The 72089-nt window shown below is 33.0% G+C and overlaps 3 protein-coding genes and 1 non-coding gene across 5 annotated transcripts; all 4 read right to left on the reverse strand.

Moving 5' to 3' along the window:
* Positions 1–3559: 3559 nt before the first annotated feature.
* On the reverse strand, positions 3560–6156 carry LOC102611002 (ABC transporter G family member 20-like). Its single transcript, XM_006480646.4, has one exon. The coding sequence runs from the start codon at positions 5936–5938 to the stop codon at positions 3728–3730; it is 2211 nt and encodes a 736-aa protein (XP_006480709.1). The 5' UTR covers positions 5939–6156; the 3' UTR covers positions 3560–3727.
* An 8631-nt stretch (positions 6157–14787) lies between these two features.
* Positions 14788–14918, reverse strand: LOC112498694 (small nucleolar RNA Z247). Its single transcript, XR_003066113.1, has one exon. It is a non-coding gene; the product is annotated as a small nucleolar RNA Z247 (small nucleolar RNA).
* A 10907-nt stretch (positions 14919–25825) lies between these two features.
* On the reverse strand, positions 25826–28329 carry LOC102611296 (ABC transporter G family member 20-like). Its single transcript, XM_006480647.4, has one exon. It carries the CDS (start codon positions 28193–28195, stop codon positions 25970–25972), a length of 2226 nt encoding a protein of 741 aa, XP_006480710.1. The 5' UTR covers positions 28196–28329; the 3' UTR covers positions 25826–25969.
* An 8755-nt stretch (positions 28330–37084) lies between these two features.
* LOC102611583 (calcium-transporting ATPase 4, endoplasmic reticulum-type-like) lies at positions 37085–43245 on the reverse strand. Of its 2 annotated transcripts, XM_006480648.4 has the most exons (8): positions 41500–43245; positions 40988–41060; positions 40755–40876; positions 39909–40190; positions 39462–39839; positions 38967–39076; positions 38084–38312; positions 37085–37964 (listed from the first exon to the last, which is right to left on the reverse strand). In XM_006480648.4, exons 1-8 carry the CDS (start codon positions 42916–42918, stop codon positions 37383–37385), a joined length of 3195 nt encoding a protein of 1064 aa, XP_006480711.1. In that variant the 5' UTR covers positions 42919–43245; the 3' UTR covers positions 37085–37382. The 2 variants fall into 2 exon arrangements, with proteins under 2 accessions (XP_006480711.1, XP_052299224.1); XM_052443264.1 differs by lacking the exons at positions 40755–40876; positions 40988–41060.
* Positions 43246–72089: the final 28844 nt, after the last annotated feature.

The following is a 72089-nucleotide window of genomic DNA, read 5'->3' on the forward strand; positions in this document are numbered from 1 at the left end:
TGCAGCACACGCAGCCACGCGAATTTTGTTCTCGATCCAGCACGCAATCACCGATTCGGCTCCATTCTAAGGTTGTCGTCCAGCCAGTCACAGCTCGTCGTCTCAACCGTTGCTGTCGTCTTAGCTCATCACCAGCCGTTGCTGACTTCTTGTTGCACCAGTGAGTTACGTCCATTGATGACTTTTTTTATTGTTCTTTATTTTTTTCCTTAATCCTTATTTTTTCCTTAATTATTTTTTTTTGTGAGTTGGGATTACTAGATTAGGATTTAATACTTTAATTTTTGCAGCAACTTTTTAATTTTTTTGTGAGATGCTAGCTGTTAATTTTCGCCTCATCTGTTGCCTGTTGACTGTTAATTTTTATTGTTAGTGTATTTGGGGAAAATTCCAATGACGATTGCTTAATTTTGTATGGATTTATTAACAAATAAATTAAGTTTCTGTTTCTGTTTTCATTTTTGGCCAACCTCGAACTTTTTATTGAACAATTCATGTCATTGTTATATTGTTATTAGCTTAGGGAATGGGAATATGGGATTGATTTACTTTTTATTTAATTTTGTTGGTGTTCTAATGAATGAAAATTACTATTTATGTTAACATTTTTTTTCTACAGGTGCAGTTCCTAAAGATGACGAGGATTTGAAGGATGAGGAAAAAGATGCCCTCAAATATTAGATTAGTATGTTTTCGATATTAGTATTTAGAGTAATGATACAGCCACAAACTCTTGTATAAATTTATTTTGTACAAACTGATGTGGCATTAATTCATTGGTTGAATGAAAATATAAATTAATAAAAACAAATCATGTGGGTCAAGTGATATTTAATTCAACCAATCTTATTATGCCACATCAGTTTGTACAAAATAAGTTTGTACAAGAGTTTGTGGCTGTATCATTACTCTAGTATTTATTATTGAGTAATGATACATCCACAAACTCTTGTACAAACTTATTTTGTACAAACTGACGTGGCATTAATTGATTGGTTGAATGAAAATATAAATTAATAAAAACAAATCATGTGGGCCAAGTGATATTTAATTCAATTAATCTTATCATGTCACATCAGTTTGTACAAAATAAGTTTGTACAAGAGTTTGTGGCTGTATTATTACTCTTTATTATTTATTATGTTATCTTGTTATTATTTTGTGTGGGAAACTATTATTGTATAATGTAATAGGTTATTATTATGTTATGTATTGGATAATTATTTTTAATTAAAAAATTATTTTAAAATTATTAAAAGTCTAGGTTCGGCTCAGGTCTAGCCCAAGCTCGTTGAGGCTGAGGCTGAGGCTTAGCCCAACCCGTCCAAACTTAGATGCGCTTTTGGAGAGCTTGGGCTTTTAATAACAATATGGGTTTGTGCTTAAAAAAGTTCGGCCTAAGTCGGTATTTTGTAAATCATATTTGAGATTGAATAACTTTAATAGTGCGTTTATTTCATGAGAATGAGAATGAGAATTGAGTAGAATGAGAATGAACTGGAATGAAAATGAAGAATGTGAATGAAATTTTAATATTTACATGGCAAAAATAAATGGGAATGGAAATATGTCGGAATGCTATTGATGTGTTTACTTTGTAAAATAAATGGAAATAAGGAATGAGAATGAGAATTAATTTATCAAAATACTCATAATATTAATAATTAATAAAAATAATTAATTTATCATTATTAACAGTATTATTATTGTTGTTGTTGTTATTATTATTATTATTATTAGAAATAATATTAACAATAATTAATAACAACTAAAATAATAAAAGTAATAAAATTTAATAATAATAATAATAATAAATGTTAATAATGATAATATTAATAAAAATAATTAATAATAACTAAAATAATAAAGTTAATAAAATATAATAATAATAATAATTATTATTTTTATTAATATTATCATTATTATTTTAGTTACTATTAATTATTGTTATTATTATTTTTATTGATATTATCATTATTAACATTTATTATTAGTATTAAATTTTATTAACTTTATTATTTTAGTTACTATTAATTATTGTTATTATTATTTTTATTAATATTATCATTATTAAAATTTTTTTATTATTATTATTATTTTAATTAATTTCATTTTTGTAACAATATTTATACATGTATCTAGATAATAAAAATTACATTATTATTATTATTATTATTAAATTTCATTAACTTTAATATTTTAGTTATTATTAATTATTGTTATTATTATTTTTATTAATAATAATAATATAATAATAATAATAATAACAACAACAATAATAATAATGATAATATTGTTAGTAATGATAAATTAATTATTTTTATTAATGATTATTTTTATCATTATTTTATTGTTAATAATGATAATATTAATAAAAATAATTAATAATAACTAAAATAATAAAGTTAATAAAATTTAATAATAATAATAATTATAAGTATTATTATTATTAATGATATTTAAAATAATAAAATTAATTGTGATTTGAAAAGGGTAATTTGAAAAATATGAAAAAAGTATAGGGATACAAAAGTAAATATATATTCCATTCATATTTCCTCATTTTCATTCTCCAACCCCCCGTGGGAATGAGATTCATATTCCTTACTCCCAAATTATGTGGAATCCACATATTTTATTCTCATTCTTAAATTACATTTTGTCAAGTAAACATGAGTTTCATTTTCATTTCTTATTCTATGAAGTAAACACACCGTAAAGGTATAACACTAATGTATTTAGTAAATATTAGCTACTTTAATTTAGAAGATAAGTTAATTTGGTTTTACATTTGTAAAAAGTCTGGTCCAAGCCTGTATTTTGCCAATCATATTTGAGATTGGAGTTAGATAGTTGTAATTTTAAAGATACAACACTAAAGTATTTAGTAAATATTAATTATTTTAATTTAGAAGATAAATTAATTTAATTTTATATTTATATGACAAAAAAAATTATATATTTACTAATTTATTAAAATAATTATTTAAAAATTATATTTACTATAACTCTTAATTTTATAAATTACTATAATTATAATTTAAAAATTACAGTATTTCAATACTAGGCCAGACCTTCGTCATGGAGATGAGTTTAATTTGAGGTGGAAAACAATATGAGTGTCTTGTAACTAGAAAAAAAAAATAAAAAAAAAATTGTTTGTTTGTATGCTCATTAATGAGCTCAGAGGTGGGCCTTCGATTGGCTCCAAAAAAACAGTGGTCCGTATACTTTTTGAAGATTGTGCGGCAAGTGACGTGCAAATGAGACCCACTATCCCCGGTGGGCCTAACTTGCATAGGTCTCTTTTTATTTTAACTATTATTTAATAAAAAAATTAAATTTATTTCGCATCAAATATTATTAATTTATTATAATTTGATACAATTACTGTATTATCAATTCATTATAATTTGATACAATTCAATACAATGCGGCCCGCCCACCAAATGCATCTTTTATGGAATTCCTAAGAATACAATGGAATCATGTTCTAATTTTATTGTATTCTAGTGTATGTGCACCAGTGAACTGTGAATAATGCTCATCACTCCCACGCTCAAGGAAAACCTAGACCAAAGCCCAGCCCGGCCCAGCCCAGCCCAGACCCTTGGCAATCCTTTGGTGAATTTCTTTATTGCCATATAAAGTCAAAGACAAAGAAAGACTGACGGTTTTAGGTATTACAAGTTGCAAAAAGGAAAATAAATAGCAAAATTATTATCATTTACATTCTCTTATTCTTGCTGCCAAGCAACAAAATGAAGTAAAACAGAACCCTAAAGAGGACCCCAAACCCAACGGTAAGCCAAAAACAGTTCCATTTACTGATATCTGTTGCTCCACTGTGTTCTAGAATTTTACCCCCAGTGGCCAAACAAGACGAGCCAGTAATGTTTTTGCCCAACACATGGCCCATGCTTTTTAACAGCTTGATCTTCACGGACTCCGGGAGATGAACAAAAATTGTATCCTCAAAGAACTGCACACCTCTGACGAAGCATTTTGTTGAATCATCGCCATATTCATTTTGAAGAATACTTTGGAATGGATATTTAACTAGAGAAGTGTAGTGAAGCAATACCCAAAATGACCTCATTTGATCTCGAGGAATGTAAGCCCCGGAAAACACAAGAAAGTAGCCTAAAAGGCAGGCGACAATGATAAAACCGACCATCACATGAGAGACGAGTCCTGAAATTAATGCTATGAATGAACTCCCAACCCAAAATGATATGCATATTATGATGAAGAAGAATAGGAACCCACTGAAGCCGCCAGCTAATCCAACAGCCCAAAAGGTTGTTGCTGCAAAGACAAGTGAGAGGATAATCATTGAGGGAATAGGGACCAAAGAGTGGGCGAGTAAATAAGACGACACGCGGTATGCATTGTAAGCTGTTTCTCTTATGAAAATCTGCCGTTCTTGAAGAAACACTGGGATTTCTCGCGAACACTGAAAGAATATGAGGGTGATCCCAAAACCAAAGAACCCTATTCGCCCTTGTGTGCCTCTGGGTGAGTTATCGAGTTGCCAGTATAAGCCGGCGGTGATAACTGCAGCCGCGAAAACGGTAGCGAAACGAACAACAAAGAGTTCAGGCATTCTTCTCGAGTTTATCATCAATCTTTTGGATAAAATCATCATTTCAATCCAAAACGGATTGGCATAAGTTTGAACTGAAGATGTCAGGTCTGAACCAATATCATCATTCGAGGCTGTACCAGTAGTGACTAGTTTCCCTTTGACGATGCTCGCCTTGATTGCATCTTTCAGTTCACATTTCGGTTCATCCAAATCCCTTTTTGAGTACTGCCGCGACTTGTTGAATTCTACTAAGGTGCTGACTCCACCTGGAGAATCTTCAAGGTCACGAATTAAATCAAGAGCAAACTCAGCTTGATTCTCGTTCTCAGGAATCCGATGGCCGAACGCCCCAAAGAATTGTGAGAGATTACTTGGTGCTTCACTGCACACGGCCTGTCCGTTTGATAGAAAGATCAAACGGTCCAGGAGGCTCAGGATTCTATGGCTTGGTTGGTGTATGGACATGATGACAATGCTTCCACTTTTTGCAATCTGTTTTAACACCTTGACAACATTAAACGCGCTTGTTGAATCAAGCCCTGATATGGGTTCGTCCAGGAACAAGAGAATTGGATCATGAATTATATCAACTCCGATAGAAACCCGCCTGCGCTCGCCTCCTGAAACACCTCTGTGTTGCTCATCACCAATTATGGTCATGGCTGCACTTCGAAGACCGAGTTGATCAATCAAAGCATCCACTCTTTTTCGCTTTTTTTCTTTAGATAAAGATCGAGGAAGCCTAAATTCCGCTGAGAACATAAGGGTTTCCTCTATGGTTAGCATGGAATACAAAAGATCATCTTGCATCACATAAGCAGATATGATCTTCAAAAGCTTTGACCCCAAAACCTCTCCATTCAATGTCACAGTGCCTTTCAATCTCTGTTTTGATATGCGGCCAGCAATAGCGTCCATCAAAGTAGTTTTACTAGAGCCACTAGCACCAAGAATCGCAGTTATTTCACCTTCTCTAGCTACCCCAGAAATATCATCCAGTAAAAGCTTTGTCTTCTTAACATCATCTTGTGAGCCAAAAAATGGAAGATCCGGAAGCAATTTTTGACCAACTTTAACACTGTAGGATAAGTTGTTGAATGAAAGAAGTAATGGGTAGTTAGGTAGTTCGTTACTGCTGCTACCATTAGAATACGGCATGTCGATGCTGATGACTGAAGAGTAATCGTTAATCGGCTCACTTTCAAGCTCTTTGTTGATGGACCTGCCAGAGGAGCCTGTGAATCTGCGACTTCGATTTTGGTTTTGAAGCTCTACATTTGGTTTCTGATTGATGAAGAGCAAAGGGTTGTCGTCGGCAGAAGCCGGCGACATAGTTGGATTTTTTGCCATCGGAAAATGATAGTGCTAATAATGCAAAGTAGCAGGTTTCTGTGGGATTTGGGTTTGCATTAATGCAAACATGAAGCTTACTTAATTTTGGAGGGTGAGCTATTACTAGTTAGCAGCTTTTTCAAAGAGAAAAGGACAAGAGGGGGAGAATAGCCCAGAGAATTGTGAAATGAACTGACTTGTCTGCGCAAAATGTTTCAAATTGTTTAAAATGTCAATGAGTCATTGTATTAACGTGTAACGACCAACGACCGTCTATCTCATTATTTAACACTAATGCTACTTGGACAAAATTTTGCCAACTTGAATAATAGATGATATAGCCTCTCACCGTATATTTTGTTTAATTATTTTTCTCCAAATAAAATATTATTGGATTAATTAACTTACATCTTCTTTTAAATATTAGAACTGTAAAATCTTTCATGCATCTGGAGCTCCATTAAAATCACCTCAAATAAAATAAATTTTTTAAGAATGTAGTGAAAAGAGAGAGAAAAATAATTTTCAAAATTTTAACAGAGGTGTAATTAATTTTGTATTCTCCACTCCAACCACACTTCAATCTCCATTTAAACTATATATATTTTTTATTTATTTTTTTATCCAAATGTATTACATTTTTATATGATTCAAGATATTACTCCACTGTATTGGAGATGTCTTTTAATTTTTAATAATTTTAGTACTTCACAATATGTTAGTGATGATAGCAGCCATTTTATTTTTTATTTCACTAAAATTATATATAAAAGTTTAATATAAAATAATTAAATAAAGAATAAGAGGGGGATGGGTATAGTAGTCCTCACGTGAGATACTCTATGCTTATCCCCTTAAATTTACTAAGAAATGGAGTGAAAAATAGAGGAGGCCTCCGCAAACCAACTCCTTTAGTGGCCATCCCTACTATGCATGTGGGGGTGTTTTCTTCCTCAAATAAAATTGAGTGAAGGCAGTCTGCTTCCTTGTCCCAGTGCGAGGAGTAAACATCCCTCGAATATTTGAGAGGGTTAAAATCTGGGCAGCGCTCCATTAGCATTGATGTATGTTGATCCCGGTTATAGTCTGATTTGTACATATCAGTTATATTCTCATATAATATGAGTTGTAATCTGAGCAATAGTCTCATGTAATAAAAAAAAAAAAATAAAAAATATATATATATATATATCTACATGGGCATGATTTTTAAAGATTCTGGAGGCAATAATTTGGAGAAAGATCCAAGGAGTACAAAGTCGATGGAACACTAATTATAGAGGCTAAAGTCAAATCAAGCTTTATCTTTCACCGTAAAAAAACGTCTTGGATAAGACTTATCAAAATAGAAATTAAAGTAGAATTCTTTTCTTGATCCAAGCTTTCCATCAGTTTTAAAAATTTTCTATCACGTTTCTATTGATAACGGAAGCCTGACGTGTAATTATGTTATTGTATTATAGTTACATTCAGTCGTTGGATGTTAGTAGATTCCATCAATTTAAATACATCCAACAACTTAATATAATTATTGTACGGTATCACAATTGCACCGTAACCTGATCTTTATTAATAATATTAGTAGGCTAAATTTTTATCTTTTGTTTAATGTTCTTGTTTAATAATTAGCAATTACAAATTTAAATTTTGCAAGGAGAAACTCATTTATGTGAGAATTTTGATTTTGTAATGGACTGTCGAATAAGCTCATATCATGCATGTACATACCGAGATTTTATTAGATAGACATACACGAATAACGACACGATTCATCCTTCTTATGTAAGTTTTTTACAAATTTTTTAGTTCGTAAATTAAATAGTTTTTTCTTGGTGTGACCAGTAGCAGTTAAGAACACAAAAAATATAATGGGACGAATCTTATGTAAAATTTTCTCATTATTTATAAGTCACTTTACCGCTGCTTAATTTGTGCAATGACTTACCAAATTTTAGAAACTATGATCCTCTCTTAATATTTCCTATTACGGAGCAAAATCATACTTGTGATCGTTAATAACTAAGAGTACATACATCAAACTCGATAACATGTTGTAAACCATATCTGTATGTGTGTGTATTAAAAGGATAAGAGAGTTAGATTAAAAGAAGATCTTGACCCAACTTTTTGAAACCAGACAAAAGCAGTGTTTCCTGAATTACTTCAACCGACAATAATATTGTTCTGAAAAAGAAAACCTACAAAATGTAATGGTAAATTCTAATATAAATTGTTTTTTTTTTTTAAAAAAAAAAAAAACTTACAGCACAAGCCACCAATTCATCATATCATGTTTTGTTAAAAAAAAAACTTACAGCACAAGCCACCAATTCATCATATCATGTTTTGTCCCGCATCCACCTCACCCACAGGTGTAAATAATGGTTTACCTATCTGCCAATGGTAGTTGGCAAAATAGATAAGGAAATTAAAGGCCCCAATTAAAAAGAGGTGGCGTCGAAGTGTGAGGCAACGTTTATTACTAAAAACTGATAGGCTCCCGAATCCCGTTGAGCTGTGACAATGACCTGTGTGATAAGAGGTAAAGATACACGTAAAATAATTCAGAGATTCACATGATGAAGGTACAAAGCTGCCTTAGTGGAGACGTAATTGTAAGCCACAACTTTTTTCTTCAAACAAATCTTTAAAAGAAATTATTGTTAAACAAAAAGACAGTGGATCCAGCTATGGTGCCACAGTTGTATGGTACCACAGTTGGATCCAACCATTGAATCTAGCTCTGGTGACAACTGTGGGCTAGATCCAATAATTGGATCCATTTGTGGTACCATACAACAGTGGTACCACAGATTTGTCCAGAGACAGTATTCGTTAGGAGTTAGGAGATATGGTGATCTGAAATATGACACGAAGGTTGCTTGTTTTCCAATTGTAATGAGTTCATTGATTCAGTTTCAATCGGTTAAGTTATCGAGATTATTTGTTTTTTTAACACGACAAAAATTTTTCAACATTAAATTATTAATTTTTTTATTTTCTTTAAATTAGCATTACGTATCTTCTTAATTTTTTATAAATATTTTCATATAAAAACATCATAAATTAAAATGAAATTGATTAATACATACTGATTTAGAATGTAAAGGGTTTTATTCAATTGAACATGAGTTAGATTATAATAATATATTATCTTATTTAAATTATTTATTATTTATTTAACATTTATAATTTGTAAGAGTATAAATATAAAAATATTATTTTTATATTATTTAAGTTAAAGAAAAATTTAATATTTATTTTTATTAATTCAAACAAAAAAAATCATTCAATTTTATTCAGATTCAAAATTAATTTAAATTAATTTAAATTTCAGATAAAAAAATAAGTATCAAGAAAGTAAATAAGTTGTCTTTTATTGAAAATAAATTCCATTTTAGATATGCCTGGCGATTGACAAAAGCCCACATAACAAAACGTTAAAATCAAGCAACTTAGTCAAAAGTGTGGAAAAATCTTTAGTTATCATAACTTAGGGTGTAAAAGTCTTGACAAGTGATTAATATATACGTGTAAACAGAAATCAATCCATTATTAAATAGAAAGTTTACAAAATGATTTAAATCACTTATTAAGATTCATATTTTTAAGTGTTTTTCATCTAAATTCTAAATTCTAATGCATCAATGCTTTCGATCTTATGTTGCATAAATCAAGCAAATCTCCTCTTTAGAGGTGTGTGTGTGTATTTTCCAGTTTAACATCTCCCATCACAAAGACATCCATGTTCTTGAAGACGCAAAAGATGAAATTAGGATTTTTTATCTCTCGAATATTCTTTGTAATCTCAACTACTAAAATCCTAAATAAAATCAATATATTCTTGGAAAATCCCCCCCCCCCTCAAAAGAAATGTTTAAAATGCTCTCTTCCTTTTTTGGTTGCTAATATGATATAAAAACCATATGATAAAAAATGATTTTCAAGTTGATCTTTATCGAGTTAGGTCGTTAATAGGTTAATTCATTAAAACCCTATTCTATAAAAGGTTAAATTTTAGTTTAAGCATCAAAACACATTTCGCCCAACCCATTAATAGTAAATAATTGTTTAATTAGTTTAATAATTTAAATTATAAATTTTTTAAATAAAAATTGACTTTTTTAATACTATATGAAAAAAAAAAACTTCAAATTACTAATTATCTAAAGTTATTACAAATCCTAAAATCCCTATATATTTATTATAAAAATTGAAGCCGTCATTGACTCATTATAAGATTTTTTTCATGTAACACAAATTTCTTTCATTTTTTTTTTAAATTTAGAGACTGATATTGGTGTGTAGAACTAAATTATTGATTAGTTGTAGACTCTATTATTAGAACTTGATGAAGAATATTAAGGTTTTCTTTTCTTTGATATTATATTTTAAAAAAGCCAATTTTGTACATTATTATATAATTTAAACTAAAAATATATAATAATTATGTTAAATTTACTAAAAAGTGCAGATTAAATGGGTCGGTTTGCATAACACAATAATAGTAATGAACGGGTTTGGGTTTGTATCTTTTGATTGAAATAAGTTAATATAGATGGATTTTAGTGTGTAGAATTTAATATGCCACGATAAGAACACAACGTGAAACGGCCTAAACATGACCCATTGCTAGACCCATCCAAAATTTTGAATATTTAGGAAAAAAAATAGGTGAAAAAAAAGGTCTAGACTTGATCATTGAATACTAGTTAATCAACAATTTAGCAAGGAGACACGTAGGATATCCAAAGTCAAAGAAGTCAATGAAGCTTGTGGTCGTAACTCACACGATCTTGATTTGGGTTTCACTCTGTTAAAGTATTGAGATCTGTTTGGTTAACAAGAAAGTGAAAGAAAATGTGTAACGAGAGAGAATTCTAGAAACTGAAAATTATTCTCATTAAGATTTAAAAACAATATGAGTGATACAAAGATATTTATAGCAAGGTCTGGATCTTTCTATAGCATACAAAATATGACCTGGCAGCTAACTAATTGTAACAAACTCTTGGCGAGAATCTAACAAACTTCAAACGTTAATATCACTTTGCATAACAGAATGCCAGCTCAGCATTTGACTAAGCACTCCACTTGTATAACAATCTAACTTAGCAGCTTACTCAGCAATCTGACTCATCATATAATCTTAACATTCCCCCTTAAGCTCAAGGTCTCTGAAAGACATTGAGCTTAATTCTCATGTAAGCAAAATGATCAAATGAAAGAGGTTTAGTAAGAATATCAGCAAGTTGATCTGAACTTGGTACATGTTGAATAATTAATTCTTTCTTAGCTACATGCTCTTGGATAAAATAGAGATCCAGCTCAATATGATTGGTTCTTGTATGATATTTTGGATTGCAAGCTAAGGCTTCAGCACTTCTATTATCACAATACAAAACAGGAGATGTGTCCAGCTGCACTTTCAATTCTTTTAGCAAATAGGTTATCCATAAGTGGTTGAGGCAAGTGCTCGATATTCTGACTCAACAGTTGATCGTGAAACAAGTGTTTGCTTTTTTGATGACCAACTTACAAGATTTGATCCAAAGAACACACAATAACCTTCTATTGACCTTCTATCATTTGGATCAGACCCCCAATCCGCATCTAAGTATGATGTCAGAGTAAGAGGCCTTGATAATAAAACTGAAGACCAAAATGTGCAGTGCCTTGAAGATACCTAAGCAGTCTTTTACAAGCTTACAAATACAAAACAGTAGGGGCTGCCAAAAATTGACTGAGTTTATTAATTGTAAATGCTATCTCTGGTATTTTTAAAGTGACATATTAAAGTGACCTAATAATGCTCCTGTAGAGAGATGGATTCTCAAATGGGCTACCTGAGTCTTTTTGAAACTTCTCAGAAACACTTATGAGAGTAGTGCATCTTTTACTACTAAGCATATTAGCTTTACTTAAGATATCACCAATAGACATTGTTTGATAAAGATGTAATCCTTCAACAGATGGTGTAACTTATAGACCAAGGAAATAGTTGAAATCCCCTAGATCTTTGATTGAAAATCATAATCAAGTTGCTTAATGACATTTTCTATGAGAACTATACGTGAGCCAGTAACAAGTATATCATCTACATAGATAAGAACTATTACTATATATCTCCCAACGTGTTGAAAAAATAAAAAAGTATCAGACTTTGAGGATTGAAAACTCCACTGCAATAAAAAGTTCTTTAGCCTGTCATATCAAGCTCTTGGAGCCTGTTTGAGACCATACAAAACTTTATTTAACTAGCACACATAAGAATATTGTGAATTAATTAATCCCTCAGGTTAATGCATATACACATCCTCTATTAGCTCTCCATTTAGAAATGCATTATTTACATCCAATTGTCTAACTAACCAGTGATGCGTGACAACAAGACTTAAGATAATTCTGACAGTGCGAGGATTAACAATAAGACTAAAGGTTTCAAAGGAATCTATACAATATGTCTAATGAAATCCTTTAGTAACTAACATGGCCTTATACTTGGAAATACTCCCATTTAGATTGTATTTCACCGTAAACACCCATTTGTTACCAACAATTTTAATTACTATCTCTGCTAGCACCAAAGTCCAGATTTGATTTCTTTCTAAAGCAGTGAACTCCTCTTTCATGGCCATACACCATTTTGGATCTACTAGAGCCTCTTCAACACTTGTTGGTTCATAATTTTGTATGACAATGAGGTAAGTTTTCGGTTTAAAAATGTTTGATTTTTCTCTTGTAACCATTGGATGTTGGCTGATTGGTTGTTGAAGCAAAGAGGATATGTGAGGTAGTTGTGAATGTTGAGGGAACTGGGCCTGAGTGTGTTGAGGAGTTTGAGAGTAAGATGATGAAGAATATTGAAATTGGAGAACCTGGTATTGGCAACACAGCTAAAAAGGGTTATACAGTAGGTGACTAATATGAGCTACTGTCATGAAGAACATAGAGTGGTGAAGAGAGAATTGATTGAGTAATTGAGGATTGAGAAGAAGAAGAAGAAAACATCCTAAATAAGGAAATTTAGACTCATTGAAATAAACATGGACAACAATGTAGACTTTCCGTTACTTAGCCAAACACTTGTAGCCTTTGTGAAGAGGATTGTAACCCAGAAATAAGCATTTTTTAGAATGAAAATCAAGCTTATGTGAATTATATGATTTGAGAAGTGGATAACATGTACATCCAAACACTTTGAGAAACTGATAATCTAGTGGCTGATAATGTAGCTTTTGATAGAGTGACAAATTATTTAGAATTGTTGTGAGCATTTTATTAATGAGAAATGACGTAGTATGAAAGGCTTCCCACCAAAAAGATAATGGTATGTTAGCTTGCGTAAGAATGGTTAAACCAGTTTCAACAATGTGCATATGCTTCCTTTAAAAAATATCATTTTGGTGATGTGAATGAGGACATCTATGCCTAAACTGAATGTCTTCTTGCTGAAGAAATGTATTGAAAACTCTAAATTCTCCCCCCATATCAGACTGTAAGGTTTTAATGGACATATTGAATTGTTTTTCAACTAGACACTTGAAATTTTTAAAGATTTCCAAAGCGTCAGATTTTAGAACAAGATGAAAAATCCAAATATATCGAATATAATCATCAACAAAGGAAATATAATACTTGTATCCATCCATGGACATTATTGAGGCAGTCCCCAAAGATCTGTATGTATCAGTTCTAATGGTTGTTTAGTTTTAATTCCAAAGGTGGAGAAGTGAAGTTTATGCAACTTTCTTTATTGACAAGCATTGCAATTATTATAACCAGAAATCATACATGACTTCTTTAGTATGATTTGAATAATATGTTTGCTTGGATGACCAAGTCTATTATGCAACAAGTTTGTAGAGTTTACAATTTTGATAGACTCTTTATTGAAAGAAATTGAACCAGGACACTCTATTGGAACTAACACTAATACTAGAAGGTAAGATTGACATCATAGAACTTGGATTGAGAATTGAAACATTAGAAGATATGACTTGATCTTCACATGACAGTAGCTTATATAAACCACCCTTAGTAATCCCCTGAACAAGTAGTGTTCCCTTCAACTAGTCCTTAACAAAACAAGCATAAAAAATGAATTCAATAATAATGTTATTATCATTAAGAAGTTTAGAAACACTGATTAAATTTTTAGTGATTTTAGGAACACATAATATGTCTTGAAGATAAAGATATGAACCACAAGAAGTGTAAAAGCAGGTATAGCCAATATGTGTGATTTATAAACCCTGACCATTTCCTATAAGTAAGGAATTGGAGCCTGAGTAGGGCTTACCATCATTTAGGTTCTGCACAGAATTGGTAAGATGGTGAGTTGCTCAATTGTTAAAACACCAACCTTGATCTACTGCTCCCTCAGATGTTACCATATAAGCTGCTCTTGGCCCCTGATGTTGTCCTGGAAAATAACTTTGAGGTGGGTAATTTGGAATGAAATTCTTGTTGAATCAATCTCTGCACTCAACAGCAGTGTGGTTGTATTTGAAGTAAATTTGACAGACAACAACTGTAGAACCAGGACCACCTTTGCCATATCCACCAAGACCAAAGCCTGCTTTGCCATATCCACTGTTAAATCCACTAGGACTGCCTCTGAAGTTACCATTCCAGTTATTACCTTTGCCTTGTCCTTGATTATTTCCCTTTCTATTTCCAGTGAACCACTTCTTCCACCATTAAAGTTCCAATTATTGCCACTATTTTTATTCCAGTTGCCTTAAGAATTATTATAATCACCTCATTTCTTCTGAAAATTTTCAATTTGAGCTAAATTTGCTACATAATTGCTTTTCATTTCTTTTTTCTCATTGAATTTATTATTCTCAAGCCTAGCTTCATGTGTTAACAACATAGAATATGCTTCACTCAAATCCATATTCGACATGTTAGCCTCAATGTAAACAACAACTGGATAATAATAGTGATCCAATCCAGTAATAAGATGAGTGATGAGATCAATATCACTCACAGGACTACCAGCTAATCCAAGGCCGTCAATAACAGTTTTGAGTTTTGTAAAATACTTAGTCATTGACAGAGAACCTTTCCTCAAATTATTAAGAAACATTTTTAGATAAACTTTCTTTACCATAGATTCAGATCCAAATTGGTTTTCCAAAGTTCAAAAGAAGTTTGAGAACTTACCACAAGACTAAGTATGTCAACACTTATTGAGGACATGATCCAACTAAGGAGAAGTTGATCTTAATATTTCTATGCCCCATATTCTAGATTCTCTTGAGCTTCAGTTTTTAAAGAATTAGTTGATCCAAATTCAAAAGGCAAATATTGATCAGGACAAAGTTTAAATCCATCAATGTAACATTCCAGGCCATTTCCACAAATTGAAAAAAGCACTTGCTGCTTTCAGATCATATAATTAGTATAATCTAGCTTAGCGTGAGTAGCGAAGGTAAAGGTAAAGTTAGGCTGTGAATTTGAGCTTGTTAAGGCAATTAGATTGATATGAAAATTAGCTCTGATACCGTGTTAAAGTATTAAGCTCTATTTGATTAACAAGAAAGTGAAAGAAAGTGTGTAACAAGAGAGAATTCTAGATATTGAAAATTATTCTCATTAAGATTTAAAAACAATCTGAGTGATACAAAGATATTTATAGTAAGGTCTAGATCTTTCTATAGCATACAAAGTATGAGCTGAAAGCTAACTAATTGTAATAAACTCTTGGTGGGAATCTAATAAACTTTAAACGTTAATATCACTTTGCATAACAAAATGCCAACTCAGCATTTGACTAGGCACTCCACTTATATAACAATCTGACTGAATAGCTTACACAACAATCTAACTCATCATATAATCTTAACACGCTCGATCCACGTATATAGGGGATCTGATCTTGTTCTCTTCCCGTGCCATTATGTGCTTGTTTCAACAATAGAGAGTTGCTATGAAAAAATAACAATAATAGAGTTTTTCTTAATTATTACAAAGCTTAGGATAATTCATAATTAGTTAAGAAAAACTCTTATACAAAAATGAGAGATTGCTCCATATGAACTTCCTCCGTAACACATTCATTTAATAATTGAATACTCTTAGTTGAATACTCTTATGGTGCATTTATCAGTCGATAATCGAAATGGACATGAATCAAAATGAAGAATGAGAAATGAGAATTTGAGTAAGAATAAGATGTTTACTTAAGTTACAGGAATTGGAAACAAAATTAATTCTATTGTCATTGATGTGTTTATTTTATCTTAAAATCAGAATTGATTGTTACAGACTACTAAAATGCCCTTACTTAATTATTGTCAATTTAATCATTATTATTTGTTAACAAATGTGATTATTATTGTTCAAGAAACTTAATAATAATAATAATAATAATAATAATAATAATAATAATAATAATAATGATATTATTAACAACAACAACACCACAAATGAAAATAAATATAATTACTATTATTATTGAAATAAACAACAACAATAACAATAATAACAAGGGTAAGTTCGGATATTACCTCTTTATGAAATCATAATCTTTAAAATACTCCCCAAATTATTGTAAATCTCAACTTATCCCATTTTTGTTTAAAAGACAAAGGAAAAATGTGGTCGCATTGATGAAAATTTTCTTGTCTTTTTAACAAAATAGTGGTAAGTTGATATTTACATTAGTTTGAGCAGTATTCTGAATATTGTCATCTCATAAGGGGTAATCCAAAATTAACTCTAACAACAACAAATAACAATAATAATAATAATCATCATTGGCGATCAGTATAGTAGCAATGAGATCGACAAATTACTGGTGGTGGTGGTGCTGGTTCATATATGATGATATCGATTGCTATTGCTACTAGCTCGACATTTCTAGTGAGATTGATGAGCAACTAATGGTTCAGTTGCTACTTCTAGTGCTCGACAAAGATCGATGACGTGATTCTAGCATGTGCTATGCAATGTCAATGATTGCGAATGGTGGACCCATTGAGAATTAGGGTATGTGATTTTTAACTTTTATTTGTTTAATTATTTAAAACATAAATTGAGGATAAATTAGAAATTTTAAAATTCAATGGGGGTATTTTGGTCAATACTGGGAATGAGAACTTGATTCCCACCCCTCTTCATAAGAATCAAGTTCTTATTCCCAAATCTCAAATTTGTGTGGCCCATACTTATTCAATTCTCATTCTCCCTTTTATTTTAGCAAGTAAACAATATCAATAATTTTAGTTCCTCAATCACATAAGTAAATACACCATTAATTTCCATTTGATAGAATATGAAGAAGAGCATGAATATGTAAGAAAATTCAAAATGGATTCAAGTTTAGCAACGGGTGTAAATGTTTCATCAAAACATTTTCATTCTTCCGATAGACATAATCGTTGCCATCAAAATGCGTAACTAAATATGATCCTCACCAACATAAGCAAATCTTAATATAAAATAAAAGGCAAATGATTTAATAAACAGGCCCAGTTTGTCCTCCTTTTAAGTGAACAATGGCCAAAACTTGGATTGGCATACCATTTAGGAGATAGTCCAATAAAGTTGTGGTTTTGTAGATATGGTTGGCAAAACCTGAGTCTGGGTATCGCAATGCCTGGACCCAGCCCGAATGCAATTTTTAGATGCCCCAGCCGGGTTTTTTTAAGTTTGCACCGAACCGGGTTTTAATCAAGGTACCCAGATTTTGTATTTTTTTTTAATATTACATATGTACAGTTTTTTATTTTTATTTTTGTAATTTTATAAGTTTTAAATTTATTTCAATAAAATTTGACATGAAAATATAAATTTTAAGTGTTTAAAACTTTAGATATGTGTAGTAGATAAGTCGAATAAATATAAATATTTAAATAATATATATTTCATAATATTTTTTAATAAAATTCGGATTTCGGATTTATCAAGTTATGCTCAAGACCGACCCTACTTCATACCCGGCCCACAACGCCCGGGTGCGGTCTGGGTCCAGACCGGACTGGTATTTTTGCCACCTCTACTTGTAGGTTAAAAGCTAAAGTCTCTTGAGTACACAAAAATTGGGTGCCCAATTAATGTCCTATTTGAAATTGAGATGTTGTAACTTTTACAGCTGTGGAAAAAAACTGTAATTATGAAAAAAATTAATATAATAGTGAATATAAATTTTAAATAATAATTTTGACAAAATTATTAAAGATATAATAAATTTTCTATTATACAAGTTAAAAATCATATCAACATAGCTTTTAAGTTATAGCAGATAGTGTTTACTAAATACTTTAGTGTTGTAAATTTTAAATTACATTTGTTTAACGTCAATTTCAAACGCACCCAAAAAATGACAAGCTCAGAGCCTTAGACTCTGAGTATATGAAATTGGCGTGTGCGTACACAAAGTTGTTTCATAATGGCAATTATGAATGATATAAAACATATTGTTTCTAGCAAAAGATGGGATAAAGTTTGTTTTTAATGTTTTTCAACTTATTAAAAAGAATCTTCTTCATACAAAATTGCCTTTTTCTCTCATTCGTAGCTTGCAACTAATGATTTCTCATGAAGTAATGTAACTTTGTTTAGGTAAGGATATTTGGATGAACTCCTTTTTCTTCCCATGAGTTACCTTCCTTTCTCTCTAGAAAGGAAACCCAGATATGAAGCATACATTAATCTTTATTGGATCTGTGGCTGTCACTCACAGGTTGGGTGGGGTTTTTTAAGGAGAGGTGCTTTTTTAAGAAACAAAGAGGGATAATTGAAGGGCTAAGAGAATAAAAAGAAGAATTGATAAGAGAAATGAGGTTGGTGAGAAGCTGTTAAGACTAATTATTACTACGGTCAGAAGCTTAAATAGGTAAAGGATGAATGCTGAAGAGCTCATACGCAAATGGGAAGATATCACTCTACGATCAGAAGAAGATAATATGATCAACTTTAAAGAGAGAATGAAAGTGAATGGAAAAAAACTTGTAGCACACTGCCTTGTGGAAAAATTTCTTCGGACATGTAGTGTGCATCGGGAAGGATTACTGGCTGCTATGCAGCAAGCTTGGAGAACAACCAAGGAAATAAAGGAAAATTTTGGGAGACAACGTTTTCATCTTCAAGTTCGCTTCAGAAAGTGAAAAGAAGAGGATCTTGTATGGGGCCTCGTGACATTTTGATAGGTCTTTATTGGTAATAACGGACCCAAAAGGGATTGGTGATGTTAAAAAAACAAGATTTTAACCACGCATCCTTCTGGGTGAAGATTCACAACATTCCTATTATGTACATGGACAATGATGTAATTTAAGAAATCGGAGGGAGAATCGGGGAAGTTCAGGAAGTAGACACGGATGAAGCAGGGGAATGCATTAGCTCTTTTGCTCGGATTAGAGTAAAGATGAATGTCACACAACCACTGCAAAAAAGGCTGCTGCTGAAATTGAATGATGGGGGAATGATGTCGTTACAAGTAGCCTATGAAAAATTACTGGAGTTTTGCTTCTGCTGTGGATTAATAGGGCACCAGTTCAGAGAGTGTCTCGAGTATAAAGGCCAGTCAAAGGATGACTTAACATATGGGACCTGGATACGAGCATAAACAAGAGCAGAAAAAGTAAGGCAAACTAGAGATAAAGATCGCGAGAATGAAAGTGGAAGATAATCAACCACAACAACTGAAAGCCAAGAACAGCAGGAATACCAAAAGAATACGGGTCAGGCTAAACCAGATGGGAATGAAGATGGATACAGGTCAACCTAAGTAAACATGGAGATTTGCTCAGAACCAATGGGGAGCAGTAAGGTGGAAGGAGTAGGTAAGGGAGCATTAATTAAGGACATGAATCGAGATAGGCTACAGATGATTTACTGCAGCAGGAAAACAACTGAAACATAAACGAAGCAGACGCATAGAGAAGAGAGCACAGTGGATGGAAAAATAATAGGGAAAGAGCGGGAAAATGAAATGCTAGAGGAAAATAAAATTATAGGCTCAATGGGCCGGGAGGAAACGAGTAAAAAAGGAAACGAAGAGGGCTAAAAACCAACACGAGAGACGGATTTTGAAACGAAGAGGAACCAAAACACAAAAACTAAAGGAATGAAATGGAAGTTTCAAGCAAGAGAAAGGACAATAAAGGAAATGCGACACAATGGGCTGGTATATTTGAAAAGAAGTTTGCAGGAACAGATAAACCCAAGCCCGGAAAGCAAAAAATAAAAAACGGGAAGCCCAATAACTACGTGGGCAAATCAAATCAAAATTTCCCCTCCATCAGCAAAGCTCAAGCTGACAGGGGAAGAGAAACACAATTGGTGATAAACAAGATAGAAATGTCAGGGGAGATATTATCGGTGGAGGCTATGGAGCAGCCCCGCCGTCAGTCATGAAAATCATATATTGGAACGTTCGGGGTTTGGAGAATCCCCAGACGTGTCTAGCCGTAAAGAAAATTCTCCACATGCACAAACCTCAATTGATATTTCTCTGTGAAACCAAATTGAAGTCTGGGCAGGTAAAAAAGGTCTGCAATCAGTTAGCGATAAAAAATGTTTTTGTAGTGGATAGTGAGGGGAAGAGTGGAAGGTTAGCTATTATGTGGAATACGGACACGGCAGTTCAAATTAAGTCCTATAGCAGGCACCACATAAATTTCCAAGTCCAAAATGCTCAAGGAAATGTGTGGAGGAGAGCATGAGTGTACGGGCATCCTAAAACTAGTCAAAAGAAGCACACATGAACCCTTTTAAGGAGATTGGCAGGTTTGTCCCCACTCCCGTGGCTATGCTTTGGAGATTTTAACAAAATTCTAAATTTGAATAAGAAATTGGGAGGGCTTGATAAAAGTGCAGAGGCAATCAGGGAGTTTAGAGAAGTTATTCAAGATTGCAACTTGTTTGACTTAGGAGGCAGGGGCTACCCTTTCACGTGGTCAAATAAGCAATTTGGACCCCAACTTATACAAGAGAAGCTAGATAGGTTTTTGTGTAACCAAAAGTGGAGGGTTGAGTTCTATGATGATCTTGCCACAAATTTGGTGCATTGGGAGTCTGACCACTGTCCTGTTTTGATGGAGGTTAAGGAGAGACAGAGGAGTTTAAGTTATGAGAGAAAAACTTTTATTAGACTTCATAATGAAGACATATAGAGCTCATATAAGATTGCAAGAATATTGTGAAGGAGGAGTGGCTGCAATGGCACACGAGCAATTAAGAGAGTCCTGCTCAAGTTTTTAAATCCATAGACAAAAAGTCAACGGCTCAGCTGATCAGCTGGAGAAAAAAAGAGTTTGGAGGAAGTGATAAGAATGTTAAGGAGTTAATGGGGAAGCTAAAGCAAGCCAAAGAGCGTCATGATTAATATAACAGAGGCAACGAAATCTGGAGCATTGAAAAGCATATCCAAAGAATTTTGATGGAAGAGGAGGTGTATTAGAAGCAGAGATCAAGGGCTGATTGGTTAAAACCTGGGGATAAGAATACAAAATTTTTCCATGCCAAAACTTCATCGAGGAGAAGAAAAAACATGATAGAAGAAGTTGAAGATAAAACTGGAAATTGGCTCGAGAATAAAGATGATGTAGATAACAGATTCTGTGAATATTTCCAGGACTTGTTTACTACCTTCAAGCCAAACATAAAACAAATAAATGCAGCTCTACAAGGCATGAGACCAAAAGTGAGTGCAGAGATTAATAAGCTTCTGGATCAAGCCTTCACAGTCGAGGACATTGAAAAAGCTCTCAACCAAATGTGCCCAACAAAAGCCCCTGGACCAGATGGATTGCAGGTTGTCTTCTTCTAAAAACACTGGAAAAATGTCAAAAAATGAGTGATTGCAACATGTCTCAATGTTCTAAACCAGCAAGGTACTTATTGTGTAAATTTTATTAAACTCGCAAGTGCACGAATCTATTGTAGAATAGATTAATGGAGACGAGTGTTGATCCCACGAGGATGTAGATTTTAATTATATGTAGAATTAATTTTCTATGTGGGTGTTTGGATTTGTGGTGAAAATGATTTGGACTATCTAAAATTTAAATTGAAATGGCAGAATTAAATTAAAGTGGAAAATATTATAATTAAAGCACTTGGGTATCTGGATCTGCATCAATATGCACCATGGGCTAAATATTCCTTATTAGTGCCAATTAAATCATGAGGGGAGAATCCATACCTCATAAACCACACTCTAATCAATATGGTGCTAAGGGCTTATCATGCCAAATAATAATAACCTTGTACTAGGGAGCCGGTGAAACCAAGGCAATATCTAGATAAGATTATTATTATTTGTCAACAAAAAATCAAAACATCCACAATAATTAGAGGGAAAAAGAAAGTAAATTTATCAAATAAAACCCATGACACATGTTGAGACTTTATCTTCAACTCAAGCTTGAAAGCAAATTAGCTACTCATGATTGAACTAGGGATAAAATAGAAATTTATTAAAATACGTAGAAAATACAAGATGGAGAAGGAATTATAGAAAATTGAGCTAAAAAATGAATTCAGAGATGTCAAATTAGGGGGGGAGGCCCCATTTTTATAGATACATTAAGTAAATCGTAGCCATTTGATTAAAAATATTTTGGATGCTCAAGATTGCGCCACGTCATCAGTCAATAGTACGCGGTTTGACCACGTAGTTTGAATAGTAACACGGTTTGACCACAAGGTTTGAATAGTGACGCGGTTTGAACATTGACGCGGTTTGGTTAAAAATAATTCGGTGTATTTGCATATACTGTCCGCGAAATTTTTGGTCCACTAACATGCTGCCACGTCACCGATCAACAGTATATAAGAATTTTAGTCCAACAGGATTGTGACACCTCATCAGTCAATGCCATATCATCGGTCAATGACACGTCATCGTTCTGTCTGTGTGAACAGTGTCATTTTTCCTTTTATGCTCCTCCTAAGGTTTTCGACTGTCCTGAGTTCAAAATTAATGTTCGTTTTGTTGTTTGAACTCTTGTTCATTGTGAAATGACCATGATTCCCCTAAAATACATAAAATACTTAATTAAAATAAAATACACATAATTAAATTACAAGAGACTAAAATACATAAAAGTAGAAGTGTTAGTAAGACTTGAAATGTAAAATTATGATTTTCTCCTTTATAAATATACATTTTCTAACACTCAACAGTATTATAGCTCCCCTTAATCATTCTTGCATTGTTCTTATTCCTAAGATTGAAAAGCTTAGGAAAGTAACAGAATACAGACCCATCAGTCTTTGCAATGTCATATACCGATTAATTGCTAAGGCCATTACTAATAGATTAAAACATATTCTCCCAAAAATCATATCTCCTGTGCAAAGTGCTTTTGTCCCAGATAGGTTAATAACTGATAATATAATTATTGGTTATGAATGCTTGCACAAAATTAGACATAACAAAGGGAGAAAGAATGGCTTAGTGGATTTGAAGTTGGATATTAGTAAAGCCTATGATAGGGTTGAGTAGTCATTCTTGGAGCATACCATGGAGAGATTAGGTTTCTCAAATAAATGGATAAACCTGATCATGAATTGCATCACCACTCCCACATTTTCTATCATCATAAATGGAGTTGCAAAGGAATTGATTATCAACCTCAAAGGAGTCTTAGGCAAGGGTGTCCCATGTCCCCCTATTTGTTCTTGTTGTGCACAGAGGTATTTCAAGCTTAATGTGGCAAGCAGAGAGAAAACATCTTATTCATGGGCTAAGATTTGGTATAAACATCATAATTTCTCATCTTTTGTTCGCGGTTGACAGCCTGATTTTTGCAAGGGCCTCGGTAGAGGATTGTAAGCAGCTAAAGAAGGTTTTTGATTGTTATGCACTGGCATCTGGGCAAGTGTTCAATTATGAGAAATCATCCATGTTTTTTAGCGGCAAAATTCAAGCAAAGCGGATAGCAGCAATAAAGATATTTTTCAGCTCAATGTAGTCTCAAGGTATGGAAACTACTTGGGATTACCTTCCATGGTGGGCAAAAAGAGAACCAGTTTCTTCAATGATGAGAAACTCAAAGTCCTAAGTAAAATTTCGAACCGCCAGCACAAGCTATTGTCCAGTGGAGGGAAGGAAATTCCCATTAAGACGGTAGCTCAAGCGATCCCTGCATAGGCCATGAGCGTATTTAGGATTCCCCTAGGATTATGCCATGACATTCAGAGAGCCATTGCAAGATTCTAGTGGGGATCCAGGGAAGACAAGAAGGGAATTCACAGGGAGAAATGAGAGAAAATGAGCTATGCCAAGATTAGAGAGGGGATGGGATTCAGAGATATCTCAAGCTTTAATCAAGCTTTAGTTGCGAAGTAAGAATGGAGGCTAGATATTTCAAGAGAACAGATTTTCTAATGGCTAAAGCATGCTTAAATCCATCTTTCATTTGGAGGAGCTTTTTGTTGGGAAGACAAGTGTTGCAAAAGGGTATAAGGTGGAGGATAAGAAATGGAGAGAAAATTCAGATACAAGCCAGGAACTGGATACCTAGACTAACAACTTTTAGGCCAATCCGTATGCCTTCCCTGCATCTAGAAGCAAAAGTCTCAGAACTTATTCTGCCCAACCAGCTGTGGAATGAAAGCTTGATTGAGCAAAACTTTACAAGGGTGGATGCCGAAATTATAAAGAGAATTCTGTTACCAAGAACCCCACAAGAAGATGAGGTAATTTGGCATTATGATAGAAAGGCTTGTACTCTGTGAAGAGTGGCTATCAATTGGCACTCAAAATCAAGTTCCCTGAGCCTCCAGCTAGATCCACATGTATTTCTCACTGCTGGCAATGTATATGGAGACTAAACTTGCCAAGCAAAATAAAAAATTTTTGCGTGGAAAGCTGCTAGAAATCTGCTACCAACAGCAGACAATCTATGGAAAAGAAAAATACTGCTATTGTGCCAAATTTGCAAAGGTGGGAGAGAAGATATTTTCCATGCCTTGATGGAATGTAGATTGGCGAGGAAAATATGGAAATGCACTAATCTAGAGGCTGGAGTGAAAAGAGTAATGAGAGAAGACATGTTGAGTGTCTTGCAGAGAATAAAGAGTTTTTGAACAATATTGAGATTGATTTTATAGTAGCCATTTGGTGGACTGTGTGGCATGCCAGGAACAAATTCATCTTCGAATTAAGGAAGCTGGACCCAGAGTTTTCAGTGGCAAAGGCTAAGGCAATTATGGATGTGTATCAGACATTGAAACTTCAAAATCTAGAAGAACACAGAAGCACAGAGGATCCAGAAATGCAGAGAGGAAGCCACCCCCGAGAAACAAGTTGAAAGTCAATGTCGATGCGGCAATTAATGAAGAAAGGAAAGTTGCAGGTTTAGGAACGGTTATAAGAAACTCTCAAGGCCAAGTGGTAGCTGCAGCAGTGAAAAGAATAAAATTTGAAGGAGATATATCGATAGCAGAGGCTAAAGTTGTCAAACGGGGAATGGATGTGGCAAGGGCCGTAAGCTGCACATATGTGATCATTGAAACAGACTGCAGAATGGTAGCTGAGTTAGCCAACAACAAGGTTAAAAACATATCAGAGATTTGGTGGATTATAGCAGAAATTCTCAACAGCAAGGGTGATTTTCAATCGATAACTTTCCAGCATGCGTTAAGGCATTGTAATATTAGTACTCACTCTCTAACAAAAAGAGCTTTACAAAGCTCAGAATTTGTCATTTGGAGGGAGAATTTCCCTACGGATGTTTTGTGTATGCTTGCTAATCCCCCTGCTTAATGAAAGGTCTACTTTCTTTGAAAAAAAAAAAAAAAAAACTAATGATTTCTCACCCATCTTGTGAGGGTAAAGGAAAAGGAGTTGTCGATAATTAATTCCTTAGCAAATCTTTAAAAAAGTAGTGCAATTTTTCTAATGGATTATGAGGAAATTAAATTAAATAATAGAAGAAGATAGAACAAAAATCACGGTATCTTTTTACTTAAAAAAACTTACAGAGAAGCCAATCACCAACAGTCACATACACACCATTGGATAAAAAATAGAAAATTTAAAACTGTAATTAAAAAACAGTATGAACATTATAACAATTAATCAAATCACCTTCTCTTGTTTTTGCTTCCAACCAACAATGTGAAATAAAACAGAATCCTAAAGAAGAATCCCCAAGCAACAAGAATCCACAAGCAATTCCATTTGCTAATGTCTGTGATTCCCTGTTGCGTCAAAATATCAGAGGCTGTAGTCACACAAGTGGAGCTTGTAATGTTGATCCCCAAAGCATTGCTCATGCTTTTCAACAACTTCAATTTCATAGACATGGGTAGTGACCCCAACGGCGTGTTATCAAACATTTGAACTCCGCGGACAAAGCATTTGTTCGGATCATCAAATTCATTTTGCAGGACTCCTTCAAATGGGTATTTCACTAGAGAAATGTAATGAAACCAAATCCAATATGCAGGGATTCTGTCCCGGGAAATGAAGAAGCCACTGAAGAGGAGGAAGTAGGCTAATATGGCGACAACGACAGTGAACCCGAGCATAACATGAGAGACTATACCGGAAAGGAATGTAACGAATGAGCTTCCAGCCCAGAACGAGGCCAAGATTATGAAGAAGAAGAAGATGAATCCTGAGAAGCCGCCTGCGAGGCCAACGGCAAAGAAAGTTACGGCAGCAAAGGTCAAAGACAGGACTACCAGAGCTGGAATGGAGATGATGGAATGAGCAAGAACGTATGATGAGCGGCGATATGCATTGTAAGCAGTTTCTCGCATGAAAATATAACGTTCTTGAAGGAAAACTGGGATTGCTTCAGCACAAGTGTAGAATGTTGTGACCATGGCGAAAGCAAGAAAGGCTATGCGTTCTTGGACACCTTTGGGTGAATTGTCAAGTTTCCAATAGATAGTAGCCAGGATTATCCCGGTAACAAGGACGGCGCCAAATCGAATTCCGAATAGCTCAGGCATTCTTCTTGAGTTTGTCATGGATCTCTTCGCAATAACTATCATTTCAAACCACATTGGATTGGCAAACGTTGGAACTGAAGATGTCAAGTCTGGGCCGGGGTCAGTTGTGGCGCCGGAGACTAGCTTACCTCTTGAAACGCTTTGCCTTATCGCATCCGTAAGCGAAATACTTGATTTGGATTCGTGATTATTATTCTTCGGACTCTTTGTTCTCTGCCATGACTTGTTGAACTCGACCAAGTTTTTAGTTCCTTCAGGAGTTTCTTCAAGTTCACGTATCAAATCAAGAGCGAATTCTGTTCGGTTCTCGTTCTCAGGAATCGGATGACCAAATTGGGAAAAGAAGTCCGGAAGATTTGCTGGCGACCCGCCGAAGACTGTATTTCCATGTGAAAGTAATATCAAACGGTCAAGTAAGTTCAAAATTCTGTAACTTGGTTGGTGAACAGACATGATAACAATGCTTCCACTTTGTGCAATTCGCTGCAGGACTTTAACAACCATAAAAGCACTTGTTGAATCAAGACCAGAAGTTGGTTCATCAAGAAACAACAGAATTGGGTCGTGAATTATGTCAATTCCAATAGAAACTCTCCTGCGTTCACCTCCAGAGACTCCTCTGCGTCCCTCATCACCAATCACAGTCTTAGCAGCGTTTCGAAGGCCCAGCTGATCGATCAAGGCTTGAACTCTGGCCTTCTTCTTTCGCTTTGAAAGCGAACGAGGAAGCCTAAACTCCGCAGAAAACATGAGTGTTTCTTCTACTGTTAGCATTGGGAACAAAAGATCATCTTGCATTACATAAGCAGAAATCACCTTCAAAAGACTCGACTCCAAAACTTCACCATTCAAAGTCACACTCCCTTTCAAGCTCTCCTTTGAAATCCTGTTCGCTAAAGCATCGATCAATGTTGATTTCCCCGACCCACTGGCCCCAAGAACGGCCATGATTTCACCTTCTCTGGCTTCGCCGGATATGTCATTCAACAAAACCTTATCCGGAGAATCAGACAAGCCCTTTCCGCAAAAGGGAAGCTCAAACTTTTGACTTGCTTTGACACTGTATGTTAAGTTTTTAAATGAAAGAACAAAAGGGTACGAAGTTGGGACAGAGCTACAAGCATGGCTTAGCTCAATGACATGATGATGATGATCAATTGCAGTGTTGTCACCGGAAGTATCTGCACCTTCCACACGCTTTAAAAGCTCAGCAAGCGAGGGAGAAACTGAGGGTCTACCTCTTTTTGGATACTTTTTGTGGTCTGCTGGCTCGTTTTGGTTAGGAAATGAGAGGCTGTCGCCGGCGGTAGGCTTCACCAGCGGCATGCCTGAGCCTCCAAAATGAGACATTTGAGTCTATTTCTGTTGGCGGTCTCTAGTTCCAAAACTCAGACTGCAAGTAATTTATAGAAGTAAGAAGAGATGGTTAGTATGTTTTGGTGATTCAAGTATCTACCTTTTGCTTACTGTATACTTCCATGTCGGTATTAGTGGGTGAGATTATGAGAATTGTCAAGGAATTTAAATAATTGGAACATATATATTATATAGTTTGTATTATAAGTGATGTGCTATTTATTGGTGAGTTGCCTAAGATTATTACATTAATGATTAAAAAAATAAAATTAACTAATATGTAACACATGTCTAAATAATTATTATTAACACATTATTTAATATGCAAACTATATATCCTGACCATATAAATATAGACTCTAAATTTTAAAATGCAAGTACTAAATTCTATAAAGGGTTGATTGATTATGTAACGTTTTCTAGAAAGAGTTGAACAAATTCTTCCTTTTTTCTTTGTACAATTCTTTATTTAAAGGATTGTTGATCCGTATACATTAACCAAGTATGCCTATGGATAATGTTGAATAGGACCCGCAAGTTTAATTTTATTCAACGAAAGGGATCATTATCAAAAGATGATAATTCTGTCCATTTTTGTATTATGGTTTTCATGTTACTAAAAATAGTGTAACGGGGCAGGAACCAGTGTGGATTTATTTGCTTAAATGGTGATTATTCTTTGATCCTTCACCAAGAAAGGCAAGTTACAAGAAGGGACCATTCCTTTATTAAATAATTAGAAAATAGAACCGCGTTTCACGCAGCTTTAAAAAAAGAATTTAGTATTATCATTTTTTTTTATTTTACACTTGATGAAACTGATAACAAATATGAATTGATTTTTTTTTTAAGATGAGGCAGCCTTATAAAAAATAAAAAAAGCTATTAGCCAGCAATACAAATAAAGAAGGCAAGATAAAGAATAAAATGAGATAATATATTATAAAGTGATTTTATTCATTCCAATTGTGTGTGTACAAAACAAAAAGATGAGCTCTCCTTTTATGGTTATTTAATCACTCCATGAAATTAATGAAAAATTATGGATCATAATTTCTTGTGAGATAGTGGGAGTCATAGGGAAGCTAAAGGTTGCTAATGGGAGATAGTGGGGAGATTAAGAGATATATGTTATGAACATCTCCATTTATTTTAATAAATTCATAACACTCCCCTTAGATGTTCATTACAAAATATATGCCTCATTAAAATTAAAATCTTTACATAATTGTTATTGTGTAATAACAATCAAATTAATTATGAGAAGATGAAAAACCAAAACTAAAAGAAAATTTCTATATTTATTAAATAATAAAGAATATACAAATATGAGAAATGGTAATGTTACGTCACCTCCTAAAGTCTCAACTTTATATATTATATATTATTTGCTAATTTTCTGCTTGAAAAGACTGGTAAGTTGTCAAACGAATCCTCATTTGCACAACTTTCCACTTTCTACTTTTCGTCTTGCTTCCAAAATAATCCCAAAACTCTAAATTGGTCACATCTTTTCAGTTGCGTTTATTTATAAGGAGAATAGTATTAACCTATCAAAAAGTGAGATTAACACAAGCATTTTCACTAGCAATTAAATCCTTTTCGTGTATTGTGCAACCTGCAACATTAAAATTGTCATTAATAATTAATTATTTTTATGTTCATCATTGGAGCAATAGATACTCAGTGGTGACCTACAATTCCTAATCTTTAATCCACACGCCTTCATTTCTTCACGAAAACTCAATTTGACTCTTGCGTTTTCTAATTTTGCCTCTACACTACAGTTGTGAAAAATACAACCATCAAATTTTCTTTTTATGTGGAATTTTCTAATCAAATACAAGGATGATTTATCATTTAATGTAAAAGGTAGGTATGGGTGTTGCATCTACTATCATCTACTATGAAAATGGAAAAATGGGTGCTCATCTGCTTGTAGACTGAGTAATTAATTAACTGAAATTTCTGAAGAGCCCCGGCCTATACGCAGAATTGTGGTCAAATATTTTTTAACAACTCTGATATTCAATTCGAAGAGAAGCTTTTTGCTGCTGGCTGTCTTATCTTTGTTGAACCTAAATATGTTCATGGTGGAACGTGGAATGCGCAGGTGTCATAATGAAAAAAGTTTTGTGTCAAATTGATTGAACAATGTGGCCAATTAATCGAAATAAATGACATGCCTAAGAGAAAATGGAAACTGAAAATAATTCTTTAAAAAATATAGAAACAAATGAAATATCAGCTAATACGGACCACAAATGAATCTGATAAACGGAGGAAAGTTTAGTAAGTATTCACTTTCGTCAAATACCCAACACAATTTTTTTGTTTTTTAGTTTAATACTATTGACGTATATATGTTACTAATGTTACGAAAATAATTGACATATGCTAGGAATAAAAAAATGGTAACAACTAACATTTAAGATATTTGTTTTAACTTAGTATATTTGACACCACATATGGCAAAATAAATTCAGGACACATTAGACCTGCGTGTCAGAATATATATATATGTGTGTATTTGGCCAAATATTATTGGTCCTCAGCTTAGCCAGATTTTGGCTAATGGTGAGGTGCTTTTACTTTTCTTCACCAATAAATAACCGAGTAAGGGCATTGAATGAATTGCACCAATCACTCATTTATGTGATTCAGTTGTGAACTGTTTGCATGTTTTTATTTCTTGTTACACTTTAATCTTAACGTATACGTGTTACTAATGTGAATTGCAGCAATCACCAATCACATGTTTTTATCAATAACACAATTTTCTTCAAAATATTTGTTCTTTTATCTCGTTCCCAGCATCCATTTTTTAAGAGATGTACAGCAATAAGCACATGGGATGATGCCAAAACTTCAATCAAAAGCCGTTTGTCTTCAATTCTAGACCTTACTCATGGCTGTAGATTCTAGAAAAACGAGGTTAAAATGTCAAAGAAACTAGGAAACAAAATCATTAGTGTTCGAGGAAAACTCTTTGCTTATGAAGTTAAGAAATCCCGATCTTGTAAGTTAATGCCTCCAATGTATATGTTTATCAATCACATTATTCCTGAATTACGTAACCATATGGAAATAAGAAAAAAACATGCATATAGATTCCTTAGCATCGAAGTATATAATGCATACACTTTACGCATATTTTTAGTAGCCATTTAGGTGCAAATTTTCAAGTTATTCTCAATATATATATTAAGTGTATGAATCTATAGTTCCAACTCCTAGTGGTCCCCAAATTAATGTTTGCAAGAATTATGTTTTTCTTCACTAAGTTGCAAATTTTCAAAATAATATATGTTCAATCTATCTAGTATCAGTCACATATAAGTGGTCTTCCGTTAAATATTGGACTAGTACGTATATATATACGCTTTATTTATTTGCCGTAATGTTCATTTCTTCCTTCTGTAACCAAAGACTATTTGTATATATAAGTTCATAATATGAACATTAGGTACGTCCAAGAAATGAAACTAAACATAATTCAACAAAAACCAAAATGAAATGCTGCCCCCCATCTCAAGAAATCAACGTTACGTAAACCCACCCAGTGAACTTGCGGCTCCTTATTTGAATCTAGAAGTTCTTGATTCCACCATTTGAAGAAGAGAACAGTTATTGTGTGAGCTCTGCTTTATCCCACTTTGACACTTTTCTTTTCCAAAATATTATATTAAAATCTATTTGTTAATACATGTTTCTTTCCTGTCAAGATTGAACCAAGTGCAATACACAGAGGTATGCCTATTCACACACAGCAAACAAACAAAAAGTGAAATGGGTTAACCGAAAAGGTAAATTTTCGGTATCTCCACTCTAATGCTTAATTCAATAAAGGCCTTGAATTCAAGTTAAGTGATGAGGTTTTGTTTAGATAAGTTTTTTCTTACCTTTTTCTCCATCGTTTTCTCCTCAAATACCTTTTAAAAATGGAGTGTGTGCTTTCAGGAGCAGGGGTCGTGCTTCTATTTTTGTGCACTTGATGGTTTCATAGTCAACTTCCTCAACTACCTCATGGTTTAACTGCTCTCTCCACCGGTAAGCATTATCCTTACATTTTAGGCTTGCCAACTTTGTGATTTTTCACCAATTCGTAGCCTCTGTTGAAAATTGATTAAAAAAAGGAAAAAAAAGGTGATAAACAGTAACACAATTTGACCACTTGGTGAACAATAATACAATTTGACCACACGGTGAACAGTAATACGGTTTGACCACGCGGTAAACAGTAACGCAGCACAAATAGTAACACGGTTTGAACAGTGCTATCCATTTTGTTATAAATAAGAGTCTTTCATAAGTTTTGATCATCCCAAATTTGAGAAGCAAGAGAATGCAAGAGAAGCATTGAGAGCTTCCAACATGGGAGAGAAATATTCTTAAGCATGTATATGTATTGTAAGAGTATTTGGCTCCTCAATATGAGTACTATGAGTTTGCTTTGTTAATGGATATTTCTCGGGATCATGTATTTGGGGTTTGGATGGGAGAAAATTATTTCTAAAAATATGGTTGTAAAAATTTTCTACATAGTGAATATTTTTCTCTGGTTATTTTTTGACAACGACCGTAATTTTTCTCTGAATATAGAGTTTTCCACGTAAATCTTGTGTTGTGTGATTGATGTATTCTCTATTTAATTTTTTTCTATTAACTTGTTGCTTGACAATTACTTAGAGTGATCTTAAGAGGAAACTCAATTTCCTAATAGTCTCGACTCAAAACTTCTTGATTTCCTCCCTCGAGGGATTTGTTATTTCTCCTCTGGTGGACCTCACCCCTTGAGGTGGTGTGAATATCAATTTTCCCTATCAACATTATTGCTATTAAAATAAAAAAATTTGTTCGATTATTTTTTACCTGCGTAATAGAAAATTCTAAATTATATGAGTTTCTCTAAAATAAATAAATAAACAGAGATAAGAAATCTCATGGGTAATTGTTAGATACCTCCCCTAAGGTTTGACATATTTGCAGATAGATGGCGAAGATGTGTTTATTAGTGAAAACCCCCCTGCCGTCAGTTACTTTTTTGCTTGACTGTAAGTTCACATTTAAAATACAATATTGCCATTGACAGCTTTTGGCATGCCTGACATAGTGACATGCCTCAAACCTTAATTAAAGCATCTGCTCCAAAATCACTGCTACAAAATTTGACGAAACTACCCTCACGACGTATGTTATTTACAACTATATCAAAAAAATAATACAATAATTTTCCCTTAATTTAACATTTAAAATTTACAAATAAAACCAAATAAAAAGAAAAAAAATGAACGTTAAACTGTTGCCTTCCAAAGTCTTTCAATGGAATGCTAGAATGTTGGATGAATCAGACAAAAGCAAACTAATGAAAACTAACAGCAACCAATAGGTTCTAAACTGCAGCGGTGTGCCCTTAACAGTAGCCACACTACAAACAAACAAATTAAGATTTAATGCCACCAAAGTAATTAATAGCTTATTTTAATCCACCACGGGTCTAATGCCGTAACTACAGTACTAACAAACATAATATTCCACTCAAATATGAATTCAATTGAATTTAGCACAACTGAGAAGTGAAGCTTAAATTGAATATAAAACCAAATATTGCATTTCAGTATCAAATAATTTAAACAGTAGTAGTTATAGCCAGAATTAACAACATTCACAAAGCAGGTAATATAGCTACACACAATAGGCTCCTCGCAACTCATGTCCAGTCTGCAGGAATAGCAAGCTTGCGATATTACTTGTCTTTGGCAACATGAATTTTTCATATACAAAAAAATCAAAATAAGAAAAAACTCAAACCTATACATAGTCTGAGAAGAAGATGATATATCCGCCTTTCTATTTTTGCCTATCAAAATGTGTTATATCATCAAATCAATCCCTTCAAATATTAGTTGGTGGGATTAGATTATGCTTCAATGCTTTGGTTGTCAATGCACCTTTAGTTGATCTGCTTCATTGCTGGATGCTATGGGTTAAGTGGTTTCATTCTTGGGTAAGCTATCTTGGTTTCTAGAAGTAAAAAAACAAACAATCAAAATGAAAAATGATATTAAACATATACCAATGATTATTGACTACATTTAAAAAAAAAAAAACTAATGTGAATTGGAATTAAAATCTCAGCATTATGACAGGCGTTGGACTGGCACAGGACAATCTTTGCAGCTATACCACTTTCAAGATGCTGGGAACTACATCTTACACATCCATCAACACTTGTGACACAATCCACAACATCTATAAGCAATGAATGAAGTTATGCTCTACAGAGCAATGTATGATGCACATAATCTTTATCAAATACAGGCAAAAAAAAAAAAAAATAGAAAACTCCACAAAAATTTCAAGATCAGGCAAATTAAAATAAAATCAAATAGAAAACTCCACATCATGGTGTCTCAGGTGAAAGGCAGCTTAAAATTGTTTGCATGCATCATCATCAACTAACATTAAACCCACTTTAGCTCAGCAAAGTTCGGCATCAATTAGTTTACTTGTGTAACAATTTTGAAGGTAGTGCTCTTCAAATACATCAGGAGCATCACTAGACATAAAAATAAAACTAAGAATAAAAAAATCAATTTTTTAACCCATTTAAGTTGAAATCAAGCTCTGATTTAGCACCAACATCAAACCCATTTAATCCATCGTCATTTAAGCTTCAAGAAAATCATAGCTTAATAAACTCACCAACTTTTTTTTCTTTCCTCTCCCCCCTCCCCCAAAAAAAAAAAATTAGGCTTCTTTACTGTAAATAAACCCACAACAAATACTCGAGTACGACCAACTATCAAAAAACACATTCTACATTTTTTAGTAAAGGCAGCATAAATGCACTCCAAATGAACCCAAACAAGACTTGAATTCGACACTGACCTATTATAATTGGCTTCCCCAAAACAATCCGAAGGTATAAGACGTTGACAAAACTCAGATCAAAACACAAGGTGCGGTGGCTATTGTTCCTTTATTTCACATAAAGATTGGGCACTGGACTGGTTTGCATATGACAAAGGTTTCGATTTGATTCTAACACATAGCTGTACACGGAACTTGAAGAAAGAGAAATAGGAAGCTTGAAGGAAAGAAAAATATATATATTGAAAATCCAACAAGGGGCATTTTTATCTTTCTAATGTCAACTAACAGTCAAGCACGAAATTAACTGACTGCAGGGAGTTTTTCACTAATAAACGAATTTTCGCCATCTAAGTATAACAAGCCAAAAACTGAGGGGAGGAAACTAAAAATTATCCGAAATCTCATTCACTGATCCTTTGCTCTTAATTATTATTTGAAGTTAAAGTGACTAAAGATGTGAAGTACATTCACACATCGACAAGGTATCAAATCACACAAAAACCTTACTGCATACGGTTACAGATACTTTTGTTGGTATCATTATTCTGTCGTCACATGTTATGAATATCACTTCAATCATTTATGGCAAACGTACTATTCTAAATTGACTCCAGCTGACCGCTCGAAAGGTAAAAAAATAAAAATAAAAATAAAAATGGTAACTTATTTCTTGTGCTGTAGAGTTGTTATTATTTAAAATTGTGAGCAATAAATCTTCTTGATCTTGATACTGTTATTTTCGGGTCTTCCTCGGTTACATTATCTATAATTTTTAGATTATCTGTATGCAACTTAGTTGCCTTATATTTCATAAGCATCAGACTTATTCAAACACCCCAGAATTTGCTGATCTTTTAAAGATTACCAACACATAATAGCTTTAAAATCCCAGGTCATCACTGATTGAACCCTTATCAAGGGCAGATGAATTGTGTCAGCTTTGCTATTTCTGGTAGAGCTAATGAAATTTTCATCGTTTAGATTTTGGTAATGTTAATAACAAGTGTTGTTAATAGTTGATCAATTTTCAATTAACACTCACAGGAAGAAGTTTTAATTGCGTGGATCATGCCATTTGAATATATTGAAAGAGAAATTAGATGTGCTAAATCACTAATATAGCTGGGGTGGTCCAAACTCTTAATCCATGATGGTAAAACAACCAACTAATGAGCAAAATTGTAGGAAGCAAAAATCAATGCAAAGGAAATCAAACAAGTACGAATAATGTGTCTTAAGTGACTTCATGTTTTATATATTATGGTTTGGCTGTAGCTTAAATTACATCACTGAAGTATTTCATAAATAATTATTGTTATGATTTCAAAGCTAAGTTAATTTTATACACAGACATATATAAAGAGTGTGAATTCAAATATAAGTTTTTCTTTTAATTAACTCACGCCTTATTGAAGCCGATGGAATGCCGCTTCTTTACAACTGAAACTAAAATTTGGCTTAAATTTAGATACGAATGTCTTCCACTCCTACTCATACTTTATTAGCGCGAGACGCGATTGATTAAACTACAGTTTCTTTTTTCTCTTGGGTGGGTTCTAAAGTTATAACATCAAAAGTAGTACACAATAAAATGATATGAGTTAACCTTTCAAAATTTTAATAGTGTCATGGCGTGGCTGAATATTTTGATAATTAAGTTTGAAATCTTTATTATTATTATTATTAAAAAATTTGCAAGTAGTTAAGAAAAGTCAGGACCGACAGATCGTGACAACATATCTTATCTGCGATCACCATTATTATAAATTACTTATATTATTGCTGGTACAGCTGTGTTCATTTGGTCACCAACTAAGCAAGCTTTCTTCACGCGTACTCGCTTTTCACTAATCATATTCATATCACATCTCTCAATTGCCTTCCCTTTTGCCAGAAACAGAGGACACATTAACATTAGCGCTGGTACCATTTGTGGAACAACTCTCAAAAATTCTAAAACGGTGACGTTGAACTTCCTTACGTGGGTTTTGCTCAATCAATAACTCATCCAACCAAAAGAAGTTTTACTTTCATTCAATTGCAATTCCCATTAGTAAAATATGTGGTTTTGAGTCCTTTGACAAAACCTGTATGAGATTAGATAACTAAAATGGAGGGCTAAAAGAAACAACCTAAGCCAGTAATTCAGTCCATACTATGATACCATCCGGCCTATCCCTCATTGTAAAACTTGCAGAGGGTCATCGATGGGAAAAAAACAAAAAATATGATTCAAGCAATGTAATGTGCGAGAGGACCATTGGAATGGTACTAACCAATTGATGGCACTTCATTTGCCGGTCACTCACTCTGATTTTGGTTTTGAAGATTTTCTTCTTGATGTTTGAGATCCATTTGTACATCTGCCGACAAACTTTAGAACCTCATCGATCAATACCACAGGGAATGCAATGGCCAATACCAAGAGCCATTCGTTAAAGCTTAAGGGCACGATACCAAAAATTTGAGCTAGGAACGGCACGTAGAGGATCAAGAAGTGTAGGCCAAAGGAGACGGACATAGCCAAAAGGAGCCAAGGGTTGACCCATGGGGGCATTGTCAATAGGCTTCCATCCTCAGAGAGGGCATTGAGGGAGTTAAACATTTCAATGGCGACCAGCACAGAAAGAGAAAGTGTCATTGCTTTTACTTTGCCGCCATGGAAATAATCACAAGGGTTATCATTGAATGTGAAAACCTGATTACCAGCTGTGAAGGGAGAAACGGTAAAATTCCCCCAGGATGGGCACTGGCCCCAGTTAGTGAGCTGGGAGTATGTGACAAGGCTGTGACCGTCGCCAATGAGATTGATGCCCAAGAAAGAACCATGTGTATACCAAATGATGAAAACACCAACCGTTGCTATTCCAACATACAGCCCGATAACCTGTAAAGAGTAGAAATACACGAGTTACAGATGCAAGTAAACAGTAGAGATCGTTTAATGTTCTAATGTTAAGAGTTAAATCACTTAAAACATGCAGGAAACAACAGATAAGACAATACCAGATAGCGGAATAAAATCCAAGCAGAAATTAGAGAGTCATCACTCCGACGAGGGGGTTTCTTCATTATGTCTTTATCTGGAGGATTGAATCCCAATGCTGTTGCAGGAGGTCCATCCGTAACAAGATTGACCCACAGAAGCTGGACAGGTATCAGGCCTTCAGGTATACCTAAAGCTGCTGTAAAGAATATAGAGGCGACCTCACCGATGTTTGAAGATATCATGTACCTGAGATAGGTGTTAAAAACTCACTTAGCACAAACTCATGCATTAGAACCTAGGACGGAATTCCAGGAGTAATAAAATGTAATAATCAAGGTTTAATAGTTAAACTCGGCTGACAATCTCTTCCAAAGTGGTTATATATGACTGGAATAACATGATATTAGCAGTCTAGGGTGTTGTTTGTACAGAACTACAAAGCCGGGCTCTGTAAACGTCATCATCCAAATGATGCAGTCATTATATCAGTCACCTATTTGGTGGAGTCAGCTAAACTAACCAAATCTTGATCATAACTCATTGGGGTCACTCAGCTGAGTATTTACTAGATTGGCTTCTTTTACCCATAAATGTTTCAAAGACCGGTATTTTGGGTATCGTTCTTCAGTCTATGACTCTTTAGATCAATTATTAGTTGCTGCCAAGCTTAAAGAGCTGATTTGGTTATTCTAAAAAGAAAACATCATGTCGGCATTACTTTCCAGAGAAAGTGAATTTTTATTACTCCAACAATCTGGTTATTTTCATTATTTCAACATTATTTTTCAAAGAATATAACAGCCACAAATCAATAAATATGTCCATTACTGTTGCACAACAAAAACAACTAATAATTTGAGGGGACTACTTAGGAAAAGGGAAAAAGAAGAACCAACCAACCTGATAAAAGCCTTCATGTTGTTGTAAATGGATCTGCCCTCACCAACAGCAGAAACAATGGTACTAAAATCATCATCTGCCAATACCATGTCGGAAGCTTCCTTTGCAACCTGGATGCAGAGAAATGATGAGAATCAATGGGGAAAAAAGTAGGGAAAAATAAAAGTTCAAACTATAGAGTAAAACTCTATAAAACAGAGTAATCATCAATGTCCATCATTCCCGCTAAGTCCCTGCTCAAACCACTTCATAATAGGCAACATACGTCAGGTTACATAGTTTGTACCATTCCAGGTTAACTGAAATAACATGTTATCCAACCAATTGAAAAAGAATTTCTTTAATTACTTCTACTTCTAGATCTTACATAAATCTCCAAAATTATATAGCAATGCAATTTTCCCACTGATTTGTTTGTTGTACTCAAATGAGGGGTGCTTAGAAAGTAATATAACATGAAGTTTGTCTGAAAAATTAGGGAAAAAGATAAACTACCTCGGTTCCAGCAATCCCCATGGCAATTCCAATATCAGCCAGTTTCAGAGCAGGAGCATCATTTACTCCATCGCCAGTCATGGCAACTACCTCCCCATCTTCTTTAAGCAGTCTCACTATCTCTTGCTTGTGCCTTGGTTCAGCCCTAGAAAACAAAAGCCCACCGCTTTGTCTTAAATGGGCTTTCTTATCATGCATCTCCATGAACTCTTTGCCTGTCAAACTTTTCAAACTAATGTCTTCATTACATTCAAATACACCTATTTCACGACATATGGCTTCTGCTGTGTTCTTGTTATCTCCTGTAATAACCATAACACGAATTCCAGCTGCTCTACAGTCCTCAATTGCTTGATGAACCTCATTACGAGGAGGATCCTGTGAAGATTTAGAATATAATCAAATTACTAATAGAACAATTTAGAAACTAGATATATTACTACTCACCCTCAGTCCAACCAAGCCAACAAAAGTAAGCCCGCACTCCATTGATGCGTAGTTCGATGGATTAAGTAGAAGTGTATGAGCTGGATGATCTTCATTGCCATCATAGGTTTCAAAATCAGGTAGCTTATCTTTGTATGCAAAACCCAAGCATCGTAATGCACCAGTTGACATTTCATGAAGTGCATCTAAGATGAGGTTCCTTGACTTATGATCTACTGGTACAACTGAACCATCAAGCAACTGCATCTTGGTGCTCCTCTCCAATACATTCTCTACAGCACCCTGCCACATCAGCACTTCATGTAAGAACTCTATAGAATTTTGTACAAATGCATCATCATTGTTGTAGAGGAAAGTCCTCCTTTACTGGACCATTTATGTCTTGTTGATTTCACAAGGAGGCATAAAGTTCCAATAATACGGGCAGGGATGAATGAAACATAAATTCCATAAACAACTAAGAAAAACTAGGACCACATATAAAATGAATTGAAGTCATGAGTTCATAGACTACCAATGACACAATTTCACAAGGGGTCAAAGAAGTATCACAAACAACCAAAATTAACTTTGGTAGACAGAATCAATGTTGTGGTCTTAAACTTTGGCAACCTTCCATTGTTTCTGATTTTTGCTTTAACCATGAATGAAAAAAATGAAAAAAATGAAAAAAATGAAAATGCAAAACCGTGTGCCATTATAAGAACTGGAATAAGCTAATAGATATAGTGCTATTGGGACATCTATATTTGGAAATACTGTTACATTTTTTTTTATTGACCCTCATTTAAGAATGGAGCAAGCAGATAGAGAGAGAGAAAGATGGGTGCGATAGGGAAAGAGCACCTTGACGAACAATGATCTTTTCCCTGACCGGGAGTTGACAATAACACCCATGGACTTCCTATCACGATCAAACTCAAGAGTAGCAATTCGACGTTCATATTCGTTCCACATTCGGCAGCAACCTTAATAACATTAAACATGAAATAAAAGCATGTAAATTTTCTAGCTTCAAAAGTTTTAATAGCAAGGGAAAGTTAGGTGAAAAAATGGAATTATATCATGGTTTAACATACTTAGAATTTCATCACCAATTCTTGATTCGTAATCTCTAGATCCTTCGGGAAGCCCCATTTTCTCAACTAGAACCTGAATTGACAAGAGCACGAATCCAATCAAGATTCCAAAGCACCTACCATTTCTTAAATACTATGGATCAACTCCAATAGAGAAACAAAATAAATTACCATATATAGCAAACACATATTCTTCAAATTGCATCTGAAAAGTGGAAGTTCACTATGTACTCAAGAGCAAAAGGAAAAAACAAGGCTAAGAGAAACAATTGGAACAATTATTACCTTTGATATCGTATAGCATATGTACATGAATAAAGAAACACAGTAAATCAAATTCATTAAACAGGGGCAAAAAACTACTTTTTTGTAGCAAATGCATGCTCACTAAATCACATTAACCAAAAAATGATTCAAAATTGATCACATGCATGAGCATAAACTTCAAAAGCACTATATAACAAAATAACAAAAATGCTTCTGCAGAAAGATCCAAAACATAACAGTCTCACCTTAAGAGCTGCCTCAGTAGGCATTCCATGAGAAACATACTTATTCTCTGAATGTACAATACCGGCATCATTACACACAGCAGCTATTTTGGCAATCATTTGAAGATTAGCATCCAATCGACCAGGGGTCCAATCATGTATCTTTCCGTCATAAGGACTATAAGTGGTCCCATCAACGTTAAAACTTCGCAACTTATCCACTCCACCACCCACTGCTACAAGTTTTGCCACTGCCATCTGATTCGTAGTCAAAGTACCAGTCTTATCAGAACAAATCACAGTCGTACAACCCAATGTCTCAACACTCGGCAGTTTCCTCACAAGGGCATTCTTTTGAGCCATTTTACGAGTACCGAGCGCTAAACAAGTGGTAATCACAGCAGGTAACCCTTCGGGAATTGCAGCCACAGCCAATGCAACAGCAATTTTCAAGTAATACGTACATTTCTCAAACGAAAACTTGAAATTCCTCGGCCACCCATCAACATTCTGCCAACTTAGAAAATACTTAAAATTAATTAACCATACGAAAACACAAATAATTCCAATCATCTTCGTCAAAACCTCCCCAAAATCATTCAGTTTCTTCTTCAACGGAGTATCCTCTTCGCTCTGCGAAGCAACATAAATTTGGTTATGCACTTTCCCAATCTCAGTCTCCATTCCAATCTGCGTAACCAAGCACACACAATTCCCATTCACAATAGTGGTCCCAGCAAAAAGCATACATTTTTTCCCTTGAATATCCGTATCTAAAGGGACGATCTTGTTCGTTTTGTTAACTGCCTCACTCTCTCCGGTCAACGAACCTTGTTCCACTCTCAGAGTCGAACTAATCAACTCCACAACTCGCATATCAGCCGGCACTCTATCGCCAACCTTAAGCTCAACAATATCTCCCGGCACAAGCTCCTTCGCGGGCAATTTCGGAATTTTACCGCCGTCGCGAATCACCGCGGCGTGCTCTGACTGGATCTCTTTCAAAGCTTCTAGAGCCTTCTCGGCGTTGTTCTCTTGCCAAACGCCGACGATAGCGTTGAGGATTAGAATCATGAAAATCACTAACGGCTCCACGAACGCCGTTATCTCCTTCTCCCCGCCTTCCTCGCCGTCGTACCATGCTAAGACGAACGAGATAACGGCCGCGCCGAGTAAAATCCGAACGAGCGTATCGTTGAATTGTTCGAGGATCAAGCTCCAGATTGACGGCCCCTCGTGCTTCTCGAGTTCATTCAATCCGTAGATCTTACGGCGTCGTTCCACCTCCGCGGATTTCAAACCAAATCTTTTTCTCACTCCATAATGCTTTTCGCATTCGTCGACTGATTTCGCCCAAGCCGGGAAGATCTCGCGATCCTCGCTCGTTTTTGCTTCACTTATAACTTTCCGTAGCCCGTAGTCTTCGCCTCCTTTCCCCATTCCAAAATCTAACAAAAATCAATTCTGTTTTTGTTTGGAGGTCAAGAAAAAAACGAGAGGAAACGAGAGGAAACGAGAGAAAATTTCAATGAAAAACGTAGAACCAAGTCTCTCTCTCACACTCACACACACATCGAGGTTTCTGCGTCCAGTGCTATGCCCACCAAGTGGCCGCTGCATAGGCGTGTCGCTGTCTAGTTTCCTTTATAGCATAATTCTTTAATCTGATTAACTTCGTTTGGTTTGTGGAATTAGTTGAATTAAAATAAAATACAATAGAAGGATTAAGATAATGAGCAAAAGAAGTTTCCGAGTAACAACATCCCACGGTTATTTAAACTTTCAGAAAAGCACCGGCTGCTAATCGGTACTAAGCCCGCTATTAGAAGGAGAGGCAGCGGGTATAATTCAGCGAGGAAGTAGTTTTTTTCACGTGCTGGACAGCTGGCCAATTGAAAGGTACGTACGGCAGATTTCGTTTTGTCGTAATGACATTTGAATCCTCGATTTTTACCTAAATCACAAATCTAAATCTATTTAGTTTATACTTTTATGACTTCTACATCAGATGAAGGATCGGGAGTCTTTAAAGTTCTATTTGGAATTAAAGTTGAGTAATTATATTTTAAAAACTATAGTAATATAAATAATTGATGAAAACTAATTATTATAGTTTGAAAGTTAAATTAAGTTAATTTTGTATTTATATATGAAAAAATTATTATATATTTATTAATTTTGTTAAAATTATATTTGTTATACTATTAATTTTATTTCACAATTATAATTTTTTATTATACTTAAAAATTACAGTACTTAAATATCAAACAGTGCCTAAATTAGGAGTGGAAAATTTTTTAAAATAAATTAGCAAGATTTGTTGATGATTAGTTCAACATTCGATTGGTTTTTGATTATATTCAAGTGTTGAAAATGAGCTGAAAATAAAAATATAAAAAATATTTAAATTCAATAGCAATTGACATTTGAAAAAGGTGGTGACATGTTTGAGTAAGTGCATTTACAAGACAAAATAAATAAATAAATAAACAAAGTTGTATGTATTCTATTTTGCCGGAGGCATATAGGAACGTAGGGAGAAAACTACAAATTACGTTACTACTTACGATTGCGTCAGAAATTAGGGACCTATTCGTTATTACTCCATTTTGTCATTATTTCAGTTGACAAGTGCATTTGGACTGGAACGCTATTGGTTTGATGTCGTAATCGTGGGTTTGTTCGTGTTGTTCCTTCCTTTGTTGCTTCGTCCGTGAGATTTTAAATATTATTTGAAGTACGTAGAGACGCATAATTTATTGTTCCAAGTTTGATGTTGATTTGTAGACTTCAATTTATGTCCGGGGAAACGCGAAATGGACAGTTTTGATTTTTTTTTTTTTTTGTTCATACGCGAACTGTTTTCCTTCTGTTTTTTTAATTGCTTATAATTCACCAAGATTTATGATATAAAATTTAGGGTAAATACTTATTTAACCTTGATATTTTGAGTTAAATATTCGTTCAATTTTTATATTTTACATATATTTGTAGTAAATTTAAGAAATTTATTGTGACCAACTCAAAATTCCGTTTCCATTAATATTTCAACAAACAATATTTACCTTTGTCTATATCTTTGGGAGACTCAATTACTCACATTGTGACCTAATGGATTTTATATTGCTGCCAATTAGATGATGTCGCTTTATTTGATTTCTTTGTTCCTTCTCAAGAATATAAGTGAGCGAGCTTTTCAAGCAACAGAGACAATTCAATTTCCTTTTCAAAATTAAGCAATGACAACGACGAGGATTTGACACACTGGCGAAGGAAACTTAAAAGGCAAAAAATAGAAAGTATGTATTCAATCTCAAGGAAACTTAAAGCACAAGGCAAGTAGGCGACTCAATAATTGAACTTAATTAAGGCTGCTGAAAATGAATTAATAAACAATAATCTTGAGGAAAGTGACAAGAAAATGCAATGCTTTTTCGTGTGATATCATTTGATCCACGTACTTCAAGTGCATTCCTATCGTCTTTCTCAAGATTGATTACTTGCAATCGAATCCATATATCTATTTAGTTTTATCATACGTGTACACATATTATATATACATGTTTTAGTGACGCAAGGTAAAAGTCATACTAGATTTCATTGTAGCGTACGTTTTTTAAAAGAGAAAATATCTTAATTGAAAAAATATTGAATATTATTAATGTGCAGCTTGTGTGTGCTACCACAAATTTTGGATAACAAATCTATATATAAATTAGTAGCTAACTTAATCTTAATCATACTCAAATAAGAGAAATAATCTCAAATTCTAATTAGACTAGAATTACAAATATGACTTAAATAAACTTAATAAAATAAGATAAGCCCCAATAAAATATTAAATACCAAATTGACCTAAATATTATAAGCCCTAGTAAATTCTAATTTATTTTATCTAATATGCTTCCTACATCAGTTAGCCTTGTAGGTTGAAAATTTTGGTGTAGAAAATGTAACTAATTGTATTTAATATCACACATATACATAATTTATTATTTATTTAAGTTGATATTTTTTGAATATTTTAACATTTTCTTCAGAATTTATGTAGTTAGATGTTTAGCGGGATGTATTCTAGATGAGTATTGTTTTAGTTTTCAAATAGAATTAGAATCTAATACCAATTTTTTGTGCTTATTTTTTAACAAATTTTCAGCATATATGCATTTATAACTGTGTATGATTAAAATTTATTTACACGTATGTTTTTAATCCAATAATTATAAATCACAACTTTCTAAAAAAATCAGTGCAAAAATCATATCAATGTTAAATCCTCGTCCTTTCAAGCAATATTCCAATATTTAAATTTTAAATGATCTGGTTTTTGATTTGTTACTATCATATTGTTTTATTAATTAATAAAAATAATTAATAATTTTAAGGGACATAACAAAAAGTATAATTCAGCAGCCACATCACTAAAAGATCTAAACAATAAAATATTATGTGTTGGAACCCTAGCATAGTTCATTTTTTGTTAGTCCTAATATATCACATTTAGAGGCGAACCTTCCCTGGACAAAATCATTAATACAACTTAATTTTTTTTTTTTCATTTAATAATATAGTGTTATCTTATTTTCAAACTTGTCGGTGATTCAACTCTTTTTTCTTTTCTTTTCTTTTTTTTTTTCCAGCTAGAGTTAGGTAGAGACTTGTTCATTAAATAATTTAATTATATATTTATTGAATAAATGGAAATCATTAATAGCTAAAATGATGCTACTACTGTAATTTAGTATAAAAAAATATCATGATTTAGTTTAAGTGAAAGAAAAATATGTCAAAATATTACAATATTATCACTAGTATTAGAAAGTTACAAATTGCCATTTAGTAATTTCATAGTTTATTTCCTTTTACAGTCATACTTGTCATTTTTCTTTTTAGTATATTAGATTATTCAAATATTTCACTTCATCTATCAATAAAATAAAAATAATAATTTTTTGGTACAATTTTAATAATTTATAAGCTTATTTGTTGTATTGTTGTTGTTTTTTTTAATATATGTATTTTTCTTAAAGTTTTCTTATCACTCTACTTGATATATGTGTGTTTTTTAAATCCTTTATATACACCGACATTCGCAAAATATTTAAGATAAATATATAAATTAGTCCAGACTAAAAAAAAAAAAAAAGTCTTGGATTCGTCCCTAATCACATTGTGAATGTTGAACTCGTTTCGAGAGCATATAACTTTATGTGAATATGTTCAAATTACAATCTTATTTAAGTATATAGGCCAATGTTGGGTACTAATATCTAAATAAAAATCCTCTCATCTCATGATTTAAACATATCTGAATTTTTTTAAATAAACCTTTTGACATATAAATATTTTTATTTTAATATACTTAAGATTTATTTTTTATTATATTTTTATTTATTACCTACAAAATCCGGTGAGTAAAAGTAAAAATATTCGGCTTCATAGTCGACCCCTCACAGTATTCCAAAAGTCGAAGCTTGATCCAATACGTATTCGTTTCTTTTCTTGTTCAATTTTGTTTTAAATGGTCATAAGTGGATCAATAGTTTGAAAGTTGTGGCGAGCGGTTGTGAATGAAAGGAGAGATTTTGTGCTTTGAATAAATGTCTTCTGTGTTTCTGTTTTCAGTCTTCGGCTTTGTTCTTGGCTCTTCCAGTCCTTTTGCCTTTTTTGGAATATTTATATTTCTCGAGTTCTACGCTTCGAAGTTTCCCGGAATGTTCACTAACAAAACCTTCTTACGCAAGACAAGGTTAAAAAGTTAAAGAAGTCAGGCAGCAGTCAAGGTCCACTTAATGTGGCTAAAGTTTGATTCTCCATCTGTCACTGTCTGAAAACACTAACAGCGGCTGGGATTAGGTGATGGCTTATCAAACCCCACCAATTATTTATTTATTTTATTTTAATTTCAGATAAAAAATAATATTAAAAAATAAAATTTAGTTGCTTAAAATTGTGGGTGGGTAACAGTTCGGCTCAATTTTAAATGGAATTGAACCGTCTACTTTTGAAGAAATAATAAATTTTGATACGGTTCAAGTTTTTTCTCTTTTAAACCTTACTTTTCTTTTTATTTTCTAATATTTTCAGTTTTTATTTTTTCTCGTATAAATTGATTAATTTATTTTAAGGAACCAAACCGTGGGTCATTTTTCAAAACCTTTTTTTTTTTTATCTGTCCACCGTATTAAAGACAGCAATTGAAGTTGAAATCATTGTCATTTTGTTAGACTATTTTGAAAGGAAATCTTGAAAGTGAAATTGCCAAAGAAATAATGAGAAAAACTGTTGTGCAACTGTGTTAACGTGCCACAGTTGCATTCAGCTGTTGGATCTCAATGAACCCTACTCATTTAAGTGGATCCAACGACTGGATGCAACTGTGGCACGGTACCACAGTTGCACCGTAGTCGGACCCAAAAATAATAATACAAGAATTATTGTTATAAAAGTTTAACTTGAATGATTTTTAAGATTTTTTATCGGATAATACTCAAATCTTGAAAGAGAAAGAGTTAAAAAAAAATCATTGTGATAAATTATATACTCTTCTATTATAGTCATTAATGCCCAATATTACAAGAGTCGTACTTAGTGGAGAGATAGATGAGAGAAATTTATTCTCTCTCTCTATCCACCCACTTTCTCTTTTATTTTCTTCTTTATTTCTCTTATCTTTATCTCATCTTTTCCTACACCAAACATTTTTCTATTATAAAGGGTACTTTGGTTATTATTTGGATGGAGTCGGATCTTACATGGAAATCTTATTCCAAAACAAATTCAGCGATTGCATTTGATTTAAGACAACAAAAACAGGCAGCAACAAAGAAGCAAAAGAGCCCAACAAGACTCGAATCTTTATGTAATCGCTGTCGGTTGTTGTCATTTGATTCCAATGCCCAATACGAACATGATCGAGTTACATTGGGGGATGCCAAATTATATTGCCGGTGGGGACATGGCGGATTGCTTTGGTCAATTTAAAATAAAACCAAATGGATTAAAGTCAAACTCGTGGGAAATTTTTTAAATCAAATGGGAAGTGACTTACAGACAGCGATTAAGAAAAAGTTGGAAAATGAAATTTGGGTTGACTAAAGTACATTACAACAGAGGGTACAGTAAAATGTACATATGGAAATTGGAGGAGCTTCCACCTATTCAAATTTCAAGCTTTTGATTTAGAAAATTTTGGGGCTGGTCTTGTAAACCGTCCATCTCTCAGTCAAGAGATGGGTCCACTAATTTACACAAATTTAGGGCCCAGTTTGATTAGTTGGTAATGTGCTAGGTTTGGGTTAGCCTCACGCGACTAGGTTACCGCATATGTAATTTGCGCCCACCTCTACATAATTTTTAATGACCCTTTAGTTGTTTGATTGATAACAATTAAATTCTAGGAAAAATGACACAGAGACTCCTAATATTTGAATAAGGGACACAGAGACCCCCAACGTTTAAAAAAAGGACACAAAATCCCTTAATATTTCAAAAAAGACACTCACACCCCCATTTGTTAACAGAAAATTATAATTTTAAAGTACAATTATCATTATACCCTTATAGCATATTAAAAAATAATTGTTCATTGCTTAAGAATATAAATAAATTAAATTGATTACTAATATAATAAGAATAATTTTTTTTTATTTTGTTGATTATATAAGTTTAAATGGAGAATTGTTATTTTTATTATATTAGTAATCAATTTAATTTATTTATATTCTTGAGCAATGAACAATTATTTTTTTAATATGCTATAAGGGTATAATGGTAATTGCACTTTAAAATTATAATTTTCTGTTAACAAATGAGGGTCTGAGTGTCTTTTTTGAAACATTAGGGGGTTTTGTGTCCTTTTTTTAAACGTTGGGGGTCTCTGTGTCCCTTATTCAAACATTGGGGGTCTCTGTGTCATTTTTCCTAAATTACAGGTTGATGTAAGTTACATCTTAGGGAGACCTAGGCTTACATCTAAAAAGTTATCCAAATTTTTTATTATTTTTTTTCACAAGTAGAAATTTCATTTATGTATAAAAGGTAACAATGAAATTATGTATATCACATATATTTATGGCCTTTCTGTTATTTTTTTTTAAAACTCTAAATAATTTTTTATATCTACCAATTCAATAGACTTTTAAATGTAGCACTACACAAATTTTATTTTTTGGTTGACTCAAAAGAAAAATATAAAGATGACATACGAAATAATAAACTGTTAAGATATGAAAAAAAAAGGTTGCTGTCCAAGAAAAATAATAAGCTCAAAAACTCATTTGGAACTTATTATGACATGTATATTCCTTCAAATAACTCAATTAATTTCACTTATCAACTCCCTCAATTCACACTTATCACTAACATCAATATGCAAAGTGGCATGGTATAAATAACTCAAAGTCAAAGATAATACAAATACCAAAATTTAGAAGTCATCATTTCATCTAATATCAAAAGATCACACAAAATGCCTTAAAATTCTTTTTTCTTTTGTTTTTGACAAACAAAGCATCACAAAAACTAAGAAGATCCGTTTCTGGAGTCACTGCACTCTATATCTAGCCATCTTCAATTCAAGTTTATCCAACGTTAGTAAAAACATCACTAGGATTGAGAATTTAGTAAAAATACATTAGACACAGCTGTCAGTTATTCTAGAATTGTCAACCATTCCCTCCCCACATCCAAAAGGAGATATTGTCCCAATGTTTTAAAGGAAAGAAGTAGAGTTTAAAAAATATCACTTGAACATTGTAGTAGAAAATACCTACAAATGGAGAGTTAAATCTAATTTGTACTTCTTACTGGGCTATTACTACTATCATCAATCGACTAATTCAATGCAAAGATCTTAGGATCTAGCTTTGTTCTGTAAGCTTATAAAAGATTAATGTAATTGATTAGCAGTAGGGGCACAAAGAGTTTTTCACTATTACTGAAATGAAATCATTCCTAATTGCATGGTCAAGAAATATTATCAAGCCATCATAAAAGTTATTAACATTTAGTAAACCAATGAATTTCTTTATGAATGTTCAAATGGGACCAAGATCTAAATGTAATTAGTGTCTCTAGAGTTACGAGGTATCCTGGTAAGAAAATAAAAAAAATCAGCGTGATTTAACATTTCAGATATTCTCTCTTGCATATTCGAGATGACTAATTCTTCTTTAGTTGGTGTGCTAGGCAGATATCTAAGAGGTTTTAAAACTTTTGAAATGATGTCTAGCACTTGGCTTCCTCTAGTATAAGTGGATTCTAAGACAAGCTTTGATAACTTTTGTTTAACTCCTTCATACGCCAGGTGTATTTTTGTCTTTGCTAAGGCTCAATCAAGATCCATAGCTACTTCAATGAACTCTTTCTATTTTTAATATTGAAACCTGAAAAACACACAAATGTTCTTAAATTGTCTACTCAAAGTTGCTTCAATAGGGTCAAGTTTTAAAAATAATTTGTGAGTGTTTGAAAAAGAAGTTGTATTTAAAGACGACAGACACAATGATGTACAACTGTATATAGGGTGGTGTGTTTTTCAAATGACATGTGAAGTTTATGGCCCAAGATTTAAAAGCAAACAATAAAAGAAAATGATTAAACATAAAATCACACTATTAGAAACAATAATGCAAAAGATAAAAGAACAGTAAAATAAAATGATATTTACTGGTAGTTGTGATTGTGATACATATCTTTTCTCTAATTTTACGTCCAGAAATGGTTTGAACGACATCTATGAGTCGAGGATAGTCTTTCCTTCCAGTTTTCTTATAAACTGGTAAATAGAGTCGTTTATAATTAAATTTTTGAGACTATATTGTGCACATTCTTTCAAGAATAATTGCCATAACTAGGCAATTGCATTTTATACATATCCACTAAGATGCATTTTAAGAGACAAAAGGACGTCGTCCAATGACTCTTTATTCAAGTCATCTCTGATAAATTGAATCTTGTCTTCTGTATTATCAGACATCATTCCCTGAGATGTATAAGAACGTTTATTGTAATTTGTTGGGGCACACTTATAACGAGAAACATGAAGTTGTCTAACTCTTCATTTTCTTGAATAGTTTTCTTTCTCGTAACCAAGCATGTAGGCAGCAAATTCAGGGGGTAATTCACTTGCCAAACTTACTTTTGCTTTGGTTAACCGACGGATTTCAATAGGGATGTTATTCATCATAAGCAATCTCAAGCATATGAACTGAGCTTTATAGAATGTGAGAAGTGCATTTTGAAGGAGTGAGGGAAATCGCTTGTGAAGCTTTGCAATAATTGCATTTTTATCCATAACTTGGCTTGAGAATATCAGTTATTGTGGAAAACTGAAAGAATTAACTTTAATAGTCACGGAGTACCATTATTTGCCACTTAAACGAGATAATAAATGACAACACATCTAAGAAAAGAATCAATCCAACAAAAACAAGACAAACGTGAAAGTGAAAAAAAAATAAAAAAACATAATAAAAAATGGATATAGTCAAACACTTAATTCACCATCATTCTTTTATTGAATTAACCTCAAGTTTCAATTAGATGTCATATATACCACTCTCTATTACCTGATTTGTCTTTTCAAATACTTAACATAAGATACTAACATTGGCGATGGTGAATCCTACCAGAATGTGATTTATAAATTTGTATCAGGCCTCTTAAGTGGAATTTCACACATAGAAGCTCTTCAAGATAGTTGAAGAGGGTTTGTCTCGTTGAAGTACTCATGACATATATTAATAATGGTGAATTAAAATACAATTGTCAAACAATACACTTAAGCAAGAAACAGTATAATGCTCAAAGATGTAAGTGCGCATCATTTGAGACATGCAAAGAAACAATTCAACAATTCAAATGGTAAAATAATAGTAAAATGAAACAACAAAAAGTTAAACACCCATTAAATACTAGAAAAGATTTAATAAAGATTTGGTGGGTCACTTAAACTTTTTTCGGTGTCTTCTTCATGTGGTTGGTATCCAAATATGATTTTAATATTTGGCCATTAACATTAATGGCCTCAATAGAAAAATAGTATGAACAATAAATAACCAACACCATCGAGAGCGTAATTTTCTTGAGAGTAAATGTAGGAAAGAGTTGAATAAAAGCACCTTCTATCCTAGTTTTATCCTAGTGTATAGACTTTCTCATGCTTGTCATGAAAGACTTTCATCCATTGCTTGTAATTCATGGCATTTTCATATGCATCATTGTAAATCTCCTCAAGTTTATGCAATTGTAATTTACGCACATTACTAGCATTATCAAGATATGAATTAAATGCTTTAATAGTCGAAAATGATTTATACTCGAGTTCAACTGGTAAAGGGTAAGGTTTACCATGAATCAACTAATAGAGTGACATTCCTAAAGATGTTTTAAATGTAGTATGGTAAGCCAAAAGTGCATTAGTAAATTAAAGAGACCAATCTTTGTAGTTTAGATTAACTATTTTTTTTTTTCAAAATTTGCTTCTTCTCCCTATTTGCTAACTTTACTTTATGTATAAGAGGTAGCAACTTTATGTATAATTCCATATTTCTTTATTAAAAAATAGATCTGCTCAGAAGATTTTCTTTTAAAAAATATAGCACAGTTTGTGATTGTTTTGCTGACAAGGAATCATTTCAATTTATTTTGAAACATAATCAACAGCAATCAAATATATACAAATCCAAATGATAATGGGAAAGGGCATATAAAATTAATTCCCCAGCAATAAAATATTAACAAGGATGAGGTTTAACGGCATCATATTTTACTTTGAGATAGACCTTAACATTTGACAATTCTGACACATTTTATAAAATGCATGTGAATCTTTAAATAATGTCGGCCAATAAAATTCACGCTGCAATATTTCTGCAGTTGTCTTCTTTGAAGAAAAATAGCCACCACATGCTTAAGAATGATAAAATTGAATGAGACTGCTTACCTCATCGTCTGGTATAATTCTCCAAAAAATTTGCTCAGAACAGTACTTGAACAAGTACGGATCATTCAAGTAAAAAATTTTCACCTTTATTAAGAATTTCCTCTTGTCTTGGAATTTCCAATCAGATGGCATTTCACCTGTTAGAAGATAATTAATAATGTTAGTTTACCATGGCATATTGTATATGAACAATAAAAATTCATCAAGGAAATAATCATTATAGGTATTGTATTAATTGAAAACTCGTTTGTAATTCTTGACAAGTGATCTACAACAACATTTTCGGCACCTATTTTGTCTTTGATTGTGAGGTTGAATTCTTGGATCAACAAAATCCATCGTATTAATCTTGGCTAGGCATCCTGTTTAGATATTAAATATTTAATAGTAGCATGATCAAAATAAACAATGGTAGCTAAACCAATTAAACAAAATTGAAAATTGTCCAATGCAAATATTACAGCAAATAGTTCTTTTTAAGTTGTGGTATAATTCATTTTGGCATTATTCAAGTTCTACTTGCATAATAAATAACAAAGGGCTTACCTTTTTTCCTTTGTCCGAAAACAACTTCAATGGCGTAATCGCTTGCACCACACATTAGTTTAAAAGATAAAGACCAATCAAAGGGTTGATATTAAGAGACTAATTATCTTTTAAAAGGCTTTCTAACAATCTTCAGTCTTCTCAAATGGTGTGTCTTTTAGCAGTAGATTACAAAGTGGTCTGGAAATGGCATTAAAGTCTTTTATAAACGTCCTATAAAAACCGGCATGACTGAAAAAGGAATGAACTTCCTTAACTGTCTTTGATGAGGGTAATTTTGAGATGACTTCAACTTTGCCTTTATCAACTTCAATTCTATTAGAAGACACAACATGGCCATAAACAATCCCAAAAATAGTCACGAAATGATTTTTTTTCCAATTTAAAACAAGTATTTTTCTTTGCATCTTTCCAAAACTCTTTCCAAATTAATAAGACATTTATCATAAGTGTTTGGGGAAAAATATAAGCTTAATGACATAACGACATGTGTTAATGTGAAGTTTTATAACTATAAGAGATCACTTGAAGGTATCCAACCTATACCAGGTACACTTGACAGAAGTAAAATGAATAAAAAAATTATCTAGAATATTAGCTACATAAAATATCTCTATCACACAAAAGAAAATATTTGATTTGGCATAATCAAATAAAGAATATTTTACTAGAAAAGAAGTGACAACTGGCTGTCATACCTGCAATAAGTAAATGATAATACAACTAGGACAATGGTCCCTTAGAAAGCCTCTATTAAGGTATCCAGGACCATCATGTAGTATACGCCACGTGTAAAAGATAACAAACCAAGCAAATAACCCTCTACTTGCTCTCTAAGCATGCTCCCAATGATGCAAACGAATATACAAGCTAAAGGAATAACATATTCTTTAAGGCTGACCAATATAAATTCTTCAAGTGATAAACAACTAAGGCACCTAAGGCATTCTATATAAATGCGCCTAGGTTCTATTTTTTCTCACTCATAAACATCCATAACAAATACACATAAAAAATGGGCTGACGGTTTCTTTAACCTCAAGCCACCATTGTTAAAGGCTAGCAAGCTCTTAACACTTAAAATATTGTTCAAAAACTGACTTGAATGTCAGAGTGTGGTTGTCGGCCACTACCGACTCCATATCTAACCTCTCTTCTCCATTTTGCAAGTTAAATACAGTCCATCAAGCCAACCCCCACTCTAGATCCAAGTCTCCCAAAGCTCTTTCACTTCTTGCCTTCACTCTCGACCTTCATCCAAAGCCATTTCAAATAACACACCTCGACTATGTGAGCCACCCTTATTACCTTTAATACAAATTTTATTGTGTTTAACTGGGTTTTATTTTTTTCCTTCGTACCAAAATCTAGTTAAAATAATAAGAATTTTCAAATATAATTAAATCATCTATAAGAACATCCAAACGATTTTCAGCTATGTCATTAAAGATGCTTAGCATGTTGATTTGAAATGTTGTAATAAGCATTACAGAGTCCAAAAGGCATTTTTTTAAATGCAAATGTTCCAAATAGGCATGTAAATATGGTCTTTTCTTGGTCAATACTGATGAGTGTTAGCATATATGTATTCATAATGTTGATTTTGATGATAACAAATAAGATTAAGAATTATTAAGTTTTTAAAAGCTCAAATTATTTTAAATAAATCATTATTTTCATAATATAAAGACTTTATACTTAATGAAAAAATGATTTTATGAAATTGGTTATTTTCAATTAATGGTCTAAATTGAAAAAAGTTTTGAAACTCTGGAAATAGACTTATTTGTAGAGTTTTATGACAATTTGGGTAATAATATAATTATAGAAAGTTTTGGGGTAAAATTATAATTTTTTTAAAAATAATTTCACTGTAGCAAACGGCTAACTGTTTACTGAAAACAGCTAACCGATAATTTCCAAGAAGCATGTTTTACAAAGTATTGTTAAAATGATGATTCTGGAAAATAACGGTGAACCGTTTACTGAAAATGGTTAACCGATTATTTTCAGATTGCTAACTTTGAACCGTTTAGTAAGAACGGTTAAACTAAATCTGTTTTGCAGGATTCTGAAAATTAACGGCGATCCGATAATGACATATAGTCAACCGTTAATTTGAAATTTGGCTCAACGATAACTTTGACTAATCAAAACGGTTAACCGTTAATAGCTAACGGCGAACCGTTTTCGGGTAGACAGTCTGTAACGACTATTTTTTAGCTCCAACTATAAATAAGCTCATTCAAATTCAAACAAGTGTGGATCACAACATTATCATTGAGCTTATAATCGAGAATACAACATTCATTGAGCTTTAAATTCGTTCTTAATTCATTTATTCACATATTGAGCATAGATTTGTAATCATATATTTTGTGTGAGAGAAAAACACATTTGTAATCTTTGTTTTGAGTGATTGTAAGTATTGTGATACACTTGGATTAAGAGATTGGGGATAATCTGTTGGTGTAAAGGTCTATTAACACATTGAAAGTCAATTGTAAGCATTTGAAGCCTTGGAGGCCTTCTTAGTGAAATCCTCAAGCTCGGTGAGCTTGGAGGTGTGGACGTAGGCAGGGATTGCCGAACCACGTAAAACTCATTGTGTTTGTTTTCTCATTCCTTACTCTTTTATTATTGTGCTTTATTAAATTTATTGTTTTTTATTTCATTAAGGCAATATATTAAATTGTTGTGGTTTGCTTAACTTAATTTTTAATAACCCAATTCACCCCCCCTCTTGGGTTGTTTAGATAATATTTCAATGGGTACCTGGGGTATTCCATAAACAGAATTAGATTTTAAAATGCAATAAAGAGACAACATCTAGAGCTATAAAAAGTAAAGATAACACCACAATGTTAACATAAATATGTTAATAATATTGATTTTGATGATAACAAATTTTAAATGTATTTTGATAAAATTATTGGAGCTATTCTTTAATAAACAAAAGCTTTGATAATTATTCCATTCATTGTTTCATAAAATATGGACCTTCAAATTCAAAAATGATTCTCTGTAAAATCCGTTTTAAAGTGTGATTCTGGAAATAAACGGTAAACCGTTTTCCATCAAACGGCTAACCGTTTAATGCCAGGGAGCAACATATTTCCTAAACCTCTAACCGTTTATGAAAAACGGAAAACACAAAAGATGGGAAGGTTACTGGAACTTAACGGTGAACCGTTTATTTTTAACAGTTAACCGATTAACACCAGAGAACGACATATTGCCTAAAGCTCTAACCGTTTATGAAAAACGGAAATCACCAAGAGTGGAAAGGCTACTGGAACTTAACGGTGAACCGTGTATTTTAAACGGTTAACCGATAACGTCCAGAATTGAAGGTTGTCCTCCTCTGGCACTGATTAACGAAAACTGATAAGGATAAATTGTTTTGCAGGTTACTGGAGACAAACGGCGAACCATTTATTTCAAACGGTTAATCGATAATATCCAGAAACGTTACTTCACGCAAGTCCTTAATCGTTTAGCGTAAACGGATAACAAATGCTCATCTTGCAGGTCTCTGGAAGTTAACGGCTAATGGTTAATCATAAACGGCAAACCGTTTATTTGAAATCTGGCCCAACAGTAACTTTGATCAACCGAAACGGTTAACCGTTTAGGGTTAACGGCGAACCGTTTTCTGTCCGACAGTTTGTAACGACTAGATTTTCAGCTCCAGATATAAATAAGCTCATTCAAATTCAAAGAAGGCTGATCACAACACGACCATTTGAGCTAATATTCGAGAATATAATCTTCATAGAGCTTAGAACACACTCTTGCTTCATCTATTCACATATTAAGCATCATTGTGTAATCTTATATATTGTGAGAGGCAAAACAGCTTGTAATCTTTTACTTTGAGTGATTGTAAGTGTTGGGATACACTTGGGTTAAGAGATTGGGAATAATCTCTTGTTGTAAAGGTCCATTGACACATTGGAAGTCAAGTGTAAGCATTTGAAGCCTTGGAGGCTTGCTTAGTGGAATCCTCAAGCCCGGAAAGCTTGGAGGCGTGGACGTAGGCGAGGTTGGCCGAACCACGTAAAAATCTCGGTGTTTGAATCCCTTTTCCCTTATCTTTTTATTTTATGATCAACTTAATTGTTATTGCTTTGAATTTGATTTATAATTGCATTAAGATTTTCTTTAATAAATTGAATAATTTTTTAGAATCTCAATTCACCCCCCTCTTGGGTTGCATACTTGTATTTCACACAAGAGTGTCACAAAATAGAAAGAGTTCGCAAGTACAACATCAAAGCATTTTAGGTGTCTCAACAAAATAGAGCAAACTAGAAAAGAATAAATTAATTCCAAATACAAAATCAGATGAAAATGCCAACAAACAAGCAATAGTGCCAAACTAAGTTACCTGGTGCGCTAGTCGTCCTCACCTTTATCTCTCAGGGATAGGGGATCAACAAAAGTGCTGGAGGCAGTAAAAGAACGAGTATCAGCAAGAAGGGTACTTCGAATGACCTTCGTGATGTTTCAGGTCAGGATGTGAGAGGAGCCCTGCTATCTTCGATAGTTTTAAAGATGGCCGACTTATTTACACATTTTTCTACTCTCAACACCACTAGTCCCAGATTAACACTCTATATCTTAGTCATAATGCACTCAAAGGAACTGTCAATTATGTTCTACTACTTTGAGATCAAGTCCTCATGTTTAGCTTAAGGTCTCTTACTATACAGACTTTCTCCTCGAAAACTTTGTCAAAGTGCCCCTTCAAGGTCTTGATCTCTTGGGTGTGCTTCTCCTTATAAGATATCTTACTCTTCAACTTTTCATTCTTCGACCAAACACTAGTAATAACAACGAGATCTTAAGGGTTGTAACTCAAAAGAAAAGTAACATATAGCAAAGGGTGCCCCAAAGTTAGAAGAATTGAGAGAAGAGAGGAGGAAAACAGAAAAGATACAACATACAAAAGATAAGTTTTGGCTAGCCTTGAATGCTCGGTTATAGCGCTCATCCAAGCCTAACTCGTTCATCTCCACGACTACCTCGGGAGTGATGTTCTCATAATTGTAATAGAGGTATTCAGCAAGGTGGGAAGTATTCTTGTTGGCCACTGGATCAAGTTTGCCTTCAACAAAGTCCCCAGGCAAGGAGAATATGGAACTCATTTTGTTTATGCGGGTGCCCGAGGTATCCCTAAAACCACGGAAGATGAGCCTTGTGATTTTATCTTTGTTGCTGGGGTATAAGGAGGAACCCAGGATAATTGATAAACAACTTCTCAATTGGTTGATGAAGGATTCTAAGTCTTCGCTGGATGGTCTATATCTATCGACCACCATGCAAAACGAGAAAAAAATATCAGAAAGGCAAACAATAAAGAAAAACACAAGGCTTGAAAACAAAATACAAGTGACATTGGGATACCTCCAAAACACCTTTTACTCATACTTGGTTCATTAGAAGAAATTGATGGGGAACTCTGACCAATTAGTCCTACATTCTCCAACCGATGTACACTCAATATATCATTCTCCCCCTGTAAGGCCAAAAACATTACCTTGTAACGACTCACCTCCTACACAAAGCATCTCCCCTTAATCTATGTAATATCTACAAGATCACGAAGAGCCTCGAGTGAGGAAGAGAAACCATATATATAGAGATGTAGAACAAAAAAAAAAAAAGAGAAAGAGAAGCGGTTGTTTTACACAAGGAAACACAAGTGGCCAGACCAGAAAGAGGTAGCCGAGATACCCCTTTTTTTTTTACTCAGTCATCTGTGAAGAAGAACCGAATATTGCCATGTGTCATTCACAATTCTTCAACAAGTTTCTTTTGCCTTAATTACTTTTACTAAAAAAACTAGAAAGATGTTATTTGAGGAAAAAATAAACTTAATGACAGAACGACACATGTCGATATTAAGTTTTATAACTATAAGAGACCACTTGGAGGTATCCGGCCTATACCAAGTATACTTGATAATTGAGCTGATACATGGAGTACTCCATGACATAAGTAAACTGGATAAAAAAATTATCAAGAATATTAGCTACATAAAATATCTTTATCACCCAAAAGAGAATATTTGATTTGGTAGAATCAAATAAAGAATATTTTACTGTAAAAGAAGGGACAACTGGCTGTCACACCTATAATAAGTAAAAGACAATACACTCAGGATAATGGTCCCCCAAAAAACCTCTACTGAGCTATCCAGGACCACCATGCAGTATGCTCTACGTGTAAAAGAGAGCAAACCAAGCAAATAACCCCCTACTTACTCTCCAAACACGCTCTTAGTGCTACAAACGAATATACAAGCCAAATGAATGACATATTTTTTAGGGTTGACCAATAAAAAGTCTTCAATGACAGGTAACCAAGACACCCACTCCATATAAAGGCGCTTAGGTTATATTTTTTCTCACTCATAAACTTCTTTCCTTCACTCTTGACCTTCATCCAAAGTCAACTCAAATAACACACCTCAGCTACGTAAGGCACCCTTGTTACCCTTAATATAAATTTTATTATGTTTAACTGGATTTTAGTCTCTTTTTCTTTCATATCAAAAGCTAATTAAAACAATAAGAATTTCTAAATACAGTTAAATCATCCATAAGAACATCCAAACTATTTTCAACTATGTTACTGAAAATGCTTAGTATGTTTCTCTGAAATGTTTTAGAAGTATTAAAGAGTCCAAAAACCATTTTTAAATGCAAATATTCTAAATGGGCATGTGAATATGATCTTTTTTAGTCTTCTAGGGGTATAAAAATTTATAATAGCCTAAGTAGCCATCAAGAAAGTAGTAGTATGGGTGCCCTACTACTTTTTCGAGAATTTAGTCTAAAAATAAGAGAGGAAAATAGTCTTTTCTAATGACATCAGTTAATTTTTTATAATTAATTCACATGCGCCAATTAGATGGGACTTGTGTTGGGATTAGTTCACCCTTTACATTTTTCATAGCAAATATTTTAAATTTATTTAGTACTACTTCTATTAGACTTACCAATTTACTATCAGAGATAAGATAGATATTTCTTACATATAGTAGTTAAAAAACTTCATTTTTTATCACTTCTTTCATATGAAGACTTAGTCTTCATTGTGGTTGACGGGTTATTTTGTCATTTTCCTCTAAGTGTATTTTGTGTGTGCAAATTAAAATATTAATGCCCTTTATATCTTTCAAATTTCAACCAATTGTAATATAATCTTTTTAGTGAGTTGGGAAGAAATTACCGCTAAATATGTTTACTGATCTCCGAGGTATATATACTCCAATTCTTCAAGTGAGGGCTTTAATTCAAACTTTAATGCTTTATTTTCCTTTGTCTCTTCAAGTTGTATCACGTCTTTAAAGTTCAATTGGCCAATTTTATCTTTAGGTGTCTGCATAGAATCAAGTATAGAGCATATTTTAGTAGTATCACATTCTAAATCCTTGCTTCATTCAAAAAATTCAACAAAACTTTACTACCACAAAGAGTTATGATCGATTTGACTTGGATTATATTTTACTTTTATGTATTACCCATTTAAGGTAGTTGACTCCTGGAATTGGTTCTAATTGAAAAGGAAACTAACTTTTTTTTCTAAATAGTGAGGGTAGATGTAAGTTTGGAGACCGTATCAACATCATGAAAATTTGTTAAGGTATGCACGTGCCCACACCTCTATTCTTCTACTTCAGCTAAAGTAAGGAGGGAAGAATTTACAAATGAAGAGTAATCACATGAGGTAGATGCCTGAAGTACTTACAAGGCTAAGCAATAGCCTCCTTGATCACTATCTATATTGCTTATTTGGTTACGAATGAATGGCAGATCACAAGCTTTTCGACCATCTCGCAGAGAGGTAGGTAGCAGCTACTTTGATCATTATCTATATTGTTTATTTAATTATAAGCGAATGACAGATCATAAGGTTTTTGACCATCTCAAAGAGGGATAGGCAGCAGCTACCCTGATCATTATCTATATTGCTTATTTAGTTATAAGTAAATGGAGGATCATGAGCTTTTCGACTATCTTGTAGAGGGGTAGGCAACAGCTACCTTGATTATTATCAATATTGTTTATTCGACTACAAGCGAATGACAAATCATGAGCTTTTCAACCATCTCGTAAAGGAAAGGGTAGACGACATATACCTTGATCATTATTTATGTTGCTTATTTAGTTACAAGTAAGTGACAGATCGTGAAGTTTTTTACCATCTCGTATAAGGCAAGCATATTTGGATGAATCACGTTATTAACGATGAAACCAAGTTACTTCGATACGAGCGAAGAGATAGTTCCATGAATGTCAACGCTGATGGGTACCCAGCAGAATTAGATTTCATAAGCAAGCAGTAGTGTAAAACCCAATTATGCACGTGCTAGACGCCCTCACCTTTATCTCTCAGGGATAGGGGATCAACGAAAGTGTTAAAGGCAACAAAAGTGCGAGTATTGGCAGCATGAGTACCTGATGGTGACTTCACCTGTGGTACCTCAGGTGACCTCCACGGGCTTTCAAGTCGAGATGTGCGAGGAGCCTTGTTATCGTCGATCGTCTTTAGGATGGCAGATCCATATCTGTATTGTCGATCGTCGAGATACACCATCAACCCTGGATCAACACTCTACACCTCAATTATAATGCGCTTAAATGCACTGTCAATCATGTTCTTTTGTTCTGAGATTAATCAATCACCTCAAGAGTAATGTTCTTAGAAGTGTAATAGAGATATTTAGCCAAGTGGGAGACATTCTTATTTGCAACTAGATCGAACTCTCCTTTAACGAAGTCCTAAGGCAAGGAGAAGAGGGAGCCCATTTTCATTTTTTAGATACCCGGGGTATTTTGAAATTGTCAGAAGAGGAGCCATGTGACTTTGTCTTTGATGCCGAGCCTCAAAGAGAAAGGGTACTCTTCGATGAGGTGGCACCCAGGGTAACTAAGGAACCAATTCTCAGACGGTTTATGAAAGATTCGAAGTCTTTGCTGGATCGATCCATATATATCAATCACCATGCAAAACAAGAAGAAAAAGTCAGATAAGCAAATGCAAAGCTTATAAATGGAAATAACAGAAGGGCAAGTAGCAATAAAAATACAAGACTAGGAAATAAAATACGAGTAACGCTAGGGTAACCCTGCAACACCCTCTACTCATGCTTGGTTCATTAGAAGAAATCGATGGGCAACTTTGACCAATCAGCTGATCCATGCTTAATATATCATCATTTCTTTATAGGGTAAAAAATCTCATCTCGTAGTGGCTCACCTTCTTATTCACGTCTTGGACAAGACATATCTTCTTGATACATGTAATATTTCTAAGATCATGTAGAGCCCCACGTGAATAAGAGAAACCACATATATATATAAATACAAAAAAAAATGATGATAAGAAGTCAGAAGAGCCAGAAAGAAAGAAAAAAGAATGATACGCTAACCGAAGCTAAAAAAGAAAAAAAAGGCTTACCTGACTGAAGCCAAAGAAGAAAGTAAAAAGTTGTTGGGATTTCAAATGAAGAAGAAGGATATGTTGCCGAAATACTTGTGGATTGAAGGAGAACTCTGGGATTTAAAAAAGGGCCAAAGAGGAATGAAAGAGCATAAGAAGAGAAGTGGCATGAAAAGAAAATGAAAAAGGTAGGTCACCATTTAAATCAAGGTGAGAGATAGTGCGTGTCAATTAACGAAGTACATCACTTCAAAATTCAAATTGGAGAGAGAAAAAAAAACCCTAACAAGCTACTTTTAATGTCCTTACATCCCAAGAGCGTGGTAACTGTAAAAACAAAAAAAAAAAAAAAGAGAAAAGTGGCCAAGTCAGAAAAGTGGTCTTTCTGGACAAGGAGACACAAATGGCCACGTCAGAATAGAGGCAGCCGAGGTACTCTTTTCTCTTACTCAACCATCCATGAAGGAGAGCCCAATATCATCAAGTGTCATTCACAATTTTTCTACGAGTTTCTTTTGCCTCAACTACTTTTGCCAAAAGAAACTAGGGGAATGTTGTTTGAGGAAGAAATATAAGCTTAATGAAAAAACGACACATATCGATGTGAAGTTTTATAACTATAAGAAATCACTTGGAAATACCTACCCTACATTGGGTATACCTGATAATTGAGGTAGTACACGGGGTACTCCATGTTAGAAGTGAAGTGGATAAATAAATTATTCAAAATATTAGCTGTATAAAATATCTCCATCGTCCAAAAGAAAATATTTGATTTGGCAGAATCAAATAAGGAATATCTTGCTGGAAAAAAATGGACAACTAGTTGTCACACCTATAAAAAGTAAAGAATAGCACACCAAGGACAATTGTCCTCCAAACCATCTTTGCTGAGGTATCCAGGACCACTGCATGAATGTGCCACGTGTAAAAGAGAACAAATCAAGCAAATAACACCCTACTTGCTCTCCAAGCATGCTCCTAATTTTCCAAAATGAATAAATAAGCCAAGAAGAATGGCATATTATTTAGGGCTAATCGATAAAAATTTCTCTAGGTGGTAGGTGACTAGGGCACCCATGGCACTCTATATAAAGGCACTCAGGTTAAATATGGCCTATTAAGCCAACTCTCAATCCAAATCCAGGTCTCTCAAAGCTCAAGCACCTTCTACTTTTACTCTTAACCTTCGTTCAAAACCATCTCAAATAACGCACCCTAGGCTACGCGAGGCACCCCTAATACCCTTAATACAAATTTTATTGTGCTTATCTAGGTTTAGGTTTCTTTTTCCTTTACACCAAAATCTAGTTGAAACAAGGACTTTTGTCTCTAAATTCACTACTACACATCATTTCAACAATCTGTCTACTTTGAAATGTTAGTCCCCTTATAGAAGTAAGAAACTAACCTCTATGTTTCAAAATCATAGTGTGGGCAAATGTTTAGTAACTTCTTATACCTATCCCAACACCAGTAAAGAGTCTTTTCTCTCTTTTAAGTGAAAGTGGTGATTTGTGTTATAAAAGAATTTGTCATGGGAGGTGGAAGAATTTTTTTAGAAATTGCACTCGCATTTCATCCCAAGTTCTGATAAATCTTGACCTAAAGTTTTTTTAGTTATGTTTTAGCTTTTTCTTTCTGTGAGAAAGAAAAAAAAACTTAAAGTCTGATTATGTTCATGTTACAATTTTGATCAATGCAAGTGTTACATATTTCCTCAAATTCTCTCAAAAGTAGGTATGGATTTTCAGATCCAAAACCATGAAAAGTAGGTAAGAGCTTAATGATACTAGGTTTGAAATTAAAATGTGATGCATCAGGAGGAAAAACTATACATGATGGTGCTCTTATTTTAGTAGGATGTATGGAATCTCTAAGTGTCCTAAACTGTTCAGGAAGATTTTGTAGGACTTAGATATCTCCATACTCTGAAAAGTTATTAGCTTCGATGTTGACCATGTCTAAGGGCAATGAAGGTGACTTTTTAGTTATTCTGCCACTATCTATATGAAACGAATATCGCATACAATGTTGATGATGTTTATGTGTGTCAAATTAAATTAAGAAAATGATGCAAAAACAAATGAATAATGCATGAAGCACTAAATGAAAATTGCAAAAATAAAAAATGAAAATAAATAAATAAAAAGTTAAATAATCAAGTAATATAAATGTACAAAAATGTAAAATAAAATTCAATTGATTCTATAATCTTTGCAATAAACATACTAAATTGAAATGAAAATAACTTAATAGGCAGTTAAACCAACCATACAAATAAATTAATTAAACAAAACATAATAACTTGTTAACAAAATATTTACAATTTAAGCAGTACTAAGAACCATCCATATAAATTAACGACACAATAATAAAACATAAATGTGAAACAAAAATAATAAATGCAAAAGAAAAATAAATAAATAAAAGTGAAATTTTAAGGGAAAAAAGAAATACTTACCTCGAGATATATAACTCCTCTCTTTTTTTTCTAATAACTTTTAAAAATTACTGACCAATTAGGTAATTAATTTGAATTCTTAGCCTTAATCATAATTTTCAAAGTCCAAGTCTATGTTCATTATGTTCACAAAATCCAAAGTCAATGTTCATTTAGTCCTCAAATCTAAGAGTCTAAAGAATAATTCATAACCCAAAGATCCAAATTCCAATTTGGTTCACGGATTGATTTGCAAACGTTTTTAGGTTAAAATGAAATTTCTCATAAGTTTTGTGAGTTCCAAAATTTCTAGAGATAGAAGGATGCTTAGTGAAATAAAATTGTGAGGTCTAAACAAAGAAATGATGAAAGAAGAAATAAAAAGAAAAAAAATAATGAAATTGACACTAAATTTAGAAAATTCCCTGACAACGGGACCAAAAACTTGATATAACTCAAAAGTGTTAATTATTCTCAAGTATAAGAGTGCATAATTATAATATAACCCGGTGAGTCCAAGGTTGAATCTTAAGAATTTTAAAAATCTAGTAGTCAATGACTAAATAAAATTAATTTGCAGAAAAAGACATTACACGTTTAAAAAGTGCTAATGTAAGGGATATAGTCTTAGTATTCAAATTATGTTCAAAATAATTTCTCATGTTATATTTTATATTTATTTGATTATTATATGACTTAATTATTAATTAACCACTTATGGATAAATGTGGGGATAAAGTACATAATGTACCATAGCCATAATAGTGTGTCAACATTAGATCTTAATATCATATGGATCTGAAGAAGATCTAGATCTATAGATTTAAATGAATTGAAATAGTGAAAAATATAACTTGTAAATATATAATTAAATTAGTAAACTCTAAACTTACATGAGAGAATAATTATTATCTTTGAGATTTACCTTTCACTTTAACTTAGAAAATTAGCCAATCATATTGACAAACAAAACATTCATTTTGTTTAACAAACTCCTAAAATATACAATAAGAAAATTAACTACACAAGAAAAGGTAAGAAATTGTTATCTCCGCCTCTGTCTTCGATCACTCCCCTTCTATGCCTCTCTGCCCAAATTCTCTCTTGCACTCCCCTTTTATAGACAGCCAGTGTTTCTTTTCGTTATTATTTTATTAATTTTATTATTATTATTATTATAATAATAAAAGGAAGAAAGAAACAAGTGCTAGTCAAAACTCAAAAGTAGTGGCTGCCACTTAACTATCACTTTATAGTTGGCTCTATTTCATTTTTCTTTAATCAATTCGTTCCATCTTCTTTATCTACTATTTTCAGCTCCAAATTCCCTCTTTATTCATGAATTATATCAACAATATAAAATTAAGATAACATATTATAAATTAATTTAACATATTATAAATTATCTATATCAAGGGAGCATTAAGATAATTTATAAGTTATAAGCACATAAATTGAAATTGTAAGTGAAAAGATAATTATTTTAACCTTTATTAAATGTACTCTTATTAGTGTTAATTATAATTTATTTATATCTGACTGGAATAGGACGGTTCAAGTCACGATATGTGAGGGCTAAAAGATGCCATGTTTAGAAGAAATAGTTCAAAAGTTCCCTATAGTAATGCATCTAATCAAAATTATCTTTAGATTTGATGACATTACTTTTTATTCAATGGTATTTTATTTTGTCAATAGGTTATTACTACTTGGTTGATTGTAGATACACTAATGAGATATGTTTTTTTTTACTATTTAAAGGTTTGCATTACCATTGAATAACTTTAAGGATGGACATCAACCTACTACCTTAGAAAAGTTGTTCAATATAAAGCACTCAAGTGTACAAAATATGATTGAATGATATTTTGGATTACTAAAAAAGAGATCGGCTGTACTAAGAAGTCTTACCTTTTATGATATAAAACACAGGTTGTTCTATCTGTTTATTTTATGTTACATAACTTCATTAGAGTAGAAATGCCTTTCAATGACATGGAAATGGAGAATGAACCAACTCCGAATATTAATTATGACTTAGAGATTATTGATAACATTGAGCCCTTAAAATGAATGGACTATTTAATGACAAAATTTGGCCAAAGATATGTGGAACGCATGGCAAGCAAGTAGACAAGCATGAAAAGTTTGTTTATAATGTTATGCAATTCGGTTTGTTTAACATTGCACTGTATTGTTATTTGACATTTGTTATTGTATTGTTCTTTGAGTTTGGATATTGTATTTTATTTAACTATGGATATTGTATTTGAATATATAAAAAGAGTTCAATTTTCAATCCAGCTCCAAGAGGTCAGGGTATGAACAAATATTTATAGCCAACTACTGAAGATAATGCATTGATTGACTCATTGTTGGAATTGAGTCAAAATCTTATGTGAAAGTCTAATTGTGGTTTTAAAAATGAGTATTTGCAATAATTAGAAAATAAGATTGAAGCACAATTACTAGGTTGTGGTTTGAAAGCTTCTCTCACATTGAATCTAGAGAGAAATGGTTTAATAGAAAACATTGTGCTATGTTTAATATGCAATCTCTTAGTGGGTTTGGTTGGGATAATGAGAAGATGATGATAATATGTGTAAAGGATGTTTTTTATGAGTATGTTAAGGTAAAAATTTTAACTTTATAGTGTCATTTCTACTACTTGATTTTGTTACTGACACATCTTTTTTAAAAAGAAAAAAGAGATGCATCTAGTTTATTTAATAAACCATCTCCAAATTGTTACACATTGGCTGATATTTATAGCCTAGATTAGGCAACTGCAGCTAATGTCGACAATGCAGACAATGATGAGGAAAAAGTACATCAATGTTACAGCATTGGTATGAATTTAGAAGGCAAGTTAATTAATAAACCCTTTATGGAATATTACATTGATGATATGTCATATACTCCTGATATGACTACTACTCTTCATCAAGTTGATTTCGCTCCAAGTAGTTCAATAAATAAGTCTAGGAAACGAAAAAAACAAAGACAAATCATTTGATCACATGTACTCAAATTTTGGGGCAATGGCTGAATTGGTGGCAGCAGTGGTCCTTAAGCTAAATGGTTTGATTAGTGAGCTTTCTAATGGTTATTATATGGTTGATTTACAAATTAAGTTATATGGAGAAATGAGCAAAATTAAAAGCTTCGGTGACACAAAAATACATGGTAGGACTAGAATGTTGGCCTCAAAACATGATTTGCTAAGTGTGTTCTTTACCTTACTTGATCACCTTAAGAAAGTCACCTTAAGAAAGGATGTGTCATTCAAATGCTTCATCGTAGGATGTAGTCTGATATTGGTTACGATGTTGAAGCTTCGTACTGATATTATTATATTGAGATTTTGAACGTATATTTATAATAGGTGATTTATTTAACTAGCGATGCTTGACCAACTCTATGTGTTATGTAGCAATTTTTAATTTTATGTTGGTGGAACTTATGTTGTACTGGAGATCATTTTAGATCTATAAATGCATTTTATGCTTGCTTATTATTATTTTTACTTTGATTTATTAGCATATTACTAGCTCAAAACAAAATGCCATCGACATGAGGGTTGTTTCAAGTTCTATCATATTTTACATTTTGGTCCCTACATAATTAATAAAAAAACCCAAAAGTTTTATAATATTTGTAAATAGATCCTTTATTAATTAATTAATTGTAATAATATAATGATGATGATGATGATGATGATATAATTATTATTTACTAATTTTATTATGTTAAATATTGTTATTCTCTTTATTGTTATTATTATAATAGATACAAATAATATTAAAATAATAACTAACAAAGGGCATTTTAGTAACTTGGATTAGTTTATTCAAATTCTTTGATAAGGTAAACTAATTAATGGTAATATATTCTATTCTGGTTCTTATTCTTACAGATCAAGTAAACAACTTATTATAGTTTCAATTCTTCATTTTGGTTCAAGTATATTTCTATTACTAATTAGTAAACGCATCATAAGACTTTCACCTTTAAAAGACTCAGGACCTAGTTATTAGATCTTCGATTTTTCTACAATTTGTTTTCCAAGTCCATTGATTTTCTGCCTCTCTTACTAGTCATGTTAGGCTTGGAAATATCCACTTTGGTATTATTATTGTTATAAATTTTAATTATTATTATTATTTATTAATTATTAGTATTATTATTGTTATAAGTTTTATTATTTTAATTATTATTATTGATTAAGACTAAAAGTGTACATTTGATAAAAGTTAAAATTAGCATTTTCCACTTACATTGTTGATAAAACTAACAATGACATCAAATTTACAAATCCCTAACACATTTTATGAATTTTCTATTTTTATTGGTTTTAAAGTATGATTTTCGTGTTTGGTAGATAAATCCCTAAATTCATGATGTTTGGATCGAAAAAGTGATCGTGAAATTTAGATTATGGAGACTCAAAATCCTTTAGAAGAATTGCTACTCTTTTGATCCAACATTAATTATAAATAGCTGAGATCATGCTATGCGTCTAAGCTAAATTGCACCTTATTGCACTAGATTTAACACTTATCAATTTGATAGATCAACTATCTTGAAAAATGAGCCTATGGAAGGTCCTGTTTTGACCTCATTTATAGCCATTGATTATATTGAATCGGACGATTCATGATGGTTGCAATTTTAAAACCTTGGATTATATTAGTAAAGCTCATTTAAAAGTTGTGGTTGCAAGCTCATCAAAAATATTATGTAAATGCCCAACTTTATCAACTCAAAATTTGCTTATATAAAGGCAAGAGCTCTCACAAATTTGTGTAGAGAATTTAGAGAGAAATTGGTAGAGAATTGGTAGTGGATTTTTACAGGTGAGTTTTGTAGAGAAATTTAATGTAAATTTAAATTGAATTTTAGAGAAAAGCATGAGTTTGGTGTAAATCTAGAGTGAATTTTAGGAAAAAGTCTGAGTTTGTTGTAAATCTAGAGTTAATTTTAGACTCTTAGTACTTTTTTAATTTAAACTATTCCTTATTAATTTTCTTCTTTATAATTATTTTTATTTAATAATTAGCTGTTATATTTTTAAATTCCTTATGGTTTGACTCGAGATTCACAAGTTATAATACAGCTAGACACTCTTATATTTGGGAGTAATCAACCACTTTTGAGTCATGTTAATTATTATTATTTATTATTATTGTCTTTATTGTTATTTTTTTTTATTGTTATAATTTTTTGTAATAGAAACAAATAATACTTAAGATAACAATTAAAAAACGATATTTTAGTAACTTGAAATAATTAATTTTGATTTTAAGATAAAATAAACATATTAATAATAATACAGTCTATTCTAATTCTGATTCATATAATTTAAGTAAATAATTTATTTTAATATATATTTTTCATTTTAATTTCAACTTATTCCTATTAGTAGTTAGACTTTCACCTTTGAAAGGCTCCAGGACTTGCTTATTAGACCTTTGATTTTTCCTCAATTTGTTATTCAAGTCCATTGACTTTCTACCTCTATTACCAGTCATGTTGGGCTTGGAAATCTCCACTTCTAGTAATAATGAGCGTGAACGTGGGCCAGATTATTCAAATGGATTCTCTATTGGACGTAGATTATTAGTTGCAATATTAGGATCATCATTCGTCAGCCCCCTTCGCCGCAGAGAAAATTTCTTATCTTTAAATTCCTGGCCCCCGTCTGTTGTGAAGGTTGAGTTGTGTTGGCGTTACCTCGGATATGAAGAACTGGGCAGAATAATTCCATGAGGGGCCATGTCCACTTCTTCTGCAGTGCCTAAATGACTGCCCAAGAAGTGCCCCACCACTCTTTTGTCAAACATACAATCGGCAAATTGTGAACCTAGTAACCAAAGTGAGGCATGAGAGAAATCCAATCAAGTTTGGATATGTCCCCCATTACCGTTGGCTGGACTAGACAAATTTGGACCACTCCTGTTGGCTGAACTTTTTTAGTACATTTTGAAAGTAACAACCATGGATGGACATAATACCACTAGCACCAACAGTCCAATGATCTTTCTTTTTCTTTTTTGTTGGGTTTATTATATTTATTTACTTATTTTCGTATTTTATTTATACTTATTACATAAATTCAAACTCATCTCATAATCAATGGGCATAATTGTCAATAGAAATTTTGGGTGACTACTTGTGAAGGGGTGGAATTTTCCTCCTAACACCCATTTTCTTATGAAACTA

This window comes from Citrus sinensis, chromosome 6, assembly GCF_022201045.2.
Source record: "Citrus sinensis cultivar Valencia sweet orange chromosome 6, DVS_A1.0, whole genome shotgun sequence".
Classification (NCBI taxonomy): Eukaryota; Viridiplantae; Streptophyta; class Magnoliopsida; order Sapindales; family Rutaceae; genus Citrus; species Citrus sinensis.

Excerpts from the sequence above, each read along its gene's own strand:
- LOC102611002 (XM_006480646.4), bottom strand. The coding sequence starts at position 5,938 with ATGGCAAAAAATCCAACTATGTCGCCGGCTTCTGCCGACGACAACCCT.
- LOC102611583 (XM_006480648.4), bottom strand. The coding sequence starts at position 42,918 with ATGGGGAAAGGAGGCGAAGACTACGGGCTACGGAAAGTTATAAGTGAA. Across the intron at positions 40,877-40,987 it reads AATTGGTGATGAAATTCTAA|GTTGCTGCCGAATGTGGAAC; the intron begins GTATGTTAAACC and ends AATGTTATTAAG. Across the intron at positions 39,840-39,908 it reads TTGGCTTGGTTGGACTGAGG|GATCCTCCTCGTAATGAGGT; the intron begins GTGAGTAGTAAT and ends AAATCTTCACAG.
- LOC102611296 (XM_006480647.4), bottom strand. The coding sequence starts at position 28,195 with ATGTCTCATTTTGGAGGCTCAGGCATGCCGCTGGTGAAGCCTACCGCC.